Genomic DNA, 64,774 nt, shown 5'->3' on the forward strand with positions numbered 1-64,774 from the left:
CCCAAAAAGTCCAGTATAGATTTCCGAGTATCTCAGACCACCCGATACCAGGCCTCATCGCATGGCTCTGTCACTGCCTGTTTACCTACCTGTATTCTCTGCTAGAATACACAAAGCAAGAGGGCCAGAACACAATTACCCTCAGCAGGACCCTCTGAACCCTGTTCCCTTTGTGCCATGGGATGTCCAGAATCATTAGTTACGCCTCCAAGAATCTCACAGCCTTGAGGATCTGTCTCTTGCACACCTCCAATGAGCCTGCAAGTATCAGATTCAAATTCAGACCCTTCCAGCCTGATGCTTTTGTCCCAGGATATGCAAGGTGAAGAAAGAGTTGATCAGATTCCATCTAGTGCATGACATCAGATTTTTTAAATTATGAGTCTAAATTTAGAATGGTTAGTTCTGACATATTTTGGTGCCGCAATGAATGTGGAGGCCGGTTCAGTTAGTCATGTACACATCTTCCTCTTTTCCCGAGTATAGGATCCTTGGCAGGCAAAGTGCAAGCTCTGTTACTGGAAAATCTCAATGGGGCAGAGATGGTAAACTGTTACTCAAGATCCATCCTCTGGTTTTTGCAGTTCACGGAATCTCCAATTTCTCTGTGCATACATGCGTTTCCAGAATAAAAATCACAGCTCTCAACCTCCCTTGGAGCTAGTTATGACCAGGTGGCCAGGTCTGGCCCAGTGGGATGTAAGGGCTGCAAATGTATGAAGTGTCCTAAAATGATGCCCTTTTTCCATTTCAGCTTTATGCTGAATGCGTAATGAGCGACTGGCGTTTAGAGAGCCATTGTGGAGTATGAAGTAGGAGATGCTGGCTGGTTTTAGAGAAACAAGGGAGAAGGAACCTGGCTCCAGGACATGGGGTCATCAGGACCTAGACTACCTTTATCTAGGGTTCTTTTTCACCAGAGAGAAATGCATTTCTATTTTGTTTAGTCACTATTGTTTTGGAAATATCTATTATGAACAGTTGAACATAATCCTAATTTAGGTACTAAACCCATTCTCCCACCCAGGAAGCAAGTTTAAAAAAATAAAAATCAATAAGTGGCTTTGTTGTGACATTTCTTTTTAATTACCCACTCACTGAACATCTAAAAATTACATAATTTGGAGGTCAGACATCTTACCCAGAATTCACAAGGGTGAGATAACATTAGATATGCGGGGAGTTCCCGTCCTGGCTCAGTGGCTAACGAACCTCACATCCATGAGGTTGTGGGTTTGATCCCTGGCCTCACTCAGTGGGTTAAGGATCTGGCGTTGCCCTGAGCTGTGGTGTAGGTCACAGACACGGCTTGGATCCTGCATGACTGTGGCTGTGGCTGTGGCTGGCGGTTGTAGCCCCAATTCAACCCCTAGCCTGGGAACCTCCATATGCCTTGGGTGTGGCCCTCAAAAGACAAAAGACAAAAAAAAAAAAAAAAAAAAAAAAGATATGTGGAAGCTGCAAACCAAGTAAGTATTTCTTATAGAGAACAGCATCAGTGATCCTGGGGTGACCCCACAGATGCCTCAACTATCTTGTAAGAAATCATAAAGTGATTACCAAGATGTTCATTTAAAATAAGAATTTTTGAGAGCTCAGGGAATTACTGAATCACAGAATTCTGACTAAATTCTATTAAATTAGTCTGTCTAAAACCAACAGATTTCTTTTTCCACTTCTTTTTTAATTTTAAAAGTTAAACTTTTTTTTTTTTTTTTTTTTTTTTTTGTCTTTTTATGGCCGAACCCGCAGGATATGGAGGTTCCCAGGCTAGGGGGTTCAATCAGAGCTGCAGCCGCCGGCCTACACCACAACCACAGCCACGTCAGATCTGAGCCGAGTCTGCGACCTACACCACAGCTCACGGCAACGCTGGATCCTTAACCCACTGAGCGAGGCCAGGGATTGAACCCACAGCCTCATGGTTCCTAGTCAGATTCGTTTCCGCTGCGCCAAGGCGGGAACTCCTCTTTTTCCACTTCTTAAAGATTCTAATATAACTAAGATGATGCTCAGAACGCAGAGCAAGTTCTTTTCTTGAAGACTATTAGCTTAATACTGTTTATCCCATAAGGTCCAGTTTACCATGGCCCAAACTTCTTAAGGCCTAGAACAATGTACAGAGAAGGCAGTTAATACAAGAACAATTTTACAGTATAATAGTTAAGAGCATAAGCACTGCATCAGACATATCTAGGCTGGAGTCAACCACTTTCAAACTGGGAACTTGGGCAAGTTTTATAAGCCTTCTAAGCTTCAGTTCCCGCATCAGGTATATAGATGTAATCATAAAAGTACTTAGCACGGTGCCTGGGATATAATATTCCCTCCATATATGGGAAGAGTTATTACAAGATTCCCATTGTCCATAAGAAATGAGTATGTGTAGCTCAGAAAGCCTCCAGAGGCAACCTACTGTAACTCCTACAAACGCCCAGCTTTGAACAGCTCATGTACAACATGCAGTCACACTAACAACATTCACGTGGCTGCCGGCTCTTCTAGTTGATACGGAAACCCCACCACTGCCTTCCACCTACTTTCGCAAATCCTCCAGGACCGTGCCCATAAACAAGCTTTCTGGTCCAGGTGATGGTCGTATTCTTCCCTCTGGTCTTGGTGATATGTGCAGCTAAGGCCTCCATTGAGATTCCTCTCCATTACCTTTGAATATCTTAAAATGGTTTTAGTTTGTTGTTTTTCACTTTATAAGGAGACTATCACACCACACGTAACTTTTGGGACCTACTTTTTCACTTACAGTTGTGCTGCTAAGACCCACCCACATGGCTGCACGTCATTGCAGCGCATGCATTTTGATTGCTGTACCTGCGATCCTCTCTTCCAATGACAGGCACTTGGGTGGTTTCTAGATTTGGGTCTCACTATTGTGAAAGTGCTATGAAATTCTCATTCGTATTTCCTGTTGTACATGGCACTGCTAGATTGTGCAGTGTGTGAACGTCACGTTACGTCAAGTATTAGGTTTCTCCTGTTTACTACGTTCATTTTTTTTTTAAGGCCACACTCACATGAAAGTTCCCGGGCCAGGGATTGAATCTGAGTCACAGCTGTGACCTATGCTGCAACTGTGGCAACACCAGATCCTTTAACTCATTGTGCCAGTCTCGGGATTTAATTTGAGCCTCTACAGCGACCCCAGCTGCTGCAGTCAGATTCTTAACCCACTGTACCACAGTGGGAACTCCCTAATTTAATTTTTTTCATGATTTCCTGTTTCTATTTCATTTTTTTTTATTTCTTTGAGCGTATTTATTATCCTTCTAAATTCTTGCTCTGCTCATTCTACTACTTCAGGAATATGTTTATATATATATGTAAAGGCTTGGAATAACATACAAGTATTTGTGGTGGTCCCCTTTGAAGGGTTGAGATTATGAAAAAAATCCCAGTTCAAACAACCTAGACGGTGTTTCATTTTATTTCATTATATAAGATGTAGAAAACTTGATTGAGAAAAGAATGGGGAAGAGACTTAAAAGAAACTGAAGAATCTCCTCAGGAAAGCGATGATCGCGGAAGGTACCTTTGCTCCAGCCATGATGAGCATCTGCCCTGACAACGCACCACAAAGCTCCGGGGGCAGTAGGATCCCAGCTCTCCGCTCACCCCTGAGCCTTGGTCCTGGATCTGGGTAGATGAGAGGATGAGGAAACACGGAAAGACCCACAACAGGAACACTCTCCATGAAAGTCAAGCTCAGAGACTGGTCCTTTTTCACTCTGGGGAGTACGTCAGGAGCAGGAAAGATCAAAGTTCCTGAAGGCACATCTTCCATTCATTTGGCTATTTTGACTTGAGGCTCTAGCACGGAATTGGGCAACCTACTGCCCTTCCTCCACTCACAGATATCTGCATAGTTGCATGCCCGGCATTTCCAAGCCTCCTCTACATCAACCCCTTGAGGCTCTCGGTGGCCCATCCAGTAGGCCAAATAGTGCTGCACTTTACGTCTCACCTCCTTCTCTTCAAAGGCCACTATCTCTGTACCCAGCACAGTGGCAGTCTCTTGGTGGATATACTCAATCTTCAGGCTATCGATAACTGGGAGGTCAGACAGTGTTAGAGTCAAGTAGACCAGCTCCATGAGGTCACCCAAGGACTTCACAGAGAAGCCTCCCTGCCGGGCATGCCTCAGCACTGAAGGTCCCAGTGGCTTTTCTGGATGCAGTTTTGTGTGGTAGATTAGGCTAGCAGTGGTCACTTTCCCTTGTACCATGGCATCAAAGATGTATTTGTACAGGTTGACTTGAAAACGGTCTTTATTTTTTTGAGCATTCATGGGGAGCACGGGGCGCCTGCGTGTCTTGAGTTCCGCCAGTTCCAGCTCTCCCCTGGCTGTATAGTGCAGCTCATCAATCACTCCAACAAGAAACACACCCTCTACTTCTCCAAACACTGGGAACTCTCTGATGCGCCCTTCTGACTGCAGGGTAGGAATCATTGACAGTATGTTCAGAAACTTAATTGCCCAAGCATCTTCTTTCGTGGTGACAGGGACAGTCACAAGGTCATGAACTTCTAGTTCTCTAGCTAGGTGGATACTAGCACCAGTGTCCAAAACAGCTGACTTCTCAGGTGTCAAGAAACCAGGAAGCTCTTTTTCATACACCATTTGCTGTTCGCACCAGTTCTGAGTACAGAGGTCAGTGACATACAAATATTTAAGATGGAATCGCTCCATAGGTGATGAGACATCCAATCCTCCTTTCCATGTAGGTAAGCTTATAAGATTGCCATGCTTCTCAGAGAGTGCTGAAGAAGGGCCAGGCTCGCTAAGTGACATACTTGACTCTTGCGTATCTTCTAGGTCCAGAAACTCTGAGTCACTCAAGTCTGAGAACCCTGAGGCCTCCGCTGACACTGTCTCCTCTTCCCCAGTCTCTGCCATGGCGCAGCTCTGGATTGAGCAAAGGCCCTGCATATCATGTTAAAGAAATGCATTATCCAAATAAAAAATTTCTTAAAAGAACTTTCAAATTCCAATAAGGTAAAAAAAGATTCTCAACTAATTACTTACATAGAGCCTTTAAAAATGCTTATTTACTTATGAGCAATTAGTATGGCTATAGATTTGTAACAGATGCACAATTTATAATAATAGGGCTCATTGCATCATCCATATATGAACACCTGCAAAACTTTTTTAAGTGCAAAGTAGTTTTATTCCTGAATCTGGCATTAACATGCTGTGTGTGACTTTAAGCAAATCACCTTCCTTGCCTCCAATTTCTCCATTTAAAAGGAGATTTGAGTTTTGCCTTTTTCCCCTGAAAATTCTATTGGCCTGGGACATTATTTCATTATTTTAAGTGAAGAGAGATCACTGTAAATGTTGGAGCAATGTTTGCCAGTGAACCACTGAACCACTTCTACAATTCCTTTGATAGGAGGTCCTTAACTAGGAAAATAAATCTCAAAACCAAACTATTCCTTGAGAAAAATCAGCTCTACAATGGCTGCTTTTAAACGCAGTTCTCAGCAACACAGTGTAGCAAAATTCAAAGACTAATGATAGATAAATACCAATAGATCTGCTCATATGCAAAGTCACAGCATGAAGTAGTGAGAGAGGACCTTCATAGCAACATGTGGAAATCCGTTGCTTTTTGTATTCAAGATATAAGAAGAAAATGGCAAGGAGAAAAAGCTCTTGGTGGGTTTCACTTTACCTTCACTGACTATAAATCCCTCCTAACATTACAGAAGTAGGTGTTTCCTACTAAGTTTATTTCCTCCCTCCACCAGAAATCAGCTTATGATGGAAAGTATCTGTAAATGAACACTCTTAAAGTATCACTGCATTTTGCTATAACTAATTGTGAAGATATACGTTGCACAGTTATTGTGTCTAGACACTGAACTTAGCGCTTCACATCCAATATCTCACTACTCTACGGTGGGACAACTACTCTCTCTTTTTGTAACAATTTAACGAATACAGGAAACAGAAAGGACAATGAGTATAATCTAGATAAACAACTGTTGACATGTTGCTTCTTTCACGTTTTTGGGTTTTTTAGCTGCAGTATTTTAAAGTAAATTTCAGACACCACAATGCTTCAAATATAAATGTTTCAGCATACATTTCCAAAGAAGGCTCCTACATTAACTATAATATTATCACATCCAACAAAATTAATAATTCCCTAATACTCCAGTCCATATTCAAATTTCCCCAACTGCCCTAAAAATATCTTGGAGAGCTTTTCTTTAAACCAGGCAACAAAGGCCATACATTATGTCTGATTGTTCTATCAAGTTTTTCTTTGTTTTGTTTTTCCTTTTTTGGACACCTCACAACACATGGAGTTCCTGGGACAGGAATCAGACCCAAGCCACAGTTGTGGCAACGCTGGATCGCTGGATCCTTTAAACCACTGTGCCAGGCCGGATCCTGTTGTGCCACAGCAGGAACTCCTCAAGTATTTTTAATCTTAAGAAAACAGGCAGATTATCTTGTGAAGACACTCTTTTTAAGCCTTGCTTCTTACTTCACACCTAACCCTGCATAGAGAGAAAACACAACAAAACAAGGTATGACCAGCCCACTAGTATGTGACCTTGGCTGCCAGGAAAATAACAAGGAATTTAAGACGAACTGAGGTAACTATGAGCCAAGTTTCTTCCTTGCTACTCTAATCAGCAATGAAAGAGCTGTAAGCACCAACTCCCGTGTTAAAAGCTTAACACCTGATACCTCAAAAATGGTATTAATATTAGTTATCATTGCTATTAACTAACTTTCAAACAGTCTACATGTCCCTAATGAAAGAATACACAGATAGCTGGAAGAAGAGTTATTTGCAATGAACAAAAATAATGCAAGGCTGAGATTTTTTTGGGTATATCCTATAAAGTTCCTGCTTTATGAGACACTTCATAGCAGTAAAACACAGAAGCTGCACATCTGCACAACTGTCTTAAACCATGTGCCTTGGATGATGATAGTTTCAAAATGAGTAATGTTACTTGGACCATGAAGTTCCTGAAAATGGAAGAGGATCCTCACCTTCCACCAAGAAACGCAAGTTAAACGGCCATTAACATGTATATTTTGGGTTGCCCCCACCCCACCACCCAACCCCTCTGCAGGGCAGCACACTAAATCCAAATCAACTGACCCTGAAAACTTCCAATATCTAGACCTGAGGTATATGACATGCAGCCACCAATCACATATAGCTATTTAAATTAAAACTAGTTAAAATTAAGTAAAATTTAAAACCCATTTTCTCAGTTGCATTCAGCACATGTCAAGTGTTCAGCAGCTACATTTGGCTGATGGGGACCACATTAAAAGGCACAGACCTAGAACACGTCCCTGATCACAGTGCTCCTGGACAGTACTGGTTTAGATTATTTCCTGTGTGCGTATTAATGCCCCAAAGAGAGTATAAGGTCCTGAGATGTATGGACTTCCTACTGTTCTACAAACAAACAACACTCGAAACAGAATAGCCCTTAACAGCTAGTGAAATGTTTGCAGAGAAGACATAAAAGGGAGGCATTATCTGTGGAATTATTCATCTAAAGAAGAAAACAAGGCACAAGGGATGGACAATTTAGACATAGATGTGTTGCTTGGACACTGCAGGAAAAAAATCCATGCAAGAGCATGATACAATGCATCGCGTCCCAAACGCAATTTGTATCTTTTGACAGGAGATGATTTTACATGGTACATAGACTAACACCTTCAGATACATCTTGGAGTGTATATAAAGCCTCTACAGCATCTGTCAAATGAATAATTTCATATGCAGTGTTTCTCAGGACAAGTTTGATTTTTTAAATAAATGTAAGTAAAAAATTAAAAATATGAGAATAACAATATAGGGAGTACATAGGTGTGGCAGAAATAGTTGGTGGAGGTAAGTGAATGGGGTGTTTGGGAAACACCAGCACAGAGAGTTTAGGGGTCCTACAGACCTGGATTCTGAACCAGGTTAGGTCAGTAGCATTTAGTAGTAGGCTACTTGTCCTACGATTACTCTTGGAAAAGTTTTTAGTTTTCCTGGGGCTGCTGACACTCCTTTAAAATTAGAAGCGCTCCTTCAAACCATAGGCACCTACCCAAACAACTGAATGATGACAGTATATACTTCCTGGCACTCAGCAAACATGAATCTCCTTCTTCCCAAGGAAGAGATGAGATAGTATAGCTATTCCCTCTGACAAATGAGAGTACATTTTAGGAGAGGAAACTTTTACTCACCTGGGACTTGGTTGATCTTCCTCCTCAAAAGGAAAGGCAGAATGCTGAAATGACAAGGCTGGCGGTGGAGAAAGAAGCTCTGAAAGATCAGGTCTGTAATCGGAGAATCCAGATTAGCAACTCTGGGCCTTGCTGTGGTGAACAGGGACTTTTGGTCCTTTCTCACGACCAGTCCCTCACATTGCGGCGTTTCCTCCTCTCTGATCCACACTGCACATTGTTGCCCACCCTAGATCCTGGGTAAGGCCCACCTCTCTCCGAGGGCAAATTCTCCGTGACTTCTTCGTTTCCCCCCAGTACCCTGGTTGCAGTGACTTGATTCCATCCCTGCTCCCTGCAAGTAAAAGTGTCAGCAATAAAAAAGGTCCCCCAGGAGCTCCGAGGTCAGTTCCCTCTTTCAGCCTCACCTCGACCCAGAAGTTCGGGCACAGATCTCAGGTCAGAGGCTTTTCCTCTCTGATAGGTTCCTGCCGCCTGCAGAACTGCCACTGCCTTCACCTTCAACATCCTGACTTGTTCGGTGCTGCCCGGACTTGCGGGCTCCGAGTACTTCTGCCTGCAGCGGGGACCTTCCCACCGGCCCCAAACCACCGTCCCCCCAGGAGTTTCATGCATGCCCGAAAGTCTACTGGGCACTCCCTACAAGGAGCAAGCAAGGGGTCGCTGGCCTCCGGAAGGGGTCCTAGCCGACAGCAGGGTCTCCGGCGCGCGGAAGATCCTGAACCCACAGGAGCAGACAAGATAAGCGGCTGCGCCGGAGCCTCTCCCACCCGGCAACCGCGGGGACAGATCCCTGGGCGCCAAAACGCAACCCCTCATCCCTCCACCCCATCTGCCGGGCTTCCTTTACCCTTAGATGCTCCTCCGAACCCCGGACTCCACCGTTCCCAACGCAGCTTTGGCATCGCTCCCCGACGCTTCCGCGGGACGCGCAAGTGTGAGTCCCTCCGAAGACCTTTCGTTGCCCACTTCGCATTAAGCCTCCAGGAAACCAGGCCCAGAAGGCCCGGCGGCTGCGCAAGGACCGCCTCCTCCCAGAGGCCCCAGCGGCACCGCCCAAGGACCGCCTCCTCCCAGAAGGCCCGGCGGCTGCGCAAGGACCGCCTCCTCCCAGAGGCCCCAGCGGCACCGCCCAAGGACCGCCTCCTCCCAGAAGGCCCGGCGGCTGCGCAAGGACCGCCTCCTCCCAGAGGCCCCAGCGGCGCCGCCCAGTCCTCGCGAGTCTGCGGCGCTAGCAGGAGTCCACCTCGCTGGATAGGCGGAGGGTTTGGACGCTGGTGTCTACGCTTGAGGAGGCCGTGCCTGTTCGCCGCTGGCCGTGCGTGTGGCTGGATTTGGAACGGGATTGCGCTGTTACTTGACGTCGAAGCTCTCTCTCACCCTCGGGGGCTCCCGGCTACCGCCAAACCAGTCTCTGCCCGTTACTGCTGCATCTGTGCCTTGTCACCGTGGATTCTGTGTCCCCTTCTTTGCACAGCTGAGGGGACAGCCATCCACTCACTTTCCAAAGACGGTAGTGCTCGTCTCATCAATGTGTTTTTTCTGTTGGCTTACTTTTAAATTAGCCCTTTTATTAGGAAATATAACGCAGTTATATCCTGAAGTATAATATAAAGGTTAAGTAATTACTGAACAGACATTTCATCATGTACAACAAAAAATAGAATGGTATCAGGCCCTTAACAAATACACTCCCATGCCTCCTTCCTGCGGAAACCACTAGCCTGACTTTTATGACAATTACTTTCCTTTTCTTTACAGTTTTATCACATATTTGGAAACTTGATTTATGACAAAAGCAGCAAGACATAGCAATGGAGAAAAAAAAGAATGTCTCTTCAACGAACAGTCTGCTACAATAGGGTATACTTATGAACAAAATATAAAATGAGACCCCTATCTTACTTCATCGCAACTCTCAATTCCAGGAGGATTAAAGGCCTAAATACATTTCCGACTTTTGAATGGGGAAAAAGTCCTTAAATAAAAATAGAAAAATGTTTTTTGTTTTTGTTTTAAAAACTGCAAAGGATATTTTGGGTCAGTTGGGGAAATTTAAACATGACACATATTAGATAATAGTGTCAATTGTGTATATCCTGAGTGTGAAAATGATTTGTGGATGTGTAGGAAAATGTCCCTGTTCTTGGAAATATGAAAGTTGAGGAGAATCTTAAGTGAAATCTGAGTGGTCATTGCTCTATTGAAGCTAGAGAGGTTTCTGCCTCCTCCCAAGTATAGCCTTCCTTCACCAGGATGTAATTCCCAATGCCACCGAAGCCCCTCTTTAACCCTTCCATGCATGGGCCTGTTATCTTCAAGTAACCGTTGAGGGAGCAATGGTGCTGGGTGGAATGAAGAGGATTCAAAAATGGTCATGCTATGGGGAAAAGAAATATCCTGGACAGCAGGACGATGTTCCCCCAAAACTTGCATTCTCAAATTTCAAAAAATATTACCCTTTCCCCAAAAGGCTATCTTAAGAAGCCTGGTCATTTAAGGCCCATCCGTTTACAAAAGTCATTGAATTAGTTCTTCCACCTTCAGGGATATCTGTAACCATGGAAATACTGTCGGACACAGGTATGTTTTCCTCTTTCCGTATTATCTTATTATCTTAGAGCATAGAATTTGTACCTCTAAATCACACTGATTAGTCTTCCATTTACGTATTTATATGGTACAAATGTTTATCTATATGAATGCTCTCTTGAGCTTCACTGTCCAACACAGTAGCCACGAAGCATTTATGGTTCTTAAGCACTTGAAATGTGGTTAGTTCAAAATGAGATATGCTATAATTATAAAATACTGTTATTTTGAAGATTTAGTTTAAAAAATTAATTTATTAATAGTTATATTGATTACATGTTAAGTGATAATATCTGGATATATTGTGTCATATGAAATATATTTTTAAAATTAAGTTTACTTATTTTTATTGTATTGCTGTAGCTGTTAGAAAAATTATAATTTATGTGGTTCACATGCATGTGGTGGCTCACATATTTCTCTTTGAAGGTGCTGTTCTCAAGCATCAGAACCTAAGGGAGAGGAATTTATCTTGTTCCAGTTTGTGTTCCTCATAGGTGCTAGAACAATTACTGACATGATTTTTATATGCTTGAGAAACCCACTGACAATATTCTGTATCTGAGACTCTTCTCTTCTCTGTACTAAGATTAGCCTGTCTTCAGCCAAACACTAATTTCTGGTCATTTTCAGGGCATTGCTTAGTTGGAGAAAGCCAGAAAAGGTAGCCCTAAGCTAGGAAGTTGGGGAGATGGGAATGAATTAAGGATGTAAGACTGGGCTATGCTTTTGCTAAAACAGGCAGCCTCAAATGTAGGATATTTGTACCCTTGAATCAATTAAGGTTTAATCATTTATCAGGTTGAAAATCCAGGAGCCCTAGCTTCAGGTGATGCTTGATCCAGGTGTCAGTGTGACCAGAACTGAGTTTTCTCTCTCTGGTTCTTAGATTTATTTCTCTTTATTTTTCTATTTATAGGCAATCTCCCTCCCGTCCACTGTCATTAGCTTCCAGGGACAGTCTTCCAGATTATGTCCAGTGGGAGAAAAAGGAGGTCTATTTCCCCAAAACCTCAAAGATAGGGTCCAGAAATTGTCCCACTGGCCCTTATTACTAAAACTGGAGCTGTAAGTACCCTGACTCAACTGTCAGTTTTCCTCCATTTCAAACAAAGGGGTTGCAGTCAAGATTATACTTGCTAAGGCGGGTGGATCAGCCTCTTTGAAGGGGCTCTAATTCATCAGACAGTTCCAGCCTCAGAAGTCAGGGACTGGAGCAATAAGTGGAGAGATGTCTTTTCCTTTACCAACAGCTTTTGTTTGGTTTGGCTGCTATTTGATAAAATGCAGATTTCTCTCTGTCACCAGGGATGGTGATTACTCACTGTTACTTCTAGACTATTTTATTGAGAGGCTGATACTTTTTTGATGGATGATAGGTGTCAGTCCAGGAGATGCTTCAGCACCAGATATGGTTCCTACGGTTCTGTATATTGCTGGTAGGAAATAAATTTGTCCATCCTCTGTGAAGGTTAGTTTTGGCAATATCCATCATACAAATGCACATACGCTTACCATAGAAATTCTGGTTCTAGGAATTTACCCTATGTATGTATTTATATGTGTGAGAAACAAAAATGTGTGATTATTCATTGCAACATCATATAAACAAGTTTGGAAATCCAAAAGTCATCTATAGTGTAGTGGCTAATTAAAGTATAAACAATGGAATACTATGCAGCTGTAAAAAAAGAATGAGTAGGCACTTTATTCATTGTATGGAATGACCTCCATGATATATGGTGAAGTAATAAAAGTAACATGCAGATGTGTTTGTATAGAAAGCTATTTATGCTTAAAAAGAAAAAAAATGTATATTTGTATTCTCTTGGATGTAAACAAAAATTTTTGGAATGGTGCACAGAAAAATTAGGTATAAAAAATGGTTGCCTCTAAGTAGAATTTTGTGGTGGGGGATGGAGGAAGGCTTTTCATTTACTGTGTCCCCCCCCACCTTTTTTTGGCTGCACTCAGAGCACATGGAATTTCCTGAGCCAGGGATTGAACCCATGCCACAGCAGTGACTAGTTCAGATCCTTAACCTGCTGCACCACAAGAGAAATCCTGACTGTACCTTTTGAACTTCACACTCTGTAAAATTTTCCCCATTTAAAAAATACTTTTCAATTAAAAAAATAGGGTGGTGATATTTTAAACAATAGTTCCCAAATGCTGGTCTATAAATCAGTGAATGCCATGAAGAATAATTTATTAATCCACCATAAAATAAAAATAATAATGTGTCAATTTTCCATATTGTTGAATTTAATTTGAAGGACCATCCTTTATTCTCAATTAAGGACTTTTTATGGAGGTATTAGTAGTAGTAGTTGTCAATGTAATGTTTATTTATACAGTGGGAAAAATTAAAATTTGGCATTATTATATCAATTCCTCAAATTTAGAGTCTTGAAATTTGAAGTGTAGAATCACTAATTTAGACTTGGTTTTTGTTCTCGTGTTGAAGAATCTGTTTTTACATATTATCTTGGAAGGCATTCCTCCTGTGTATTTCATGGTGTCGAGTAAGTGATGAATTATAGCTGAAGGCTTTTCCACATTCATTACATTCATAAGGTTTTTCTCCTGTGTGATGCCTCTGATGTTTTTTAAACGATGAATCATGCCTATAGGCTTTTCCACAGCGTTTGCATTCATATGCTTTCACTCCTGTATGAACAGTTTTATGGTTGCTAAGGTGTATCCTCTGCCTAAAGGCTTTCCCACATTCCTTACATTTGTAGGGTCTCTCTCCAGTATGGATCCTCTGGTGATGCGTTAGATATGCTCTATGACTAAAGGTTTTACAACATGCAGTACATGCATACGGCTTCTCCCCAGTGTGAATTCTTACATGTTCACTAAGATGTCTAATCTGTCTAAAGGTTTTCCCACATTCATTGCATGTAAAGGGTTTCTCTCCAGAATGAGTTCTCAAGTGTTGGATCAAGCTAATGTTCTGGCTGAAAGCTTTCTGACATTTATCACATACGTAGGGTTTCTCTCCAGTGTGAGTTCTGTGATGCTGATTAAGAGATGAACGATGTCTGAAGGCTTTGCCACATTCTTCACATTCAAAGGGTTTCTCACCAGTGTGGATTCTCTGGTGTGTATTAAGGGATGCACTTTGACTAAAGGCCCTTCCACATTCCTTACATCTGAAAGGTTTCTCACCAGTATGGATTCTCATGTGTTCAGTCAGGTGAATGGGTTGTTTAAAGACTTTTTCACATATATTACATTCATAGGTTTTTGTTCGTATGTAACTCATTGGATGATTAATCAAATTTGATTTGTATTTGTTTCTCTTTTTAGGCATGTCACATTTATGGTGCCTCTGTTCTATAACAATATTTGAACTCGTAATACTTCTGCCAAATTTGCTAGTTTCTTGGCCTCTCTTCTTATGGGTCCAGATGGTTTGTCTCATATCTCTTCCACAGCTATCCTGCTGCCTTTCTAACTCATAATCATATTTTGAGACTTCTCTCAATGTGGAATAAATGACATCATCTCTCATGAGCCTTTCCATCATCATGCTATGATATAACTGTTCCTGTACAATGTCGTTCTCTGCAGTTGACACACTGGTTTCTGTTTTACTTGTCAAGCCTGAAAGAAATGGAAAAAATACAAATAACATTCATTACACTTCAAAAAATCAGTTATTGTACCGGCTATGGAACAGAGATTTAGATGACAATCTATATAAAGTACCTAAGATTTTGAGTATATTTAAATATAGCTATGCAGCCTGGTGATGTAATGGGAAATTAAGAAACAGTGAACAGGGTAAAGGTATGACTTTTTTTATACAGAGTGAAAATTCAAACATTTTAGTCCTTTTTCTTCCATTAAGACTAAATGGGCAACTTACAGAATGGGAGAAAATAATTTCAAATGATGCAACTGACAAGGGCTTAATCTCTAGAATATACAAACAACTTATACAACTCAACAGCAAAAAAGTCAACAACCCAATGGAAAAATGGGCAAAAGACCTGAATAGACATTTCTCCAAAGAAGATATACAGATGGCCAACAAGCACATGAAAAAATGCTCAACATCACTGATTATTAGAGAAATGCAAATCAAAACTACCGTGAGATACCACCTCACACCAGTCAGAATGGCCATCATTAATAAGTCCACAAATAACAAATGCTGAAGGGGGTGTGGAGAAAAGGGAACCCTCCTGCACAGTTGGTGGGAATGTAAGCTGGTACAGCCACTATGGAGAACAGTATGGAGGTACCTTAGAAATCTATACATAGAACTACCATATGTTCCAGCAATCCCACTCTTGGGCATATATCCAGACAAAACTTTCCTTAAAAAAGACACATGCACCTGCATGTTTATTGCAGCTCTATTCACAATAGCCAAGACATGGAAACAACCCAAATGTCCATTAACAGATGACTGGATTAGGCAGATGTGGTATATATACACAGTAGAGTACTACTCAGCCATAAAAAAGAACAAAATAATGCCATTTGCAGCAACATGGATGGAACTAGAGACTCTCATACTGAGTGAAATAAGTCAGAAAGAGAAAGACAAGTACCATATGATATCACTTATATCTGGAATGTAATATAAGGCACAAATGAACCTTTCCACAGAAAAGAAAATCATGGACTTGGAGAATAGACTTGTGGTTGCCCAGGGGGAGGGGGAGGGAGTGGGAGGGATTGGAAGCTTGAGGTCAATGGATATAAACTATTGCTCTTGGAATTGATTAACAATGAGATCCTGCTGTGTAGCACTGAGAACTATGTCTAGACACTTACAACACAGCACGACAATGGGAGGAAAAATTATGTACACATTATGTGTAACTGGGTCCCCATGCTGTACAGTGGGGAAAAAAAAGTGTGTTGGGGGAAATAACAATAAAAAGATAAATTTAAAAAAAGACTAAATGATCATGTTTCGGGGCTAAGTCTTAATATGTCTTTTAAGTTGATAACTACTTTTGGAAAATATTCTCAGAAAAATAAAAAGATTTCCTTCTCCCTACTCCAATTCGTTCAGAAAATGAAGTTTAGGGAGTTCCATTCATGGCTCAGCAGTTGACAAACCCAACTAGGATCAAGAGGATGTAGTCCCAGCCCTGGCCTCGCTCAGTGGGTTAAGGATACGGCGTTACCATGAGCTGTGGTGTAGGTTGCAAACATGGCTGAGATCTGGAGTTGCTATGGCTGTGGCATAGGCCAGCAGCTGTAGCTCCGATTTGACCCCTAGCCTAGGAACTTTCATATGCCACAGGTGTGGCCCTAAAAAGCAAATAAATAAATAAATAAATAAAATAAAAGTTTTAACTAAGAGCATTCACAAGAATGTCAAGCTGTCTTTTTTTGAAATTTGTATTAATATTTATACATTATGCTGCTTTCTGTAGTTATTAATCAGTCCCTGGAAGTGTTATTAATACAGAAGAGACTTGGAAGAAACCCAGATGGCTATGTTGGTACTGTTGCTATATTCTAATGAAAATGTCCTTATCTTTTAAAATTCTGACTGGTCTTCTTACTTAATAATTTATTGCATCATTACTAATATTTCAACAGAGAGCTTTGTATTCCTGAAAAGATAATTTCTCGTAGGATTTTTTTTTTTCTTTTTAGGGCTGTACTTGCGGCATACAGAAGTTCCCAGGCTAGACTACACCACAGTGATAAGGTATCTGAGCCATGTCTGTGACCTACACCACAGCTCACAGAAATGCCACATCCTTAACCCACTGAGCGAGGTCAGTGATCGAACTCGCATCCTCATGGATACTAGCTGGTTCGTAACCCACGGAGCCATAATGGGAACTCTCTCTTGTAGGATTTTTGATTAACACAGAAGGATCATTAGTACTTCTGAATCCTAAATTCTAAACGAATGCAGGCAATTATAAAGTGTTCTGCAGGCCCCTGATTCTGGTCCTGACTAGGAGAGGAAGAAGAGAAGAAGATAGGTAAAGAGAGAACAGGCCATCTGTGACACCTCCTCAATTCAGTGTCCCAGCTGAAGCAGGCCCAGGCTAGGGGAGGAGAGATTTAACTTTGAAGGTGGAAGTTTTATTGCACCAAACTAAACATTTCACTAAAATCAGACTTTTCTTGTTATTTAAAGGGACAGGACATCTCAAACACCTCTTTGAGATTTCATCCAGAGGCAGGCAAAGAACATTCATGGTAGCTTTTATAATTATTATTATTTTGGCCACACTCGTGGCATGAGAATGTTCCTAGGCCAGGGATCAAACCTGCCACAGCTGTAACCAGAGTCACAGCAGTGACAATGCTGGATCCTTAACCTGCTGAGCCAGTAGGGAACTCTCATGGTAGCTTTTTGTTGTTATTTTCATTATTATAAGCTGAAAAAGAGAAAGCCCAGGGGAATGCACAAATAATTGGAATTAAAAACAGAGTGAAACAAGACGGCTGGCCAGAAGATCAAAACCAATTATACTATTACACACTAGCAACAAAGACAAAACATAATTGAAAAAATGTATACCATCTACAAAAGCAACAAAATATAAGTTCTTCAGGATGAATCTGACAAGGATGTGCAACATGTACAAGACTTCATGAGGAGAAATCCTGAAACTTTTATTTTAAAAAATTAGGAAATATCAATAAGTGGAGCAATATATCATATTCCTAGTCAGTAGGCCTCAGCACTGTAACATTAATTCCTCCTCAAATTGATCTATAAATTCAATTCTGTTCCAATCAAAATAACCACCAGAGTATTTGTGTGTGTGCAATTTGATGCACTCATTACGTAATTTATATGGCAAAGCAAGGGGCTAACAAGAGCCAGGGTAATTTTGAAGAACAGGATATTAAGTCTCACTATGAAATAGAGTAATTATGATAGCCTGGCATTAGAGTTGGGACATAAAACAGAAAATTGAAACAGAATAGAGAGAGCCCAGAAAGAGACCCAAGAACATGAGGAAACTTGGCGGGTGACAGAGTGGCATCAACTATTTAATAAATGCTTCCTAGACTGATTGTCCATGTAGAAGAAGTTAAATTAGATCCTCACCTCACAGTACTTATAAAATAAATTCAGATTTAAACCTACACATGAAAAGCAAAATTTTAAAAATATAAAATAAGAGTTCCCATTGTGGCTCGGCAGGTTAAGAATGCAACTAGTATCTTTGAGGATGCAGGTTCAATCCCTGGCCTCGCTCTTGGGTTAAGATCCAGTGTTGCTGTGGCTATGGTGTAGGCTGACAGCTGCGGCTCCAATTCGGACCCTAGCCTGGGAACTTCCACATTCCACAGGTGTGATCCTAAAAAGAAAAAGTATATTTTTTTCTCTAAATTAGTAAGGGAAAATTATAATAGAAAAATTGGCAAAGGATATAAACAGGTAATTTACAGAAAAGAAATCCTGGATGGATGGTCAATATATGAAAAATATACTCCCTCTTATTAGGAATCAGGAAAATGAAAAAAAAAAAAAAAACCAACAACAAGGTACCATGTTCACTCACTAAATTTATAAAAATGCGAAAGTTTGACTATGCCAAGTGTTCACAAAGATGTTGAGTTTTGGAAACTTTCAAAACCTGCTGATCAGTACAATTTGCTTTGAAGGTCAATTTGGAAATACCTGCCAAAACAGAGGTGCACCTGCCCCGTGACCCAACAAATCTGCTTATATGAAGTATCTCAGAGAAACACTTGGTTATGTACATGACAGGACATGCACAGAAAGATTTACTGCAGCATCTCTGTAACCCCTAAATTTGGAAATAGTATAAATGTCTATCAACAGGAAAATGTATAAAGTGTGGTTTATTAATTCAATGGAAATGAATGAACTAAAATGATATGGATAAACATCAACAATTTAAAAAACATTTTTTAAATTTTTTATTGAAGTTAGGTGATTTACAAAGTTGTGTTAGTTTCAGATGTACAGCAAAGTGATTCAGTTACACACTATTTTTCAGATTCTTTTCCCATATGTTGAGTCCCCTGTGCTATACAGGAGGTGCTTGTTGATTAGTATCGACAGTGCTGAGTGAGAAAAGCAAGTGGGAGAAGTACATATACCATTTATTTAAAGAGTAAGAACATGTAAAACAACATTATATATTGTTTGGGGATACACACATGCAGTAAAAAGTAAGAAGATACATACTGAACTGAAACTGTATAAACTCAGAAGGGCTGCTTATTTCAAAAGGTGGAAGGGAAAGAGTGGAGCTTCAACTCTGTCGTATTTCTTAATCTAGGTGGAGGTTACATAGGAATTTATTATAATGTTCTCTATGCCTTTCTGACTGTCTAAAATATTTCATAATAAAAGCAAAGTTTAGAAGATTGTTAAAGACCATTAGATTTGATAAGAAGGAATCCTGTGGTAATTTCTCTTGGGGATTTTCCATAAAGTAGCTGTTACAGTGCTTGTTTTGGCAGCACATATGCTAAAACTGGATGATATGCAAGGATGACATGCAAATTTGTGAAGCGTTCCATATTTTTTTTTAATGATTACCAAAGGAGAAAGAGGGAGGGAGAGATAAATTAGGAGTTTGGGATTAACATATACAAACTATTATATATAAAATATATAACCAACACAGAGCTACTATACAGCCAAGGGAATTACACTCAATGTTTTGTAATTACTTATAAAGGAAAAGAATCACTTCGCTGTACACCTGAAACTAACACAACATTGTAAATCAACTATACTTACTATTTTTTTTTCTTTTTAGGGCCACGTTCACAGCATATGGAAGTTCCTAGGCTAGGTGCTGAATTGGAGCTGCAGCTTCCAGCCTACACCACAGCTCACAGCAACACTGGATCCTTAACTCACTGAGCGAGGCCAGGGATCGAACCCGCATCCTCATGGATACCAGTCGGATTCGTTACTGCTAAGCCACAACGGGAACACCCTATACTTCAATTTTTTTAAAAGAGTCGTTGTTACAATAAACTAAGATTTTTTTTAAAAAAAGAGTAGTTGTTACAATAAACTAAGACACTTAAGTTAAAAGAAAGTGAAAATCAAAGCTAGGAGTGTAAAATGGAAGTTGGAGGAGTTCCCGTCGTGGCACAGCAGAAACGAATCTGACTAGAAACCACGAGGTTTGCGGGTTCAATCCCTGGCCTCACTCAGTGGGTTAAGGATCTGGCATTGCCGTGAGCTGTGGTGTAGGTTGCAGACGTGGCTCGGATCCCGCGTTGCTGTGGCTCTGGCATAGGCCACTCCCAGCCTGGGAACCTCCATATGCTGCGGGTGCAGCCCTAAAAAGACAAAAAAATAAAATAAAATGGAAGTTGATGAACGTCAAGATACTGAAGAAAGGGAGAATCAAGTTTAACTTTAAGGAGGAGAAGACTTCTCCTCCCTCTGAACCCCAGAAAGACCTTTACCAGGTCAGGTAAAGGAAAGGGGTGGCAAAGGGAGGGGGACGCGGGTTCAGAGCATGCCCTTCCACTGATGGCAGCCTTCCTCACAGCCTGGGAAGACACTGGACACTCTGGCTGACATATTAAAAGGTACCCTTTGGGAGTTCCCATTGTGGCTCAGTGGTTAACGAATCCGACTAGGAACCATGAGGTTGCGGGTTCGATCTCTGGCATTGCTCAGTGGGTTAAGGATCCGGCGTTGCTGTGAGCTGTGGTGTAGGTTGCAGATTCGGTTCGGATCTGGCGTTGCCGTGGCTCTGGCTTAGGCTAGCGGCTATAGCTCCGACTGGACCCCTAGCCTGGGAACCTCCATATGCCGCGGGAACGGCCCAAGAAATGGCAAAAAGACAAAAAATAAAATAAAAGGTACCCTCTGCCTTGGTCTCACCTGAACTGGGATCTCCTGGGCCTTCTTTCTCTGTCATCCATGGTTCCTCTCCTTTCTCCAACTGGGAAATCACACTAGGTTTAGAAAGCTGATACCTTGCTATGGAATGAGAAAAAAGGGTATGAACACTTAGGCTGAGGTCTAAGAACCACCCCGGGAATGCAGTTCCAGCCCTCTGGTGTTTAGAGTCTCCATAAACATAAAAGGGGACCACAGTCTGTCTTTCTTTTCTTGCTCTGCAAAGCCAAAGTGTTACCCCAGGAAGGAGATTCAGATACACTCTGACCTGACTTTCAAAGGAATGAGACATCTATCTCCAAGACAGAACCCAAGCCCAGACCCCAGGAATCCACAACATTTAATCATTTAGGAATAGGGGAGTTCCCATCGTGGCTCAGTGGTTAACGAATCTGACTAGCATCCATGAGGACGCAGGTTCAATCCCTGGCCTTGCTCAGTAGGTTAAGGATCTGGCGTTGCCATGAGCTGTGATGTAGGTCGCAGATGTGGCTCGGACCCTGTGTTGCTTTGGCTGTGGCACAGGCCAGCAGCTACAGCTCTGATTGGACCTCTAGTCTGGGAACCTCCATATGCCACAAGTGCGGCCCTAAAAAGCAAAATAATAATATTATTATTATTATTTAGGAATAATGACTCTGTAACGGGAAGCTTTCTGGCTGTATGGGGAGCCCGTCCTTACCCACGGAGACCAGGTTCCCATAGTTCTCCAGCATCACCTCCCGGTACAGGTGCCGGTGAGCAGGGGCCAGCTGCCCCCACTCCTCCTGGGTGAAGTCCACGGATACATCCCTGAAGGTCAACTGCTCCTAGAACACCACACACGTTCCTTTTAGTCAGAGGCCACCTCCATCAGGGTCCGAGGTGTTCTGACCATATTCTAAGTTCAGAGAAACTCCAAGCCAGTTTTACTGGGAGCCTCCTCTGGATCTGTTTGGCAGTTCTCTGGAAATTACTATACATAATTAAATCTATAGAAGGACGGATGGTCATACATGTCTCAGGAAAAAAAATTAAGCGGGATGAGGGGACAGAGAGGGCCACAGAGCAGGTGGGAGGATCCTTCACGTAAGGTGGTTGGGAAACGCCTCCCCAAAGGGGGATTTCTGATCAGAGACATGCACTGAGTGAGGAAGAGCCACGTGGAGATCTGAGGGACAAAGGACCTGAGGTGAGAGGGTCCTTGGCCTGTCTGAGGACGAGGAGAGAGGCCAGCGTGACTGGGGGTGGGCTGGTGAACGGAGAGTGGAAGGAGGTGAGATCGGGGGCTCGGGGAGGGGAGCGAGAGGCTTTTCTGTGGAGCTGAAATTCTGGGGCTCTGCTGGAGTTTAATGTCAGATGAACAAAACTGCCTGCTACTGGGGTCTGACGCCAACACTGAAGAGGTAAAAAGGTGGTGGCAGTGGTGGCACGGGGCATTGGTAGTTGGGTTAATCAGAAGTGAAGTCAATCAAATTAAAGGGTATCTCAGTCAGAGCTCAGTCATACCTCTAGGAAAAATTGGAATAATCAGGCCCTCACCTTAACCACCAGTCAGCGGTAAGGGCTTAGTTTTCTGGAAATAAATACAACAGACAAAACAAATGGACCCTACCTATCTATCTATCTCATATACACATAGGTTTTGCTTTTTGTTTTCTTCTTCTGATGGCTGCACCTGGGGCATGTGGAAGTTCCCGGGCCAGGGGTCAAACAGAAGCTGCAGCTGCAGCCACAGCCATGCAGGATCTGAGCTGCATCTGCGACCTACATCACATGCCGCACTCACGGTATGTGGAAGTTTCTGGGCCAGGGATGAAACTCACGCCACAACAGTGACCCTAGCCACTGCAGTGACAATGCTGGATCTTTTACCTGCTGCACCACAAGAGAACTCCAAGGTCACACTTTAAATATAAAAATCCAGATAGGTTAAAAGTCAACCAATCAAAAAAGCTATACCAGGCAAACAATAACTCAAAACACTTGAGGAGCTACATTAAATCAGATAGAGTGGGCTTAGGAAAAAGAATATTATGAGGCATAAAAGAAGAGACACTTCATAAATAAAGCAGAGTTTTAACAGATATAAAGGGAGATATAGATGAAAGCACAGTAATCAGAGAGTTAAACACTCCTCTCAGTAAATGATAGAACAAGTAGACAAAAATTCAGCCAGGATATAGATCTGAACAACCTACAAACCAACTTAACCTAACTGACATGTACTGAGCACCGTATCTAACAAACGCAGCACGTACATTCTTTTTTAAAGTAAACTATTTTGCGATTATAGATTTATTACATAAAAATTTTTATTATATATTTACATGCAATTGTAAGAAACAATGCAGAGACCCCGTGCATGCTCTCCTGGGGGAAAAACTGAGTTCTGACTGGTAAGGGGCACAAGGGGACATTCTGAGATGGTGGAAACGTTCTTCCGCCTTGATCTGGTTACAGGGTATATACATACGTCAAAATAGAACTACATATCCAGACAAAACAATTCAAAACATACACGCATCCCTATGTTCAAAGCAGCACTATTCACAATAGCCAAGGCATGGAAACAGCCTAGATATCCACTGACAGAGGAATGGATTAAGAAGATGTGGTACACATGCACAATGGAATACTACTCAGTGATAAAAAAGAATGAACTAATGCCACGTGTAGCAACATGGATACAAACAGAGATTCTCATATTAAGTGAAATAAGTCAGAAAGAGAAAGACAAATGCTATACGATATCACTGATATGTGGAATCTAAAACATGGCACAAATAAACCTATCTATAGAACAGAAAGAGACTCCCACATGGGGAACAGAGTTGTGCCTGCCAAGGGGGACGGGGAGGGAGTGGGATGGACTGGGAGTTTGGGGCCAGATGCAAACGATTACATTTAGAATAGATAAACAATGAAGTGCTACTGTGTAGCACAGGGAACTATATCCAAGCTCCTGTGATAGACCATGACGGAGGATAAAATGAGAAAAAGAATATATATAATACATATATGATAAGGTCACTTTGGTATACAGCAGAAATTAACACAAAATTGTAAGTCAATTATACTTTGAAAAAAATTTTTAAATAGAACTAAAAACTTTCTTAATTACATTTTCCTATATGTAAATTATACATCAATTTTAAGAAATTTAGTCTTTTCCCAGTGCTAAGAATCCCATCAGTTTCTGATAAATGTCAGGAGGTAAAAATTCCAAGTAAGTGGAATGTAGAGATAAGATAGCACTTCAAATAGTCAGACTATTATTACTTTTTCCATATTACTGGGAATAACCCTGGAATGCATGTCGATCCTGAAAGGTGTTAGCATCTGAGTTAGTGAGGAAACTGGAATTGTAACCAGCTGGAAAAAAAAAAAATCACAGAGTGGGAGTTCCCATTGTGGTGCGGTGGAAATGAATCTGACTAGTACCCATGAGGATGAGGGTTCGACCCCTGGCCTCGCTCCGTGGGTTAAGGATTCGGCCTTGCCATAAGCTGTGGTGTAGGCCACAGCAGCTGGAATCCCATGTTGCTGTGGCTGTGGCGTAGGCCAGCAGCTGCAGCTCTGATTTGAGCCCTTAGCCTGGGAACTTCCATATGTTGCGGGTGTGGCCCTAAAAAGAAAAAAAAAAAATCGTGGAACAAGTAAATACCAGAGATAAGTTCAAATCCTGTGCCATCTGACGTCAGAACTCAAGTTCTCCTCACTTAAAACTCTCTCAGCATCTCCTTTTAACAATCTTCCTTTCCTGTTTGTTTATGGCTGCCCTTCTGCTTCACCTGTGCTCCTTCCAGGTGGGGAGGACACCACTTTCACCGCCCCTTGTTAACCACCCAGCCTGTCTAACCCGTGTGCGCCGTGGCCTGACCACTCCTCTTGAGCTCACTGCTCCTTTGGCTGCCGTCTGACCTCTGCTTCTGATACTATTCTAAGGGCCTCCTCATAAAGAACATTAGAACCTTCTTCTCACAAGGTTTGTTTTTGAGTATAAAAACTGTTGTAGTGCAGCAGAAATTAATCCGACTAGGAACTATAAGGTTGTGGGTTCGACCCCTGGCCTCGCTCGGTGGTTAAGGATCTGGTGTTGCTGTAAGCCGTGGTGTAGGTCGCAGACATGGCTCAGATCTGATGTTGCTGTAGCTGTGGTGGAGGCTGGTAGCTGCAGCTCTGATTTGACCCCTTGCCTGGGAATCTCCATATGCCCCAGGTGCAGCCCTGAAAAGCGAAAAACAAAAAACAAAAAACAAAAAACCTCACAAAAATTGAGGTTTTATCTCGATCCCAATGGCATCAGTTGGCTTTTAGAGGCCAGAATGACACCACTCAGTCTGCTTTCTCTACAGAAATTTGCACCATGTTAATCTAGGCTTTGGTTAGAAACAAATGCTTTTTATGAGTAGGGAAACTACCACCACTTCCACCCAGTTTTCTGTACAAGACTGACTTGCACGGAGCTCCCTGGGTTGAATCTGCTGGCCTGAACACACCCCAACTTAAAATGATAGCAAGCTATCATTTTAAAAACCAAGAAGCAGGTTAAGAAAGTGACAGAAAACTCCAACCCACCTGGGGTTCTGCTGTCGGGTCCCTGGGAGTGACTTCAACCTTTAAACTTTTTCCCTGGGTCTCGTTAGCATCCTGAGACAGCAGAGCTAAGGAAGGAAAAGAGCCAGAAAGTTTGCATCGTCCCCCCAATAGAAATACTGCCTGCAGACCTGCTGAATATGGCCCCCTCTCAGTACCATCACAAAGTGGGACATTTAGAGCAGCTCAGGAGCAGACTGGAGGCTCCTCAATGCCAAGGGTGTATGGCGCACTGCTCTGGACATTCATGCTTCCCAACAGCCAATGTTGGTCCCAGAGCACAAACCTAGGAGTTCCCCTTGTGGCTCTGGCTCAGCATGTTAAGAACCCAACATAGTCTCCGAGAGGATTAAGGAGACTTGCTCAGTCGGTTAAGGACCAGGTGTTGCCACGAGCTGCATCGTAGGTCACAAATGTGGCTTGGATCTGGTGTTGCCATGGCTTTGGCACAGGCGGGGCCGGCAGCTACAGCTCAGATTTGACCCCTAGCCTGGGAATTTCCATATGCTGTAGGGGCAGCCATAAAAAGAAAACAAAAACCAAACAAACAAAAACAAAAGCAAAAGCACAGATCTACCAGGCCACTCCTTTGTCCAAAGGTTCCTGACAAGAAAGAAAAATATAAACACTTCCCTCGGACTTCAAAGCACTCTAAAATCCTCCCGAGGCATAAACCTCCACAGCGCAAGTTCCCTTTAACCACCATCCTTCATCCGTGGGACTCACGCACGGACCACATTCTTTTTTTTTTGTCTTTTTAGGGCCACACCTGCAGCACAGGGAGGTTCCCAAGCTAGGGGTCGAATCGGAGCTGCAGCCACTGGCCTACACCAGAGCCACAGCAACACCAGATCCGAGCCGTGTCTGCGACCTACACCACAGCTCATGGCAACGCTGGATCCTTAACCCACTGAGCGAGGCCAGGGATTGAACCTGCAACCTCATGGTTCTTAGCTGGATTCATTAACCACGGAGCCACAATGGGAACTCCTGGACCACATTCTTGCGCCTCAGTTAGGCTCGAATAGTTTCCATTCTCTGAACCACTCTTCCAGGTACCACTTTGTCTCTTCCCCAATTCTTCTATGACAAGCTTAGACATTTTCTAAGGCCCAATTCAATTCTACCTGCTTCGTGAAAAGCTCTCTGATAAGCACAGTGAGAAGAGCGTGTATACCATAGGATATTCTTCGGCTACTTTCAGTTCTTTCGCTCTGGATATGTGGCTATCTCCATCAGTTAATTATTAGCAGTAGAGGAGTTTCCTGGTGGCTAGTGGGTTAAAGGATCCAGCATTGTCACTGCTGTGGCTTGGGTCACTGCTGTCTTGGGGGTTCCATCCCCAGCCAGGGAATTTTTGTATACTGCAGGTGCAGCCACAAAAAAAAAAAAAAAAAAAAAAAATCGCAGCAGAGATCATTATTCATTTTTCCATCTGTCAAGATGCTTAGCAAAGTCCCTGCCTGACAGAACTAGAATACAATAAACAGAGGCTGAATCTGAAATGTTAAAGGTGTGAACTAAGAGACCGTTTGAGACATGGGATTTCCTCTGCCTCTGCCCTTCCATCTGTCCCGAACCAACCACTACATAATGTATATGCTTGGACATATTTCCCACTGAATGCACATAGTCCAAGGTAAAATTAGAGTAACCAAGCATGTCAGGCCTTCCTCTTGGCAGAAGATAAAAAGAAAGAAAAATATATTTCTTGGAGGCTAACATGACTGAAACATGTGAAGGAAAACCACTGGAGGACTTAAGGGGGTCGAATCCTCTGACCCCGAAGTCTATGAATCCCACTTGGGAGCCGCCGGGGGAATATCCCCCAATTCTGTCTTCCTGTCGAGTGTTTATCTGAGAACAGGAGATGGGAGTAGCATGGAACACATGCCTCAAGGATCCAGTGCTGAGAGCCCAACTTTCTTTTTTTTTTTTTTTTTGCCTTTTAAGGGCCGCACCTGCAGCATATGGAAGTTCCCAGGCTAGGGGTGGAATGGGAGCTACAGCTGCTGGCCTGCGCCACAGCCACAGCCACACGGAATCCAGGGGCCATGTCTGCGACCCACACCACAGCTCAGAGCAACGCCTGATCCTGGATGCACTGAGCGAGGCCTGGGATCAAACCCGCATCCTCGGGGATGTTAGTTAGATTCATTTCCACTGTGCCACAACGGGAACTCCCCCAGCACTTTCTCTCATAGCTGTCCCCTTCCCCAAGCCACAGAAAGAGCCCCAAGGACCTGCTTCCCTCCAGTTTTCTACCCAAGAGACCACCCCCACCAGGTACCTGTCTTTTCACATGCAAACCGAACTCCTCCTCCTCCCCCCTCCCTCCATCTGCCTCACCTCACCTTCTCCTTCCAACATCTTAGTCACGTCCTCCCACAGGGGCGCCCCCTCCGTGGCCTTCTCTGGGTGGCACAGCTTTACCCAGGTGCTGGCTTCAGCGGGCAGGGTGATCAGGAGCTGCTGCAGCATGATGATGCCACCCTGACTGGCCTTGTCCGCTTCTGGCGAGGAAACTGCCAGAGCCTCTACTGAGATGCCTCAGTGCCTTCCTCCTCTGATCACAATCGCCTGCCCTCAGGACTTTGTGTCCCCGCTGCACCAGAACCTGGGGGCTCCGAGAGGCTGAAGTGGCTTTAGCAACTCTGAAAATCTGACTCTTCTCCTAAATTAAGTTCTGCTTCCTTGGCAGACAGCCGGATGAGCAGGTCTGAGTATATGCCTCTTCATACTCTTCTAGAAGACTGAAAGGCAGGAGAGGAGGGATCCAGAAAACCGATCATAGAGCTAGAACTCCAGAACTTGCAAGAATATACTTAAAACTGCAAAAGATCCAAAAACGAAGAGTTGGCATCAGTGTGGGAATAAGAATAATCAGCTTTGGGTGTGGCTCTAGTTTCCAGTTCCACACACACCTTCGCAGCCTGTGACACACAAACACCAAAGATACACGGCACAGACCCTGCTTCTCTGCTTGTAAGCTGCATGCATCTTCTGGCTGGATACAGACCTGGGAGGTGAGAGAGAGAATGCTTAGAAATTACGCAGCCTGGGTTAGAATCCTGACACTTGCACTTAAAAGCTCTAAGACATGTCAACTCTCTGAGCTTCATTTCATCATCTAGAAAATGGGGATGATAAGTGTACTTCCCAGGGTTGTAACAATGCTGAGAATACAGGATCTTTACAGACGTTATTATAAACTGTCTGCTTCAATGCTCCAATCATAGTATTACATTACCTTTTAAAGTTATTTTTTAAAACAATTACAGATCTGAATGTAAAGTTCAAGTATCTTAACTGAAGGAATCACATAACTGTGTTTTCATGTGGGCAAAAAGCACTGTCAGACACATCACCACCCACGTGCATGCCCGGCAGCCCGGCAGGTCCTTTAATCTCTCTGTTAAGATGCATCCTGGTTTCAGAAATGCTAAAACTGGGGGAGCAGAGTATGTCTTCAAATAGAGGAGATATCAGACTTTGAGTGTAATGAGGACTATTGCAGAACTGTTTGTAACAGGAAAATATGGAAAACACCCAAATCCATCCTTTCTTCTAACCCCCTGAGAGCTGAGCAGGTGGCTCCACGGCGTTCTTGGGTCCACTGTACCTGGGTACCACTGTGCCCCGGCCCCACAAACAGCCCTAGTCCTGGCTCCGTGGTAAGGGAGCCGGCCTCACTTCTTGTTTGTGGGTCGGGATATTTTGCTTCTTTTTGTTTTCAGCTGTGACTGATGCAGAGAAAGGAGCTGCATCCTTTGGACAGGAACATGTGGAGAGTATCCTGCCCCTGATTATACAAAAAGTAAAATGCCTGGTTACCAAAGCGAGGAAACGTTCGCGTCTTACTTATGAAATGGTGAAAAACAGAGAAGCTTCACTCTGAGGACGCTTCACTCTTCTCGCTGTTCCCAGGCATGCCTCCCTCGGACTGCCAGACTGCAGACACAGACAGCGTAGCTTCCTACTCACCAGACCGGCCTTGGATGCTGTTAGGACCAGAAATGGGGGCGTGAGAGCGCCTGTCCTTGAGGCTTTCAGCTCCAGAGGTGTCTCTTTCAAGAAGGACAGGGGTATCAGATTTTGTTCATTCCCCCCTTTTACAGACAGACCACAACCCCACTCAACACAACGATTCTTCAAAACACGCCCAACGTCCAGGCAGGTTTCCTTCGCAAGTCCAGAGGACCGTCAGCCTCTGGACTGGACCGGAGATCTTTTCCAAATTCCCGAGAGGCTGCCTAGGGCTGGTGCTGCGGCACCAGATCAACCCCAGCCCTCCCAGGCGTCCTTTCCCAGTCCCCAGGAGCGGAGCTATGAGGACCGCAGTGCGAGGGGTGCCCTGAACCGCCCTCTCGCAGATCCGAGGAAGGATACAGCTCGCCGGCTGCTGCTTTGATGCCGGCCCCACGGCAGCGCCCAGTCCACTGGCGTCCCGCCTCCTGGGCCGAAGCCCGAGGGCCCTGGCGCCTTCGCCCCCCCGCGACGCGCCCTCGCCGGGGGCCGCGCCACGGGTCGGCCTTGCCAGCCCTCGCCGGCCCGGGGATACGGAGGCCCCCAGCCGCCGCCGCGGCGCCGCCGCCTCCGCCTCCAGCACCAGCGCCCAGGGCGCCTTCCGGCGGACTCCGCACGCTCGGCCCCGGCTCCGCCCAGGGCTCCGCCCACGGGGCGTGGCCCAGGGCCCCGCCCTCTCCAGGGAGGCGGGCTCTCCCGAAAACCCGGAGTCCGGAACACAGACTGCGCGGAGCGCGCCCAGGCACCCGCCGCCGCGCCCGCCTCCGCATCCCCCAACCCGGGCTGCCATACTCCCTTACTGCGACCAAGGGACGAACCGCCTGCGTTACCTGAAAGGGGTCCTAAGAGACACGTGGCCCGCCCAGCTCTTCCGGTGGGGAAGCCCTTTCTCTATCATTCATTCCTTTGTTCAACAGCTGTCGTCCTTTTCTTTTGGCCACGCCCAGTCCCCAGGGCCAGAACGGACCCGCACCACAGCAGCGGCCAGAGCCACAGAGAGACAACTGCGGAATCCTTAACCCACTGAGCCAACAGGGAACTCCTCAACAACCAACTTCTGAGTACCTAGATCTGCCACACATTGTTATGGACTCTGAGGAGGTAGTAGTTATCAAAATGCAGTACTCGCTTTCTTGGATCTTAATTCTGGCAAAATTAAATAGATAATAATAACATGGAAAGGGAATGTTGCCAGACGTTCCAGTAAATAATGAATTGCCCACCGTCAAGCCATTAGCCACTGCAGCTGCAGCTGATGGTGTGCCTGAGGGGAAGCCAGGCTGGAGAAAAGTTCGCTGCATCCTGGCCCTAGATAGTAAAGACGCATAGCTAAGGGATAATTTCAGTGAGCCCAAACGCTTGCATCTTCGTATACATAGAAAAGCATTAAAATCATCAACTTGAGACGTCTGGGTTTTTGTGTGCGTTTAACCGTAATCTTCTTGTGTTTGATTACATGTTTTTCTTCAGCAAAAACTCCTATGTATCTTGGCTCTTCCATTACCTCTTCAGAGCTGTTGCTCAGAGCTATCGGAGGGGCTGTTTCCCAGGCTAGCCTCCTGAGTAAGGTCCCCAAATAAAACTTAACTGGCAACTTTTAGGTTGTGCACTTTTCTTCCGTCCACAATCAATAGAAAAATAGAAATACTACAGGAGGTCGTTAGAGCCATGCAGAAAAAGGAAGCAGCATGTGCAGAGGAGGATAGAGGATGACCGGGGCTCCTCTTTCTGGTAATAGCAATATTCATATCAGCCCACCTCAGGAAACAAAAATTAAATTAAAAATAAAGGAGCGGAGTTCCCGTCGTGGCGCAGTGGTTAACGAATCCGACTAGGAACCATGAGGTTGCGGGTTCGGTCCCTGCCCTTGCTCAGTGGGTTAACGATCCGGCGTTGCCGTGAGCTGTGGTGTAGGTTGCAGACGCGGCTCGGATCCCGCGTTGCTGTGGCTCTGGCGTAGGCCGGCGGCTACAGCTCCGATTGGACCCCTAGCCTGGGAACCTCCATATGCCGCAGGAGCGGCCCAAGAAATAGCAAAAAAAAGACAAAAATAAATAAATAAAGGTTCTCCCCCTGGTGGCTCAGCCGGTTAAGGATCTGGCGGCGTCCTCACTAGGGTGGCGTGGTTTCCATCCCCCGCATGCCAAGGGTGCAAAACAAAACACACACACACACACACACACACAAAACCAAAGGAGGAGTCACCATTGTGGCTCAGCGGTAACGGACCTGACTGCTATTCATGAGGATTCAGGGTTGGCTCCCTGACCCTGCCCAATGGGTTGAGGATCCAGCACTGTTGTGAGCTGTGCTGTATGTAGGTCATGGGCCCGGCTCGGATCTGGCTGCTGTAGCTGTGGTGTAGGCAGGCAGGTGCAGTTCCAATTCCACCCCTAGCCTGGGAACACAGGCAGTAGATGCGGCCCTTAAAAAATATATACTGATAAGTAGAAAATGTATATTGTTAACTGGTAGACTTATATTCCTGAATACAAAAACCTATTATAAAGTTATAGTAATTAAGACAATGAAGTAGGTATTGGTGCAAAAATAGATAAACTGAAGAATGGAACAAAAGAATCCAAATTCAGGTATACATTTGGGCCATCACCTGATTAGGGGCAAAAGTGGAGGAAGAAGATCTTTTAAATAAATTGGTCTTGGGTCAATTGGATATTCATATCAATCCCTAGTTTACAACATAAATAAAAATCGGTCCAGATGGATTGCAAGTCTAAATGTGATAGATAAAACAATAAAAGAATTTTAGAAGTAGTAGAGTATTTTAACAACTTTGAAATGTTCATAGATTTACTACACAGAATAAAAAGTTAAAAACATAAAGGACAAAAATTGATAAATCAATACAGATTAAAAGTAAGGGCCAGATATTTCAGGTACTTTTAGCGAGAGTGTAAATTGGTAGAACTATTTCAGAAAAGTATTTGGCAGTGGTATTTACTAAAGCTGAACATTAGGATCCAGTGATTCCGTTCTTAGATATATAACCAAACGGATACATATATTCACCAAAAGACATATACTAGAATGTTCACAGCACATGTTTTATATTGACCCCAAACAGGAAACCACCAGCAGTGGAATGGGCAATAAATATTGCTATATCATACAACAGAGTGAGCACAAAATGGAAATAAAGATTTCAGCCACATACAACAATATTGATGAGCCTCACAAATATAGTATTGAGCAAAAGAAGCCAGATACAAAGGCATATATGTGATTCTATTTAAATAATATGCAAAAACAGGTAAAATTAACTGACAGTGTTAGAAGTTACCTTTTAGAGGCTAGTGAACGAAAGGCAGAAGAGGGGTACTTCTGGAATGCTGTAAATTTTGTTTTGTTTTGTTTGCATATGGAAGTTCCCGGGCCAGGGATTGAATCCAAGCCGCATCTGTGACCTGAACTGCAATTGTAGCAAAGCCTGATCCTTTAACCAGCTGTGCCAGACCTGGGAACAAACCCGCACCTCTGCAGCAATCGGAGTCACTGCAGTCTAATTCTTAATCTACTGTGCCACAGTGGGCACTCTGGTGAATTTTGTTCTTAATCTATGAGCTGGTTACACCAGATGTGTTTAATTTTGAAGACTCATCAGGATATTTATCTTTATATATGCAGTTTTCTGTATGAATACACAAGTTAATAGAGTTGCTTAAAAATGCATGTTGTAACATTCAGGGTAGTGACTAAAAGAATAGAAGTCGAGTATCTACCTTCAAAGACGGGGGAAAGGAGGGGAAAAGGAGCAACAAAATATAAACAACCCCAAAGAGAGTAACTTTGAATATGGAACTATTGTTTACAGGGTAATTCAGGAATGTCCCTCTGATGTGATGCTATTTGACCAGAGGCCACAGAGGTCAAGAAGCGAGCCACACTGATATCTGGAGAAAAAGCATTTTAGCAGAAGCGAAGGCCTTGAGGTGGGAGCATGTGTGGACATATGCATGTAAGGAATGCTGTATTGAGGCAAATCATAACAAGAACGTAAGTCATATGGGCACTCTCTGGAGAATAAACTCTGGGGGATGCAAGTGTGCAATAATCCATGTGAAAGAAAACAGTGAACTAGGTGGTAGGAATAGAGGTGATAAGAAAAGATACATTTCGAAGATGGAGCTGACAGAATTTTCTGATGGATTAAATTACTGTTAAATGTTTAATCCATTTTCTGATGGATTAAATTACTGTCAAAGATGATTCCGATTGAGCAGTTAGATGTTCCTATTTACTGAGACAGGAAATACTGGAGGTAGAGCAGGTTCAGAAGTGGACTTGTTAAACTTGAGATGCCTGTTACCCATCCTAATACACACCCACGGGTCAAGTATGCATTTGGAACTAAGAATGTGAAGTGCTGAGTTTGGAGCCGGAAACATACATTTGGGTGTGTGGAGTTCCCTTCGTGGCTCAGCAGTTAACGATCCCGACTAGGATCCATGAGGATGCAGGTTCGATCCCTGGCTCCGCGCCACAGGCTAGGGATCTGGCGTTGCCATGAGTGGTGGTGAAGTTCGAAGACGCGGCTCGGATCTGGTGTTGCTATGGCTGTGGTGAAGGCTGGCAGCTGTACCTCGGATTCGACCCCTAGCCCGGGAACTTCCATATGCCGTGGGTACAGCCCTAAAAAGCAGAGAAAGAAAGAAAGAAAGAAAGAGAGAGAGAGATAGAGAGGGAGGGAGGGAGGGAGGGAAAGAAAGAAAGAGAAAGAAAGAAAGAAAGAAAGAAAGAGAGAAAGAAAGAAAGAAAGAAAGAGAGAAAGAAAGAGAGAAAGGAAAGAAAGAAAGAAAGAAAGAAAGAAAGAAAGAAAGAAAGAAAGAGAAAGAGAGAAAGAAAGAGAGAAAGGAAAGAAAGAAAGAAAGAAAGAAAGAAAGAAAGAAAGAAAGAAAGAAAGAAAGAAAGAAAGAAAAGAAAGAAAGGAAAGAAGGAAAAAATTTGGCTGTGCTATGGATGGTCTGAATGTGTGTGTCCCCTCCCAATTCACGTATTGAAATCCTCAAACCCAATTAATAGAGTTAAGAACTGGGGCATTTGGGAGGTGCTTAGGTCAGGAGGGCGGAACCTCAGATTATATTGAAAAAAAGACCCACAGGAGTTCCCACCATGGCACAGTGGGCTAACAACCCCACATTGCTGAAGCTGTGACTTAGGTTACAACTGCAGCTCAAATTTGATCCCTGGCCTGGGAACTTCTGAAGAAGGAACAGAGGGCTCCCTAGGTCCTTGCACTGTGTGAAGACACAAGGAGAAGTCAGCAGTCTGCAACCCAGAAGAGGTCTTTCACCAGAAGTGACCATGCTGGTCTCCTGATCTTGGACTTTCAGCCTCCAAAACAACTGTGAGCAATGAATTTCTGTTGTTTATAAGCCACCCATTCTATGATGGTTTTATTATAGCAAACAGAACAGACTAAGACAGGGTGTTAGCAAGAGAGGGAGAGGGAGAGAGTTTCTTTCCTGGTGTCTCTCTCTTTTCTTTTTTTTTTTTTTTCTTTTAAGGACCAAACATATGACACATGGAAGTTTCCAGGCTAGGGGCTGAATCAGAGCTGCAGCTGCAGCTACAGCCACAGCCAACACCAGATCCAGGCCATGTCTGTGACCCACACTGCAGCTCGTGGCGATGCCAGATCCTTAACCCACTGAACAAGGCCAGGGATCAAACCCACATCCTCACGGATACTAGACGGATTTGTTTCCACTTCACGACAATGGGAATGCCCTCTGGTGTCTCTTCTGAGAAGGGCACCAGTTCCTTCATTAAGGTCCCACTCTGGTGACTTCATCTAACCCAACCATCTCCCCAAAGCCCCTTCTCCAAATACCATCACATACATATGCCTCAACATACATATTTTTAAGAGAAACTTTTAGAAAAATGAAGATAAGGCTTACCTGTGTTTTGAAATCAATTACATATATTTTCATAAACATATGTCTCATTGGAGAAATTAAAGACACATGAATGTCACAGCCCAGTTCCCATCCCAGTTTAATCCATCCAGCATTTCAACTGCTTAACCAGGCCACCTTGGACTTATCATTTATCCCCTCAGATCTTCAAAGTCTTTATTTATAAAATGTGGGGGAAATAATAGTACCCATTTCATAGAGATGATGTAGTTTAAATAAGGTCATCTAGGCAGATGTACAGAGCATATCTGGCACCATCAGTTGAAAGAGGATGATAAACGATGAGGGGTATTCAGATAATTGACTAGAAATTTGGAAAGTAGGAGTTCCTTTTGTGGCTCAGCAGGTTAAGAACCCACGTAGTATCCATGAGCATGCAGGTTCCATCCCTGTCCTTGCTCAGTGGGTTAAAGACCTGGCATTACTGTGAGCTGCAGGGCAGGTGGCTTGGATCCCGTGTTGCTGTGGCTGTGGTGTACACCAGCAGCTGTCGCTCCAATTCAACTCCAATCTGGGAACTTCCATATACCACACGTGCAACCCTAAAAAAGACAAAAACAAAGAAAGAAAGAAATTTGGAATGTAGAAAATTTTGGATCCTCAATTGCATAAGTTGTAAAAACACAAACTCAAAATATAGAAAATAATTTTTTCAGTGACAACATGAACAAAAGCCATAAAAATAAATTCTCTGTGGAGGGATGAGGTAAACGGGATTGGAGGACGGTTGAAGGGGTAGAGCCTGGCTTTCCTTGTGAGAGGGACTGCTGGTGCCACCGCTCAGTCCCCGTTTTGCCCCTGTTTCTACTGCCTCTGGTATCCCTGATACCAGGGCAACTTGTCCTTCTCCAGAAAATAAACTCTATAGTCTCCTTCGGGATGAAGGAAAGTGATAATGTAAAGTCATGTTTACAAAATAAACTCATGTAGATGACCAGCCCTACTTAACTGCATTTTAAACAAATTAACTTCAAAATACCCTTTTTTTTTTCCTTAAAAGTGTGTCAGTTATGATTCACAGTTCTTACAGGCTTATAAATTCTGACCCATTTGCAAAGAAAAAAGGAAAACAAAAAAGACTTCCTCACTTATAAAATCTAAGTGAGATAGTAGAATTGCTCTTCTCTATTGTCATCATAGATACATCATTCAATTCAGTTCAAATCAAAACAATTCCACAAACATTTATTGAGTCCCTGCTGTGTGCCAGGCACTATTCCAGGCACTTGTGATACACCAGGGAACAAGAGGCCCCTGCTCTCATGGAGCTCACACACTAATAAGGGGAAACAACAGCAAATAATAAGCATAATAAATATGCAAAGTATCTAGGATGTTAGGTGATATGTCATGTGGACAAAGAAAGAATAGAATGACTTAGGGAGGTTGGGAATATTGAAGATAGCGAGTAAGGGACAGGTTGCAACATTGAGTAGTGTGGTCAGAATAGGCTTCGTGTGAAAAGACAACATTCAAGGAAAGATGAGACGGGAAGGGTAGGATGTCTGATGGAACAGCTAGTGTAAAGGGCTGATGGCAGAACAGGCTGGAATTCAGAAGGGAGATCTGGGCTGGAGACATGAATTTGATGGCATCCTAAGCCAAAAGATTCTGAGATCACTGAGTCACAGATGGTCAGCAGAGAAAGGTGGTGGTCATGCCTTTCACTAAAAGAAGCGACCAGAGAAACCCATATTCTTGGGAAATCTAAGACCACAGAAACGTCTAAGACTATAGATAAGGAATAGTGCGTATCCCCACTCTTTCTGCCCATCCAAGTCACACAGGACTTAAGAATTAGAAGCCAGTTTTTTTTTTTAAGTCAATATACTAACAGAAAATATCTAGAGATAATGGGATATATTCTGGCTTAATAGCTTTAACTTTTTTTTTTTTTTTCCTCTCTCTGTGGTATGTGGAAATTCCCAGGCCAGGGATGGAACCTGTGCCACAGTAGCGACCTGAGCCGCTGCAGTGACAAGACTGGATCCTTAACCCACCACACCACTCCAACAGCTTTCCTTTTTTTTTTTCTTTTTTTAGGGCTGAACATTCTGCAGGTGGAAGTTCCCAGCCTAGGGGTTGGGTCAGAGCTGCAGCTGCCAGCCACAGCAATACCACAGCCACAGCAATACCAGATCCAAGCTTTGTCTGCAACCTACACCACAGCTTATGGCCATGCCAGATCCTTAACCCACTGATTGAGGCCAGGGATCAAACCTGCGTCCTCATGGATACTAGTTGGGTTTGTTACTGCTGAGCTGTGACGGGAACTCCCCAACAGCTTGCCTTTTGACAGTTCGCAGAATGCTCAGGCAGTTGAATTGTTTGTTCTGCCATTTAACAGTAAGAAGTTGAACCTGATCAATTTCCAGTTATGTTTGGAAGGATGTAGTATTTATAAACAAGAAACACTGTGAGTCAATTCCTCTACTTCCTCTCTCATAGTTCCTTGCCTAAATTTGGCCTCTGTTGTCACCTTCTCCCTGGCCCTCTTTGATAGGCCTCTAAATGAGTTTCTCTGGGGGCTCTCACAAAGACCCTCTCACTCAATAGAAAGCACGTTTTAAAATCTAATATTGTATACTTGGCAATGGAAAGTGAAAAACAATTAAAATGGCGGCTGTAAATGTTAATATACCTATGTTTAAAAAAATCAATATACCCTAAGGAATTATGGCCTCATTTTCTTTGGTATAACAATGGCACTGCAGTTAAATCTTAAAAGACTGGTGGTTCTTTTAGAGATACATCCCAAAGCACCTGTGGATGAACAAAAAAAGGATCATTATGAACTGAACCTTACATAAATATCTCCATAAATAATTCCTAGTCTTTGATAACAGCATTACAATTTTTATTTTAAAAAACTTTTTGCGGAGTTCCCGTCGTGGCGCAGTGGTTAACGAATCTGACTAGGAACTATGAGGTTGCGGGTTCGATCCCTGGCCTTGCTCAGTGGGTTAACGATCCGGCGTTGCTGTGAGTTGTGGTGTAGGTCGCAGACGCAGCTTGGATCCCGCGTTGCTGTGGCTCTGGCGTAGGCTGAGCTACAGCTTGGATTAGACCCCTAGCCTCAGAACCTCCATACACCGTGGGAACCGCCCAAGAAATGGCAAAGAGACCAAAAAAAAAACAAAACAAAAAACAAAAAAAAAACAAAGAACTTTTTGCAACAAAATACCACAGGGAAGAAAAAGAAAATAAGACTTTGGGCACAGATATAAACAAACACACAAATTTGACATTAAAGAACAGTCTATTGCCAGTATTAATCATTTTATATACTCTCTAGCAGGAGTGGCAAACTATAGCCCTTGAGCTAAATGCAACCCAACACTCGTCTTTTAATTCTTACTTTATTTTTGGCCACACTTGCAGCATGAGGAACTTCCTGGGCCAGGGATCAAACCTGAGCCTCAGCAGGGACCTGAGCCATTGCAGTGACAACACTGAATCCTTAACCTGCTGTGCCATAAGGGAACTCCCAACATTTTTACACTTGATCTTAGCCAAAAGGCTGAGAAGCAATTCCCAACACTTTTAAAATAAAGTTTATTGCAACACAGATAAGCCCATTCATGTTGGCGGTTCTCACCTAGAAATTATCTTGCCCCCCAGGGAACACTGAACAATGTCTGGGGAAATTTTTGGTTGTCAAAATGGGTGGTGGGGGGGACTACTGGTATCTAGTGGCCATGCTGCTCAACACCCTACAATACACAGACAGCTCCCCACATCTGGCCTCCAATATCAGCAGTGCCAAGTTTGAGATACCCTGGTTTATATATTGTCTCTGGATGCTTTTGCACTAAAATGGTACTGACAGAGGTCATACGACCTACAATGCCTAACATGTTTACTATCTGGTCCTTCACAGAAAAAAGTCTTCCAATTCCTCTCCATAGAAAATCATAAAATACAAATAAGTATCTCAAATATAGCAGGTTATCCACCAAGTCTAGAAAACTCCCTTTAACATTATTTCTTCTAGAAATGAGACAACTGACATTTTTATTTATACCTCTTCTAGCACACAAAGGGCTACAGTAAGAGGTATATTTTATTCCAATTCATTAAAAAGTCACTTAAAACACTGAGTCTTGGAGTTCATGCTGTGATGCAATGGGTTAAAAATCCATCTGCAGTGGCTCAGTTGGATGTGGAGGTGAGTGTTCAATCCCCAGCCTGGTACAATGGGTTGAAGGATCTAACCCACTGCCACAGCTGAGTCATGGGTTGCAGCTGTGGCTTGGGTTCAATCCCTGGCCTGGGAACTTCCACATGCCATGGGTGCAGCCATTCAAAAAAAAAAAAAAAAAAAAAAAAAAGAGAGAGAGAGAGCAGTGACTCTCAAAGCCAGTAATAGATCACTGAGCTGCCATAATGATTTCCCTGGCCCACAGCAAAATGAGAAAAATAAAGACAAAATTGGGAGATCTTCATAAAGCTAATTTAATTCATTGCAAAGGGCTGTTCTCTATGATTATAACCTTCCTATATTTTTAAATATTAAAATGCCCTTTATTTTCTGAAGCAATGCTGATTGAGAGGTAGTTTTTTTTTAATATGGTAAAATTAATAGTTGTAACATTGGATCAAACCATTAAAAAAATGATTGGTTCTTGGCATCCAAAAGTCAGAAAACCATGGATTTAGAGGCTTTTTCTCTGATTGGGGAACTCTCTGATACTGAACATATTTCACATACCATTGCTGAAGGTAGTTCTTAAATGTGTTTTGCAATGTCGAATAAGTGATGAACTACAACTGAAGGCTTTTCCACATTCATTACAATCATATGGTTTTTCTCCAGTATGAATTCTCTGATGTTTAGCAAAGGATGAATCATGCCTGAAAGCTTTCCCACAATGACTGCATTCATAAGGTTTCACTCCGGTATGGACTCTCTGATGGATAGAAAGATGTATTCTCTGGCTAAAGGCTTTCCCACATTCCTTACACTTATATGGTCTTTCCCCAGTATGAGTTCTCTGATGTTGAGTTAGGTATGTGCTGTGGCTGAAGGTTTTACTGCATACATTACAAACATAGGGTTTCACACCCGTGTGAATAATCTCATGTTGCCTAAGGTGTCTAATTTGGAAAAATGCTTTTCCACAGCCTTTGCATGTAAAAGGTTTCTCTCTGACATGAGTTCTCAAATGCTGAATCAGCCCAATGCTCTGGCTGAATGCCTTCTCACATATACCACACTCATAGGGCTTCTCCCCAGTATGAATTCGAACATGTTGAGTAAGAGATGATGGGTGTCTGAAGGTTTTCCCACATTCCTTACATTCATAGGGTTTCTCGCCAGTATGGATTCTCTGATGTGGAATAAGGGATGAACTTTGGCTAAAGGCTTTTCCACATTCTTTACATCTGAAAGGTTTCTCTCCAGTATGAATTCGCATGTGTTCTGTAAGATGAATGAACTGTTTGAAGATTTTTTCACAAATATTACATTCAAAGGTCTTCATTCTTGTACAACCTCTTGAATGATTAATCAAATCTAAATTGTATCTACTTTTCTTTCCAGATACATCATATTTATGGTGTCTTTTTCTTGGAGGACCTACTGGTCCTGGAATAACTTTTGAGTTCATATTGCCACTTTTCTCAAATCTATTAGATTCTTGGCCTCTTTCCTGAGTGGGTGTTTTCTTGTGGATCAAGAGCATTTGCCCCTCACTCATTCCTTGTTTCTCCTGGTGGTTTTCTAACTTGTGACACTGGGAGACTCTTCCCAAAGTGGACGTCAAGGTGCTTCCTCTAGTGGACTTTTCCATCATCAGGCAATGGTGTAATTCTTTCCATGAAAGTTCATTTTTTAAGGCTGACTCTTTGGTTTCTGTTTCACCCTTCAAGTCTGAAAGAAATTAAAAGATATAAATGACCCATATTCAACGCAATTTTTTTTCTTTTGATGTGTCTTTTGTCTTTTTAGGGCCACACCCATGGCATATGGAGGTTCCCAGGCTAGAGGTCGAATCAGAGCTGTCGCTGCCAGCCACAGCAACACCAGATCAAAGCTACATCTGTGACTTAGACCACAGCTCACGGCAACGCCAGATCCTTAACCCACTGAGCGAGGCCAGGGATGGATTCATTTCCTCTGCACCACGAAGGGAACTCCTCAACACACTATAAGAAATAAATGGCCACAGTGAGAACAGGAGGGGAAAAAATAACATACTAAGTACAGGAGGGTTGGACTGTCTTTAAGTAGGATCCTGCTGCCTAGAGAGCTGGTAAGAAGGTAATGAAGTGGTCTAAGCAAAGATGCGGTTAACAGTGTATGTGATAACTTTAAAAGTTGGGAGTTCATCCACATGAACTCTAAGAGGAAATGGGCTAAGAAAAGAGTGTCATTGTAAGGGCAAATATCAAGAGATAAGATAGGAAGATAAAGAGTCTAACACCATATCATCTCAAGCCCATTTTTCCATGAGAAAATTTTATTTACCTAAAAAAATTAAGTGTCTTAACTTTGTCCATGTTAAAAGAAAACATTAAATATAGACATGCGTTCACTAAAAAAGGATGGCCTTTCTCAATCTCATCCCCCTTTCCTTTAGTCTCTTAGGATTCTGGAATGTATCTTCCAGCTATTTCTCAATAACATATACATGAGAATTGTGCATTTGTGTATACATGGTCATGAATATATATTTGTAGCAAAAAAAGGGATCATGGAACACATACAGTTCTGAATGTTTTTTGTTTTTTTTTAAACTCAACTATATCTTATGGACCCCCTTCCATGTCTGTAAATTTAGATTTATCTCATTCTTTTTTTTTTTCTTCTTTTGTCTTTTAAGGGCTGCACCCTTGGCATATGGAGGTTCCCAGGCTAGGAGTCAAATTGGAGCTGTAGCCGCCAGCCTAAGACAGAGCCACAGGAACACAGGATCCGAGCAGAGTCTGTGACCTACACCACAGCTTATGGCAACGCCGGATCCTTAACCCACTGAGGGAGGCCAGGGATTGAACCCGTATCCCCATGGATGCTAGTCAGGTTCGTTAACTGCTGAGCCACGATGGGAACTCCTTATCTCAATCTTTTTAACAATTGTACTGCATTCCACTTACAGAAATATTCACTTGACTTTTCTCTATGAAAAATATTTAGTTTGGTTGCCAATTTTCCACTTTATCATTGTATATAAAATTGTATGCATTCCAGTCAATGTTTCATAGAAACCCTGGGTTGTGGGTATGTGTGCTATCAGTGAAAATGGGTACCTTTCCCTGCAATCTCATTGGATTTTTAACAATCTTTATAATTTTTGCCTATGTAAGAGATGAAAATGGTTTCTCAACTGGTGACAAAATATTAACTATAGTGTAAAATTTGAAAAGACAGAAATATATATTCTATCCATAGTATACATGACACAGCATTTTTCGGTGAGGGAGTGTTCTAGATTTTTACTGTCTATTCCTATCCAACCATTCTGGACCCTGTCATCCTAAGGCCCCAGCATTTCCTGTTCACAGCAAAATCTTACTCCCCAGGATGGCTAACTTCATTTCAGTAATAGCACATATTAAGTACTTAGTAATAGCTGGATAAATTTTGGCGTGGATGCCAAATCAGCAGAGGGAGTTCCCGTCATGACTCAGTGGTTAATGAATCCGACTAGGAACCATGAGGTTGCAGGTTCGATCCCTGGCCTCACTCAGTGGGTTAAGGATCCGGTGTTGCTGTGAGCTGTGGTGTAGGTCACAGATGCAGCTTGGATTCCGAGTTGCCGTGGCTGTGGTGTAGGCTGGCGGCTACAGCTCCAATCAGACCCCTAGCCCGGGAACCTCCATATGCCGAGCATGCAGCCCTAGAAAAGATAAAAAGCCAAAAACAAAAACAAAACAAAAAAAAAACAACCCCAAAAAACAAATTAAGCAGAGATGTTTGTATTACTATTATTATTATTATATCTTTGGTCCTTTTAGGACTGCACCTGCTGCATATGGTGGTTCCCAGGCTAGGGGGTGAATCAGAGCCATAGCTGCTGGCCTATACCACAGCCACAGCAACACCAGATCCTTAACCCATGGAGCAAGGCCAGGGATCGAATCCGCAACCTCATGGTTCCTAGTCAGATTCGTTTCCCCTGCACCACAACGGTAACTCCTGGATTATTTACTACAGGAAATAAAGTCATTCAACTTTTCTTTTTAGGATTAAAAACAAGATAAATGTGATATTCCAAGTGGTCAAATCTGGGAATAACATTCAAAATGTGTCAGAAAAAGAAAATAAGACATCAAAAAAATCCAACTAGAAATTATAGCAATTGCCACGAGATGACAGGAACCTGGCTTAGCAATGCCCCAACAGAGATGAAGAGAAGAAGTGGACCTAGCAGGTAATATCAAAGAGGAAATTATAGGGAATGAAGCAAAAACAGAGCAGAAAGCACAATGCAGTCGTACTGGTACCCGGATTTCTAGTCTTAAAGTCTGATAGAACAGGGGGAGTCAGGATGAGAACTTTTTTGGGAGAGAGACAGAGATGTGCTGGGCTTGAAGTCACAACGGTGTGTCGATGTAGAGACGTCCCAAACACCGGGGATATGTGGGAATAGAGTTCATACGAACTACAAGACAAAACTGAAAATATGCAGAATACAAGGGTCGAAGGGGTCATGTAAACCATCACAGTTCACTTGTGAGAGTTTGTGCAGAGATACAACAGGAGTGGAAACGACTGAGGTTTCTCAGGGATCGTGGCGGGGAAGGCTGGCTGTTCACTGAAATCTCTTCTCCCTACTTTCGGACACACAGCTGTACTCTAGTTCCCCCATCCTCCTTGAATTTAATTGGGTGAAGTAATGAGGGTCTCCCCCATGAAGCGAATGAGGGAGACTCCAAAATGAACTCCTCTGTGCTCTCCTGTCGCTGGCCAAACGCAGATGATGAGGCCGCCTTTGAGAATGACGGAATGCCATGTGAAAGAATCTCCGTCCCTGAATTGCCAGTGGAAGAGAAGTGTCCACCAAACTAAACGATTCCCCCAAATCAATATATGAGCAAGAAGAGTTCCTGCTGCTGTGTGGGGATTAAGAATCTGACCAGAGGAGTTCCCGTTGTGGCTCAGCAGGTTAAGAACCTGACATAGTTTCCATGAGGATGTGGGTTTGATTCCTGGACTCACTCAGTGGGTTAAGAATCTGACTGCAGTGGCTCAGTTGCTGTAGAGATGCAGGTTCGATCCCTGGCCCGGTGCAGTGGGTTAAAGGACCTGGCATTGCCACTCGAATTCAGTCCCTGGCCTGGGAACTTCCACATATGCTTCAGATGCAGCAATTAAAAAAAAAAAAAAAAAAAAAAAAAAAAAAAAAGAGCAAGGGAGTTCTGCTGTGGTGCAATGGGAGGAGCAGTGTCTTGGGAGTGCTGGGACACAGGTTTGATCCCCGGCCTGGCACAGTGGGTTAAGGATCCATTGTTGCCCCAGCTGCAGATTAGGTCGAGAATGCAGCTCAGGTCTGATCCCTGGCCAGGGAACTCCATATGCCTCAGGGGCGGCCAAAAAAAAAAGAAAAAAAGTGAGCAAGAAAGTCTTATTCTGTTTAAGCCAAACTTTAGAGTCTATTTGCTACAGTAGCTTAAAAGTCATAAATGATATATCTGCATTAAAAAGGAGACTGATGAGAAAGACTGAAAAGCAATGAGAGACAGTGGAGACAAAAATTACTGAACTAGCTGGTAGAGGAAACGATACCAAGAAGGAAATGACGTCCCCAGAACCTAATGCTGCCCTGTGATACAGCACCGTAAGAACACAAACTGTGGGAGTTCCCATCATGGCTCAGGGGAAATAAATCTGACTATATCCATGAGCACGCAGGTTCAATCCCTGGCCTTGTTCAGTGGATTAAGGATCTGGCATTGCTGTGAACTGTGGTGTAGGTCGCAGATATGGTTCAGATCTGGCATTGCTATGGCGTAGGAAACCTCCATATGCCGCAAGTGTGGCCACAAAAAGACCATTAAAAAAAAAACAAAAACCCACAAATTGTATACTCAGAATGACTAGAATTCAAATACTGGTTCCACCAAGTAGCAGCTGATGTACACATTTCTTAACCTAAGAGTCTTCTTTTCCTCATTTGTAAGATGGTATTAAAGTAAGCACAGGACTCACAGAAGCCAGCTTGGAATACAGCTGTCATTATACTGTTCTTCTTACCACTGGATTTGGTAAGAAGGAATTCTGTGGTGATTTCTCAAAGAGTTATAAATTATCTGAAATAAAAAGTTAAATTAGACAACTTAAAAAAAGAATCAGAATTGAAACTATGATTATAAGAAAAAGGAAAAAAAATTTAATGGAGTCATCAGAGAGAGGGAACGCCATGATAAAATGACACGAGAACCCAGTGAAGGGGGTCATTTTTGATGAGGAGCGATCCGTGAATACCTGAATGTCCAGGAGAAGAAACTATCATCAGGGCAAGGTCTCGAGTGCTGGAGAAAGCAAGGAAACCGTGGAAGTCAGGGCAGGAGAAATGGTGAAGCCAGCTAACCCTGATGAGAAAGGTATCTCTGTCTGTCTCTCTTTTTTTTCCCATCTTTTTAGGGCCACACCCGAGGCATATGCAAGTTCCCAGCATAGGGGCGGAATCGGAGCTACAGCTGCCAGCCTATGTCACAGCCACAGCAACGTGGGATCCAAGCCACGTCTGCGACTTACACCACAGCCCACGGCAATGCCAGATTCTCGACCCACTGAGTGAAGCCAGGGATCAAATCCGCATCTCCATGGATACTCGTCAGATTTGTTCCCGCTGCACCACAACGGGAACTCCCAAGAAAGGTGTCCCCTCCTCCGACTCCAGAGAAACTGAGAAGAGGCAGCTGCAGGAATGGGAGACAGAGTGGTAATCAGGTTTCCCGTGGGTCTCACCATGTGGCTGCAGCCTTCCCCACGGTGGAGAAGCCTTTAAGCAGACCTCTCGGGACATGACAAAGGCCCCATCTGCCTTGCTCTTACCTGGACTTGGACCTCCCGAAACCTCTCTCTCCATCAGCCACGGTTCTTCTCCTTTCTCCAACTGTGAAATCACACCAGGCTTGGAAAGCTGGTATCCTGCTCACGAGGAAGAAAAAACCGCATGTGCTGAGCTCAAAGGGCATCACAAGAACGTAAAGAAAGGTCTTTGTTATTCAGGCCTTCTGAAGGGTGGAGTAGAAAGACCAGGGCAGAAAAGAAGACACCAATCTTAACTTGCTGTTCAGAATGAACTAGAGATCTCTAACACAGAACCACAAGCCCAAGCACAGCACTTTACTTAGAAATACAGATTTTTATTCCAATAGGCAGATGCTAGTTACAAGGGGAGCCCATCCTTACCCACGGAGACCAGGTTCCCGTAGTTCTCCAGCATCACCTCCCGGTACAGGTGCCGGTGAGCAGGGGCCAGCTGCCCCCACTCCTCCTGGGTGAAGTCCACGGATACGTCCCTGAAGGTCAACTGCTCCTAGAACACCACACACATTCCTTTTAGTCAGAGTTAGGAAGCTTCTGGAACCTTGTCCAGATGCTAAGAGAGACTCTAGCCAAGTTTTCCTGGACACCCTCTTGAAAACTGTGGCTGATTCTCTGCTGGAAGTTACAAAGCAATGCAGGGAGTGTGTGAGCTGTCTGTTAAAACTCATGATTTGGGAGTTCCAGTCGTGGCGCTGTGGAAACAAATCCAACTAGGAACCATGAGGTTACAGGTTCGACTCCTGGTCCAGCTCAGTGGGTTAAGGAGCCGGCTTTGCCATGAGCTGTGGTGTAGGTCACAGAGGCGGCTTGGATCTGGTGTTGCTGTGATGTAGGCCAGCAATTGTAGCTCCAATTGGACTCCTATCCTGGGAACCTCCATATGCCACAGGTGCAGCCCTAAAAAGAGAAAAAGCCAAAAAAAAAAAAAAAAAAAAAAGCCAAATAAATAAATAAATAAAATAAAACTCATGATTTGGCTAAAGGCAAAACACTCAAGAAATATGTTAAAGAAGGACTGAGAACAGTATACAGTAGTTTAGATCAAGGACAACAGTAATCAGGAATAGTTGAGAAAAAGGAGCTAAGGTCCTAAGATTTTTATTCTTATTTTATTAAGACAGGGACCCTGGTTGGGCTGAAAGAACTGCTTAAAATGAGATCATTTCAGCATAGAAAAGCCTCTTGGCTGGGTATTTCTGTTAGTAAGCAAAGTATGCAAGAATGGCACATTTTTAGAGGCATGAATTCCACGTAGCAAGGAAGAGCCCTTGACCAAAGATATATTGTATTGTGAGGTATGAGAGCCTCTTAAGAAGGGTCTGATATGACTCTACACAAATTAAATAACCATTTGATAGCTATTTTAAAAAAAAATTACCAAATGCAAAGAGAACCCAGAAACCAGAAGGCTGAGATACTAACAAATTCCTTAAGTATGGAGACTATTTTAATGGTTTTTATATACTGTAAATAATTGTGGGAGTTCCTGTGGTGGCTCAGCAGAAACAAACCTGTACCCATGAAGATGCAGGTTCGATTCCTGGCCCTGGTCAGTTGGTTAAGGATCCAGCATTGCCTCAAGCTGAGGTGTAGGTTATAGACTCAGCTCGGATCTGTTGTTGCTTGGCTGTGGTGTAGGCTGACAGCTGCAGCTCCAATTTGACCCCTAGCCTGGGAACTTCCATATGCCACAACTACGGCCCTAAAAAAACCCAAAAGCAATTCTGAATGCATTTCAGACCTATTAGGCTGACACCAGCACCCACATTTAACCAATGAGAAAACTGAATTTGAGGAGCCTTGTACTGTGATTTTGGCAGTTAAGATCACGGTACTCTAAAACTCTTCTAAGGATCCATTCTTGTCACTGCTGTGGCTTGGGTTGCTGCTGGGGCACGGGTTTGATCCCTGGCCTGGGAACTTCTGCATGCCATGGGTAAGGGCAAAAAAGAAAAAAACCAAAACACCACCACCCACAAAAACCTCTCTGTTCTCAGAGTTCCCTTGTGGTGCAGCAGGTTAGGGATCTGGCATTGTCACTGCAGCAGCTTGGTCACTGCTGTCTGTGCCTTGGGTTCAATCCCTGGCCCAAGGAATTCCGTATGTCATGGGTGTGGCAAAACAACAACAACAACAAAAAAACAAACAAACACAAAACCAACCATACAAAAAACAAAACCAACCAAACAAACAAACAAACCCGTTTCCATTCTCTAATACCTCTCCTATATCTCCGTCTATATAGGTTTTCTCTGGTTATTCTATAAAATTTCTTGAGTCTTCCTCTGCTTCTGGGGTTTGGTTGTGCAGAGCTTTGCCTGCTGCCAGTGCCACTGGTTTTCCGAGGAGCTCATCTATGATACACAGACTCCTAAAGTACTCTTGGAAGTTCTTCCTCTTCTCCTCAGCCTACATAGCTTGCACTCTTTGTGACTCGTCATAGCTTCTCTACTCATTTCTCTTTTCATCTACAATTCTGCTCCAGGATGTGACCAAAAATCCTCTCTTAAAGGTGACTAATGAAGTGTGTACATCTCCAAGAATATCAGAACCCTACTCAGTTCATTTTAAAATGTTGCTTAGGAGTTCCCGCTGTGGTGCAGGGGGTTAGCGATCCAGCTTGTCTCTGTGGAGGGGCTGGTTCAAATCCCAGCCTGGCATTTGGGTTAAGGATTTGGCATTGCTGCAGCTGTGGCATAGGTTGCAGCTGCAGCTCAGCTTTAATCCCTGGCCTGGGAACTTCCATATGCCACAGATGTAGCTGAAAAAGAAAAAAAAAAAATAATAAAATAAAATAAAATATTGCTTAAAATGTTTTACAATGTCTGTCTTTCCCTTGGATGATACTTTGTGAGGTTTAAGGGCAAGAATTACATTATATACTTTTCACCCCTACACACACACACACACACACACACACACACACACACACACACACACACATGCAACATGACTTTTAAATTTGTTGTATAAATGGCTAGAGGTTTGCTAGAAATAAGAAGCTTCCTGAGGACGGATACTACTGGTGGGGCAATTACCTGTGAAATCAATCCATGCAGCCTAGTTTCCAACTGGCTGAGAAAATTCAATCTCAGAAAATCAAAGTTTAGGGCTCTTAAAATCTGAGAAACAGGGAGTTCCTGTTGTGGCTCAGCAGGTTACAAACCCAACTAGTATCCATGAAGACGCGGCTTTGATCCCTGGCCTTACTCAATAGGTGAAGAACCCAGCATTGTCATGAGCTGCAGCATAGGTCGCAGGGCTCGGACCCTGCGTTGCTGTGGCTGTGGTGTACCTACAGCTCCCATTCAACCCCTAGTTTGGGAACTTCCATATGCCGCAGGTGTGGACCTGAAAGCAAAAAATCTGAGAAACAAGTTCAAGAAAGTGACAGGAAACTCCAACTCACCTGGGATTCTTCTGCCAGGGACCCAGATGTTGCTTCTTCCTCAAAGCTTTCTCCCTGGGTCTCATCAGCACCCCGAGATAGCAGAGCTGGGAAAGGAAAAGAGTGACGTGGTTTGCACCTCCCCAAATCCCCCAAATAGAACACCTGCCCGCAGACTTGCTGCATGTGGCCCCCCTCTCAGCACATGCAAAGAGGGACACTTAGAGCAACTCAAGAGCAGACTACAGCCTCCTAGTGCAGAGGATCTGCAGTGCGTTGCCTGCGGGGTTAATGCATTCCCAATGGCTAATGCTGGTCCAAAAATACAGACCTACAGGCTTTTCCTTTGTTCAAAAACCCTCAAAGGTTTCCCACTTCCAAGAAAGAAAAATCCAAATAAATAAATTTAAAAAAAGAAAAGAAAAACCAAGCACTTTATCGCAGATTTCAAGATTCCCCACAACCAGACCAAAGCTGCTGCTCCAAGTATCAGCTGCCTCTGAACACCAGCCTTCATTCACTGGACACACTGCCCACATAATCCTCTTCACTCTCTGAACCCGGACAGCACCCACCTCAATACCGTCCCCCCAAGTCCTACTCCATGAAAAACTGAGGTATCCTTCTAGAGCAGTTCAAGCGAAGTGGTTTCGGATCCCTTAATGAGAAGAAAGCTTCCTCTCCCCTGGTCCCTCTACTGTGATATCTCAGGCTGCTCCTATTACACTTGTTTTTATAATTATCTCCTGCAATTGAGTATAGATAAGTATCTGCAGAGAAACTGGATCTGGTTCATTTTTTCCTATCTGCTACTTAAGCATAAGACTCTGTCAGGCTGTGAGAATTCAAGAAATACTGGAAGAACCTAATGTATGAAAAACATGAAATAGCGACTAAGGCACATGAATCATTGTCCTTGTATTTTCCCCCCTAACTTTTTTTTGTTTTTTTCCTTTTCTTTTTGCCGTTTCTTGGGCCGCTCCCACGGCATATGGAGATTCCCAGGCTAGGGGTCCAATCGGAGCTGTAGCCGCCGGCCTACACCAGAGACACAGCAATGCGGGATCTGAGCCGCGTCTTTGACCTACACCACAGCTCACAGCAACACCGGATCCTTAACCCACTGAGCAAGGTCAGAGATCGAACCCGAAACCTCATGGTTCCTAGTCGGATTTGTTAACCACTGCGCCACGACGGGAACTCCAACCCCCTAACTTTTTACCATGAATACTGAACACCCATATATCTACCACGTACATTCAATGATCCCTAACATTTTCCATATTTCCTTCATCTATATTTTTTTCTGAATCATTTCAAAAGTTGCAGGTATCATGACACATCCTCCCTAAATACTTCGAAGAATCTTCTCCTGCATAACCACAATACCAGTGATCACACTTCAGAGAGTTAACAATAATTCTATAGGCTCATCTAAATACTCAGTTCATACTCAGATTTCAACTGTTCCCAAACTGTCCTTCATTCTGGATTTTCTCCAAACCAGGAGCCAATCCAGGCTCAAACATTTAAAGTCTGAAAGTCTCTCTAGCTACTACTTCCCTTTTTTTGGCTGAGCCTGAGGCATGTGGAAGTTCCCAGGCCAGGGACTGAACCCACGTCACAGCAGCAACCCAAGCTGCTGCAGTGACCACACTGGATCCTGAACAGCTGAACCACACCCAAACTGCAGTACCTCCCTCCTTTCACGACACTGGCTTTAAGAGGCAAGCACCCCCTCACCATATCCTCAAGGGGGGGGTTTCTCTTACTTCTCCATCCCCTATCTTTTCCTCAAGCCAGAAGTTCAGCCTTTAAGCTTAATTTGAATCAGGTCAAACATTTTAGGCAGGGATACTTCATGGGTGATACCATGTATATTACATGGCCCAGAATACACACAACGTCAGGTTATCCCATCACTGGGACCCTTTGTTAAGACAGTGACCACCAGATCTTGCCGTTGAAAAAGTATGTCCTTTCCCTGGCCTTTAGCACGTGATCTGTGGGGTGACACTTTGACACCGTGTGGATATCCTACTCACGATCACCTTTCCAATTCTTCCATTTATAGTAGAATATTCCATTAGCCCTTCTACATTTATTATTGCAGGTATTTTCTGAAAAGGATCTAAAAAGTAAGGTAAGGGAGTTCCTGCCGTGGCGCAGTGGAAACGAATCTGAGTAGGAACCATGAGGTTTCGGGTTCGATCCCTGGCCTCGGTCAGTGGGTTAAGGATCTGGCGTTGCCGTGAGCTGTGGTGTAGGTTGCAGGCACGGCTTGTATCTGGTGTTGCTGTGGCTGTGGTGTAGGCCAGCGGCAACAGCTCTGATTAGATCCCTCGCCTGGGAAGCTCCACATGCTGCAGGTGTGGCCCTCAAAAAGACAAAAATAAAAAAAAATAAAAAAAATAAAAAATAAGCAACGTGAATACATCCTCTGTTCCCATAATAATCATTTTCAGAGTAATAAATCAGTGTTATTTGTCACTTCCAATGTTAGGAGATGAGTTTTCTCCCCCTTCTTTCTCTATTTTATTTTACTTATTTATTTTTGTCTTTTTAGGGCTGCACCCGTTGCATATGGAAGCTCCCAGGCTAGGGGTCAAATCAGAGCTGTAGCTGCCAGCCTACACCACAGCCACAGCAACGCCGGATCCTTAACCCACCAAGCGAGGCCAGGGATTAAACCTGCATCCTCATGAATGCCAGTCAGATTCCTTTCCACTGAGCCACGATGGGAACTCCCCTTATTTCTTTAAGTGTCATCACAAACTTGTGGCATTTTATTTATTCAAGGTTTTACAATCAACCTGGACATTTAAATTGTCCCCAGTTTGACCCGGGCTGTTGCATCCTTCTGGTACACTGTCTATTAGCCTTTGAGCTCTTCCTTGCTATTTTAGCACAAGACACTCTAGTCTCACCTGGTACTTTCCCTGCTGCTTCCGACTTTTGACCTACCCACCAAGTACTTAGGTCATTCATTTGACACATTTCCTCACTGCAAAGGCCAGTCCTCCCAGGCTCACGCACACTCATGGGGAAGATGAAAAGAAATAACATAAACAGTCACGACTCTGAAATATTGGTTTCAGGATGAACTAACCCCTACCACTATGGAAAAGCCCACACTAGGAGCAATAATCAAAGAACTACAGAGACCCTTGACCCAACTGTCTCCCCAAGAAATGCTTCTGCTCAGGTGTCCACTTTCCTTCCCAACCTCGAGGATGTTCCTTTTTCTCCCTCCCACCCACCGTCTATTCTCACCTTCTCCTTCCGACATCTCAGGCACGTCCTCCCACAGGGGCGCGCCCTCCGGGGCCTTCTCTGGATGGTGCAACTTCACCCAGGAGCTGGTCTCGGCGGGCAAGGAAATCAGGAGCCGCTGGAGCATGACGATTTCGGGGCTCCTTTCCGGGGATCTCTGGCTCAACCCACAAGGCAGAGAGTCCTGACTGGGCTTGTCCACTTTTGATGAGGAAACTGACAGAAATTCCGAAGGGAGGCTTCCCAGTTGCACGGTTCCACTCCCGGGAACCCGGCAGATACACGCGCCCAAATCCAGAGTCTGCACCTTTCACTCTCTAGGCTCTCAAGGCACACCTGCCATCCTTGCGCTCCAACTGTCTCCTCAGCAAGCAGCTAGAGGCTCCAGGTGCTTGTTCTAAATCGCCACCTCTACAGTCCCCTGGCCATACTGGGCAGAAAACATCAGAGTCAGCAAAAGGATCCAGAAGGTTCTATCGCATGGTCAGAAATCTAGAACTTGCACCACTGAAATTTTTTTACAAAAGATAATATGGAGACCGTGGATACAGAGAGCCCACATGGTCCGGAACACTGCGCTGTGTCCTAAGGTATAAAGAGAGAAATAAAAGTGGTTCTTTGTTTTAGTAAAAGACTAGGTTATTTTAAACCTCAGACTGAGATTGTTAAGTCTGAGATTGGGAATCAAAGATTGGGAATCAAAAAGAATCTGGATTTGAATCCCAGCTCCTTCACTTGTTGGCTGTGCCAAATCACCTAACCTCTCGAATCCGTTTCCTCCTCCCTAAACGCAAAGGAGAAGCCTTTCTCCAGGGCTGGCCCGGCCCTGCCCAGCCTTCGCAGCCTTTGTTTGAGCCCAACTCGGGGACGCGGGCCACACCGCGCGCCACGGGTGACAGCGTGCGGGATGGAAGTGGTCGCTTCCCGGCTTGTCCCCGCTCCAGACCCCGGGCAGCCCCTGCTCACCCCTCGCGCCAGCTCGGACAGCAAGGGCGACCCCTCCCGCTGCTGCGAGCCGGGCTCCGCGGAGCCCGGAGACGCCCCTTGTCACGCAGTCTGGGCCCGTGCGCAGGCGCGGAAGCACCCTCCGCGCGCCGTTCCCGGCATCCTCCGGGGCACCCCGCCCACTCGCCAGCACCTGCCGGGGTACCCGCCGGGCCGGTGCGTCCCTCTCGGCTTGCCTGCCGCCTGGGACCCGGACGCAGGGTGAGGCTCCTGCGGAAGGAGACGGAGCCTGTGTTCTCGTCCTGGTGGGGCTGCTCGGTAGAACCAGCTCTCTTCTTCCAGGAACGGAGGTGTGGCTGCGTCCTTGGAGAGACTTAACTCTTTGTATCTCTTTTTTTGTCGAAACAACCTTGGTGTAAAAGACTCCATATCACTTTGACTTAATATGCATGTGGAAAAGTGGAATGGAACCCAGAGTTTCATTGAAAGACTGCCACAGTCAGTTCGTTTTTCTAGTATTCTACAAGTTCTTATGTTAATTGGTTTTCTTAGATTTCTGAAATACCGCAAAATAGTTATTACTTGTAATCTCACCAGAGTAACCATCGCTAACATCTGGTACACAGACTTACCTACACACACAAACACACCCACACACCCATTTTTGGCTTTTTCGTGGATTTTTATGTATTTTCTGCAGAAATGATTATACCGTAATGCTGTTCATCTTGAACATATATAGCCTACAAAAAATAACTTAGGAAATAGAATAAAACTGTGTGATTGCTAGCTGTTGTGAACTGAATGCTGCTTGTATCTCCCCACCCAAACCCCCAAATTTATATTTTGAAGCCCTAACCCCTAATGTAGCTGTGTTTGGAGAAAGAAAGTACAGAGCTTCTGGGCTTATGATGGAGTTACAGCTGGATAAGCCCACCGGAAATTGAAAATATCATATGTTAAAAATGCACTTAAGGAGTTCCGTTGTAGCTCAGGGGTAATGAACCCGACTAGTGTCCAGGAGAATTCGGTTTCGCTCCCTGGCCTCCCTTAGTAGGGTAAGGATCCTGCGTTGCTGTGAGGTATAGTGTAGGCCAGTGGCTACAGCTCTGATTCAACCCCTAGCCTGGGAACTTCCATATGCTTCAAGTTCAGACCTAAAAAGATTAAAAAAAAAATGCATTTAATGCACCTAACTTAGCAAAAATCATAACTTAGCCTAGCCTACCTTAAATATAGGCTTACATTACCTTGTAGTTGGGCAAAATCACCTAACACAAAGCCCATTTTATAATAGTGTTGAATATCTCATATAAGTTACTGGATAGTGTACTGAAAATGAAAATGATGGTTGTAAGTGGATCAGTTATTTCCCTTGTGATCATGGCTGAATGGAAGCTGAGGCTCGCTGCCACTGCTCAGCATCATGAGAGAGGAGTATATTGAATATTACTAGTCCAGGAAAAGATAAAAATTCAAGATAGGGTTTCTACTGAAAATATATCACTTTCACACCATCCTAAAGTTGAAAAATTGTAACTTGGGGACTATGCATAAATAAGATTAAATGAGGTCAGGAGTTCCTGTTGTGGCTCAGCATTTATGAACCTGACTAGTATCCATAGGGATGAGGGTTCGATCCCTGGCCCCACTCAGTGGGTTAAGTATCCAGCATTGTCATGAGCTGTGGTGTAGTTTGCAGACTCTGCTTGGATCTGGTGTTGCAGTGGTTGTGGCATAGGCCAGCAGCTGTAGCTCCGATTCAACCCCTAGCTTGGGAACTTCCATATGCCACAGGTGTGGCCCTTTAAAAAAAAAAAAAAAGATTAAATGAGGTCTCATATGGGTGGGGCCCTGATCCCATAGGATTAGTGTCCTTTTAAGAGACACCAAGTCCCCCTGTGTCACAGCAGATTAAAGATCTGGCATTGCTGCAGCTGTGGTGCAGGTCACAACTATGGTGCAGTTTCAATTCCTGGCTCAGAACTGCCACATGATGTGAGTGCAACAACAACAATAAAAAAAAAAAGAAGAAGAAGAAGAAGAAGAAGAAGAAGAAGAAGATGATGATGATGAGAAACCAGAGGGCTCAACTTTTTCTGAAGGCAGGTGCTGAAGAAAGGTCATATAAGGATTTAGTGAGAGATCACCATGTACAAGCCAGGAAGGGGGCCCTCATAAAAAACTGACACTGCCAGAGTTTGCCTGGGACGTCTAGCCTTCAGAACCGTGAGAAAATAAGTTTCTGTTAAGTCACCAGTTGGTTTGACACCACTAGGTGGCATGATTCTGAGGTTTGTATTGTGCAATTTCCCAAAGTATCTTTAAGATTAAGCTCCAGTTGCCTACAAAGATAACTATGTTAATATAATAGGAATAGAATTCCAGTGAGTTCATTCAGTTTATAAATCATCTTGCCACGCTGCTGAAATAATCCAGAAGTGTGTTGAAAGTCCTTTCTTCTCATAGAAACAACCTTCACTAACACATGAGAGTAAACAGAGGGTTATTCCTTCTCTTGTCCTTTCTGGAACAATCCTCCAGGTTCTGTTGGTTTTTCTAGGGGTTGGGCACTCAAAGTTAAAGCCCCTTCTCCATCCTGGGAGAGTGGGGCAGAATGAAGCCGTCTTCTTACTTTCCGTAAACGCCCACAAAATTCATAAACCAGACTGTACAGATTTATATTTTATGTGAGAGTCAGGGAAATTCAGAATTACAATTGTAATTAACTTGAACTCTCTTAAAAAGAAAGTACTTGAGGAATCCCTTGTGCTGCAGCAGGTTAAGGACCCTCATTGTCACTGCAGTGGCTTGGTGTTGTTGCTGTGGCACAGGTTCAATCCCTGGTCAGGAACATGCTGCAGGCATGGCAAAAAAAAAAGAGAAAAAAGAGAGTTCTTTATATTTGGGGATTCGTAAGGACCGTAGTCACAACCCTCATGCTGCAGGTACCTTTTTCCTTTTTTCTTTTCTTTTCTTTTCTTTTTTTTTTCTTCTTGCTTTTTTGGCCGCCCCTCAGCATACGGAGTTCCTGGGCCAGGGGTTAGATCTGAGCCACAGTTGCAACCTAAGCCACACCTGCAGCAACGTTAGATCCTTAACCCACAGTGCTGAGCCAGAAATCAAACACGCGTCCCAGCGCTCCCAAGACACTGCTGATCCCACAAAGAGCCACAGCAAGAACTCCAGGGGCTCTTTTCCTTGAGGCTCTCAGTCCATAACTCCCTTCCCTGGGAAAACTACATTCCCTCCCCCAAAGAAAGGCCCTGTCCCCTGGCCTTTCTGCCTCTTTGGTCCATGTCTTGTGGTCTTAAGTTCTAGTTAAAAGGAGCAGATGGAACACATATATTTAGCTTCACTCCCTCACAAAATCCCATGGTAACTGCAGAAAAAGATATTTTAAACCAAAGACATAAACCCACAGGGACACATTGAATAGAGAGGGGAAGAACAACAAAATTTTGGCAACTGGACAACAGATGATGAGTGTTGACAGCCTTATGAGTTCTGAAAAGGCTGAAACCTAAATGAGCAGTGGGGAAAGCCAAGAAGCAATCTGATTTACATTACAGAATGACCAAAAGCAAAGAATTTGGTTCCCTGGGGTACCTCTGAAAATGGGGAATGAATGCAATGCTAAAAATAGAATATTGGTTGCAAATCTGTTGACAAAGCAGATTCCCAGCATCCCTATACTACTCCATGGTCAGGTGACTGTCCTTTTACCTCGCTGCAGGAGACTGGAGGAGTGGTGCAAGAGGAAGGTAAAACAGAAGGGTCTCTGAGCTGAAGAACACCAGGCACAGTTGAGGGCAGGGTACCACTCTGGAAATGGAGGGGGGGCGGGGGCAAGGACACATGAAATTTTACACACTGAACTTCAGACTCCCAACCTTATTCCCAGAATGTTTCTACTCAGGTCTATACTCTCTGAGAAGTAAATCTGAAAAAACCTCTTCAGTGATTCCAGTTGGCCTAAGAGAAAAGACTTAAGGATACTGACATTAAGGGTTCTCCAAGGATATGGTCCAGGTAGACCACTACCCGGTTCATCATGGGCAGCTCTGATCCATGGCACCTAGGGTCTCATGGTCTGGGATTCAATTCCCACCAAGGCTAGATGGGGAAATAGTTACTTAACAAAGAAGGCATAGCTTCAAAAACCATAAATAACTCCTTGGTGACTCTTTAATTGGGGCTTGTAAGAGTGTCCATACAGCACCTTTGTGTGTCTTTTTAGGACCACACCCATGACATGTGGACGTTCCCAGGCTAGGGGTCGAATCAGAGCTGCAGCTGCCAGCCTACACCACAACCCCAGCAAAGCAGGATCCAAGCCACATCTGTGACCTACACCACAGCTCATAGCAATGCAGGATCCTTGACCCACTGAGTGAGGCCAGGGATTGAACCTTCATCCTCATGGATACTAGCTGGGTTCACTACTGCTGAACCACGATGGGAACTCCCATACAAGTATCTTGATCTGCTACTGATTTACTGAATCATAAGGGCAGAGAGAAGAGGTGCCTGTAGCCTGACCAAGAAGAAACATCTGTCATTCCGGGCTCCACTTGAAGTAGGTAGCTCTTCAGGTCACCTCCAAAATTTGTTGGGTCAACACACCCAATTATGGTATACGTGATTCATAAATCCAAAGAGATTCAGCAAGTACTGTATTTCTTTTATAATATAGAGGGTAGAAAATCCAGCAACTTATTCCTTCCTTTAAAAGGGTCAGTCCAGGAGTTCCCATTGTGGCTCAGTGGGTTACAAACCTGACTGGTATCCATGAGGACGCAGGTTCCATCCCTGGCCTCGCTCAGTGGGTTAAGGATCCAGTGTTGCTATGAACTGTGGTGTAGATCTCTTTTTTCCACAGTATATAAAGGAATTTTTATCATCTCAGGTTTTAGAATTGGCCAATTTAATCTTCAGCTTTGTTTATTAAAAACATACCCAGGTGCTGGATCCAGGACATTAAATCTAAAATCTATCATAGGTGCATCCATATCAATAAATATCACCCTAGCTTGAGTCATGTCTAACTCTTCTTAATCAAATACTCAATATTTTCATACAAATTCCTCATATTTTTGCCAATGACTGTATAAGCCTCTTCCTCTTATTATTTTCTCCCTGCTGTGATATGCTATACCCAAAATAAACAATGAGATGTTCTTGCCAAAATATATATATATATATTGTCTTTTTAGGGCTGCACCTGCAGGATATGGAGGATCCCATGCTAGGGGTCAAATCGGGGCTACAGCTGCTTTCCTACGCCGCAGCCACAGCAACGCGGAATTCCAGCTGTATCTGCGAACTACACCACAGCTCACGGCAACGCTGGCTGGATCCTTAACGCACTGAGTAAGGTCAGGGATCGAACCTGCATCCTCATGGATGCTGGTCAGATTCGTTTCCACTGAGCCACGATGGCAACTCCTCTTGCCAAACTATTTAATCTGAATCTGGACCTACTTTCCAGTTTTCAGATAGATGAAAAACATAGAACTTTCTACCAATTGGTTTAAGCCCTTCAAAAAGTCAGTCATGAAAAAGAGGCACTATTTCAAACTAAAAGAAAGCAAATAGATAATAACCAAATGCAATGCATAAACCTAGACTGGATCTTGTTTTTTTTTGTTTGTTTGTTTGTTTTGTTTTGTTTCATTTTTTTAAGGAACAAAATACATTCTTGGGATAACAGGCAAAAATTAAAAATTAGGTGATATCGAATTGATATTAATTTTCATTGGTATGAAAACAGTGTTGTGGTTATAAAGGAGAATATATTCATTTCAGGTGCATGCTCAAATATTTAGGAGTGAAGCATCACTATGTCTGCAATATACTCTCAAATGATATAGTGAAAAATATTTTCAACATTCAGTTTGTGAGGTTCCTCTACGCAGTTTCCTATAACTGCAGTTTGATCATTTCTATTGCTGTTTAGGATTATACTGTATGAATATACTAAAATTTATTTATCCATTTTCTGCTGATGGACATTTGGATTGTCTCTCGCTTGGAGATGTCATGAATAATGATGAACATTCCTGTGCTTGTTGCTTAATGCTCCTGTACAGGCATTTCTGTCTGGTGTATACCAGGGTTAGTACTACTGAGTTACAGGTATATCTGTGCAGAAAACTTAATAGAGAATGCTAAACTATTCTCCAAAGTAGTTGTATCAAATTTATTCTCCCACCAGTTGTACATGAGAGGTCCCATTGTTTCTTCACATACTTGCCAACACTTGGATTCTATCTTTTTTTTTTTTTTTTTTTTTTTTTTTTTTTTTTTAAGGGCTGCATATTAAAGTTCCCAGGCTAGGGGTTGAATCGGAGCTGCGGCTGCTGGCCACAACTACAGCCACAACAATGCCAGATCCCAGCATCATCTGTGACCTACACTGCAGCTTGTAGCAATACCCGATCCTCAATCCACTGAGCAAGGCCAGGGATTGAGCCCTCACCCAGATGGATACTAGTTGGGTTCTTAACCCGCTGAGCCACAAGGGGAACTCTGGATTATCTTTCTAAATTTTAATTATTCTGGTAGGTGTTTAGTGATATTTCACTGTGTTTTTATTTGAATTTCCCCAATTACTAATGAGATTAGGCATCTCTACGTATATTTGTTAGTCATTTGTGTATCCTCTCGAAGTGCCTAGTCAGGTCTCCATTGTCTGTTTTTCTATTAAGTTGCCTGACTTTCTCTTTTTGCAGTTCATATACATTCTGGATACAAGCCCTTTATTGTGTGTTTCAAATATCTTCTCTTACTCTGTGGTAAGCCCTTTCACTCTGTTAATGGAATCTTTCAATAAATGGCTCTTAATTTTGATCTAATCACCTTTATCAATCTTTCTCTTTATGTTAGTGCTTTTAACTCGCATTTCAGCTTTCCCGTCCACCACAGTCATGAAGGGATTCTCTCACATTATCTTTTAGGAGACTTAAAATGTTGCATTTCATTTAGATTTGCAATCCATGTGGAATTAATCTTTGTTATGGTGTGAGGTAGGGGGTCAATTTTACCTTTTTCTATATGTACAGTTAATGTCCCAGCATTCTTTACTAAAATATTCCCTTTAATTCTCGGCTCTGTATTACCACTTTCATCAATGTGTGGGGCTGTTTCTGGGCTCTGCATTCTATTCCATCGGCCTATGTCTATCTGGCACCAATTCCACACTGTCTTAATTACTCTAGTTCATAATGAATGTTAAAATCTGGTAGTATAGTCCTTTCAAATTTATTCTTTCTTTTCTAAGATCATGGCTGGTCTAGATCCTGTGCATTTCCATGTAAATTTTAGAATCAGCCTGCTAGTTTCCAAAAAAGAAAGCCTGCTAGAGACTTTTTTTAATGCACTGATGTGAGTTGTCTTTTTCTTCCTGAAGTTCTATCAATTTTTGTTTTATTTGTTTTGAGGCTTTAAAAAATGCATACTGGTTTAGAATTATTATATATTCCTTGTGAATTAAACCTTTTATTATTACATAGAAATGCTTTCTGTTTCTAATAATGCTTTCCGTCTTAAAGACTATTTTGTGAATACAGTGATCTGTGCTTTCTTTTTTTTTAGAGTCACACCTGTGGCATACAGAAGTTCCCAAGCTAGGGGTCGAATTGGAGCTGTAGCTGCTGGTCTACACCACAGCTACAGCAAACATGGGATCCGTGAGCCACGTCTGCAACCTACACCACAGCTCGTGGCAATGCCAGATCCTTAATCCAATAAGTGAGGCCAGGGATTGAACCCAAGTCCTCATGGATACTAGTCAGGTTCCTTACCTCTGAGCCACAATGGGAACTCCCCTGCTTATTTTTGATTAGTAGTTGACTGACCTTTCTTTTTCCTTTTTTTTTTTTTTTTTTGTCTTTTTAGGCCCACATCCTCGGCATATGGAGGTTCCCAGGCTAGCAGTGGAATCAGAGCTGTAGCTGCTGGCCTACGCCACAGTCACAGCAATGTGGGATCCAAGCTACATCTGCCACCTACACCACAGCTCATTGGAATGCTGGATCCTTAACCCACTGTGCGAGGCCAGGGATCGAACCTGTGTCCTCATCGATACTAGTCAGATTTGTTTCTGCTGAGCCATGAGAGGAACTCCTCCATTTTTTATTTTTTATTTTATTTTATTTTTATTTTATTTTATTTTATTTTCTAGGGCCACTCTTGTGGCATATGGAGGTTCCCAGACTAGGGGTCTAATCAGAGCTGTTGCTGCTGGCCTACACCAGAGCCACAGCAACTCGGGATCCAAGCCATGTCTGTGGCCTACACCACAGCTCATGGCAACGCCAGATCCTTAATCCACTGAGCAAGGCCAGGGATCAAACCTGCAACCTCATGGTTCCTAGTTGGATTCGTTAACCACTGCGCCACGACAGGAACTCCATCCATTTTTTTAATTTTAAACATTTTCCTGTCCTTATGCTTCAGGCAAGATTCAAAGAGACCTCACCACAGGAACTTCTACAGGATACACTTCAAATGAAGGAAAGTGATCTTAGAAGAAAGGTCTAAAGATGGATTTTAAAAATCCAATCTGGCAATATTTTATTCCATTTATATTTATTGTATTTTTATGTATTTAGATTTGTTTCAAACATACTACTTATTAATCCTATTTGCTCCACTTCTCTATGCTTATTTTTATTCTAACCTAGGTTTATTTTCCCCTGGGGGAAGATGATTGATATTTTTGCTTATTTGCATTTTCTTATTCCAAGATTCTTCTCTTCATTGGTTTGTAATTTACACACTCTATTTCTATTCTTAAGAGTAGAATATATTTTTTTCTTTTTAGGGCTACACTTACAGCATATGGAAGTCCCCAGGCTAGGGGTAGAATCAGAGCTGCATCTGCTGGCCTATGCCACAGCAACGCCAGATCTGAGCTGCATCTGTGACCTACACCAAAGGTTGAAGCAATGCCACATCCTTAATCCACTGAGCTACGCTAGGGATCGAACCCCCATCCTCATGGATACTAATCAGGTTCTTAACCTGCTGAGCCACAACAGTAACTCCAAGGGTAGAATATTCTTAAAATTGAGTTAATAGAGCCTCTTTCTCTACTTTTTCAACTCCTTAAATTGACATCACATCATAATCTGGCTTCTGGACACATCACTCCACTAAATCTGCTTTTACAGAAGTTTCCAAATGTTGAATTCAACAGTCTTTTTATCAATTCATATCTCACTGTATTTCTCTGCTAATTTGACATTTGTGACCATAACTCCTTCTTGATATTCTAGTCCCTAGAGTTGGTTTTTTTTTTTTTTTTTTTTTTGGCCATGCCTACAGCATGCAGATGTTCCCAGGCCAGGGATCAAACCTGCACCACAGCAGTGACTTGAGCCACAGCCATGACAACACCAGATCCTTAACCCACTGAGCCACCAGGGAACTCTCCACTATAGTTTTTTGACATTTGCATTTTGCATTAGAGTTTTTGTTTGTTTTCTTTTGCTTTTCATATCTGACCATTCCACCTCCTCTCCTTCTAGGGACTTTCCCCCTTAGCACCTATTAAAAATAAGAATTTTCTCCAAAGGTCTATCTCTAGCCCACTGTTTTTATTTTGAAAATCTACCCTATGTGATCCAATCCATGGTATCAACTACCACCTCCATGAGGCTACTCCCAAATTCATTTCTCTATGCTGGCCTCTTCCTTGAACCTCAGACTCTTTTTTTTTTTTTTTTTTTTTTTTTTTGTCTTTTTTGCTATTTCTTGGGCCGCTCCCGCGGCATATGGAGGTTCCCAGGCTAGGGGTCCAATCGGAGCTGTAGCCACCGGCCTACGCCAGAGCCACAGCAATGCGGGATCTGAGCCGCGTCTGCAACCTATACCACAGCTCACGGCAACGCCGGATCATTAACCCACTGAGCAAGGGCAGGGACCGAACCCACAACCTCATGGTTCCTGGTCGGATTCGTTAACCACTGCGCCATGACAGGAACTCCTGAAATTCAGACTCTTAAATCAAATCCTAGTTGGTCAAACAGACCTGGATATATCACAGACATTGCAAATCTGACTTGCCTAAAACCAAACTCTTAATTAGCCACATCTCCCCTCTAAGATAGGAACGCCAGTTTCTTCTATACACTCTCTCATGCACAAGCCAAAACAAGAGAGGTTTCTTTGACTCCTCCCTTTCTCCCATCCCACATCTCATCCATTACTTAGAATTCCAAACTCTAACTCCTACAATATTTCTTCTGATTGTTTTTCCCAATGGTATTCTATGGTTATTAGATATTTCAGAAAAATAGATTCAACAGAAAAACAAGTATTGAAAGAAAAAGAAAAACAGGCGTTGGTAAATGCTATAAAACTACGAAAAAAAGTATTTCCTCAAGGGAATGAGATGACAAGCCACAGACTAGGAGAACGTGTTTGCAAAAGACACGTGACAAAGGACTGTTATCCAAAATACACAAAGAACTCTTAAAACTCAAAAGTAAGAAAATTCGATTTCTAAAACAGGCAAAAGACCTAAATAGACACTTCACCAAAAAAGGTGTACAGATGGCAAACATACGAAAAGATTTTCAACAGTATGTATTAGGTAAGAGCAAATAAGACAACAAGATACCACTACACACCTATCAGAATGGCCTAAATCCAGTCAATATCAGCAAGGATATGGAGCAACAGGAACTCTCATTCATTGCTAGCAGGAATGCAAAATGGTTCAGCCACTTTGGAAGACAGCTGGTAACTTGTTATAAAATTAAATATACTCTTATCTTATGATCCAGTGATCATGCTCCTTGCTATTTATTCAAATGAATTGGAAACTTACGGCTACACAAAAACCTGCACACAGATGTTTACAGCAACTTTAAGTTGCCAAAATTTGGAAGCAACCAAGATGTCCTTTAGTATGTGACTGAATAAAGTGTGGTTTATTCAGCAC

General features: G+C 43.3%; 3 protein-coding genes across 9 annotated transcripts; 1 reads left to right on the plus strand and 2 right to left on the minus strand.

Annotated features, from left to right (window-relative positions):
* On the minus strand, positions 3,425 to 9,333 carry EXO5 (exonuclease 5). Of its 2 annotated transcripts, none has more exons than XM_003128112.4 (3): positions 9,090 to 9,333; positions 8,240 to 8,573; positions 3,425 to 4,939 (listed from the first exon to the last, which is right to left on the minus strand). In XM_003128112.4, exon 3 carries the CDS (start codon positions 4,910 to 4,912, stop codon positions 3,800 to 3,802), a length of 1,113 nt encoding a protein of 370 aa, XP_003128160.1. In that variant the 5' UTR covers positions 4,913 to 4,939; positions 8,240 to 8,573; positions 9,090 to 9,333; the 3' UTR covers positions 3,425 to 3,799. The 2 variants fall into 2 exon arrangements, with proteins under 2 accessions (XP_003128160.1, XP_013832841.1); XM_013977387.2 differs by having other exon boundaries at positions 8,240 to 8,332; positions 9,090 to 9,301.
* LOC110261413 lies at positions 8,289 to 10,261 on the plus strand. Its single transcript, XM_021097706.1, has 4 exons — positions 8,289 to 8,330; positions 8,703 to 8,943; positions 9,182 to 9,243; positions 9,320 to 10,261. The coding sequence occupies exons 1-4, from the start codon at positions 8,289 to 8,291 to the stop codon at positions 9,797 to 9,799; spliced, it is 825 nt and encodes a 274-aa protein (XP_020953365.1). The 3' UTR covers positions 9,800 to 10,261.
* Positions 12,515 to 53,963, minus strand: ZNF643 (zinc finger protein 643). 6 transcript variants are annotated; one of them, XM_013977386.2, is made up of 8 exons: positions 29,241 to 29,888; positions 28,879 to 29,058; positions 28,181 to 28,275; positions 27,611 to 28,087; positions 25,239 to 25,324; positions 21,361 to 21,487; positions 20,661 to 20,759; positions 12,515 to 14,443 (listed from the first exon to the last, which is right to left on the minus strand). In XM_013977386.2, exons 4-8 carry the CDS (start codon positions 27,735 to 27,737, stop codon positions 13,308 to 13,310), a joined length of 1,575 nt encoding a protein of 524 aa, XP_013832840.1. In that variant the 5' UTR covers positions 27,738 to 28,087; positions 28,181 to 28,275; positions 28,879 to 29,058; positions 29,241 to 29,888; the 3' UTR covers positions 12,515 to 13,307. The 6 variants fall into 6 exon arrangements, with proteins under 6 accessions (XP_013832840.1, XP_005665581.1, XP_013832839.1 ...); XM_005665524.3 differs by lacking the exon at positions 28,879 to 29,058; XM_013977385.2 differs by lacking the exon at positions 28,879 to 29,058 and having other exon boundaries at positions 29,118 to 29,888.

Source organism: Sus scrofa, chromosome 6 (genome assembly GCF_000003025.6).
Source record: "Sus scrofa isolate TJ Tabasco breed Duroc chromosome 6, Sscrofa11.1, whole genome shotgun sequence".
In the NCBI taxonomy this organism is placed as follows: Eukaryota; Metazoa; Chordata; class Mammalia; order Artiodactyla; family Suidae; genus Sus; species Sus scrofa.

What these genes read in the sequence shown, in the direction of transcription:
- EXO5 (XM_003128112.4), bottom strand. Translation starts at nt 4,912, where the DNA reads ATGGCAGAGACTGGGGAAGAGGAGACAGTGTCAGCGGAGGCCTCAGGG.
- LOC110261413 (XM_021097706.1), top strand. Translation starts at nt 8,289, where the DNA reads ATGACAAGGCTGGCGGTGGAGAAAGAAGCTCTGAAAGATCAG. An exon ending in AAGAAGCTCTGAAAGATCAG is followed by an intron (nt 8,331 to 8,702) that starts GTCTGTAATCGG and finishes CCTCTCTGATAG; the next exon opens with GTTCCTGCCGCCTGCAGAAC. An exon ending in AGCCGACAGCAGGGTCTCCG is followed by an intron (nt 8,944 to 9,181) that starts GCGCGCGGAAGA and finishes CGCAAGTGTGAG; the next exon opens with TCCCTCCGAAGACCTTTCGT.
- ZNF643 (XM_005665522.3), bottom strand. Translation starts at nt 53,005, where the DNA reads ATGCTCCAGCGGCTCCTGATTTCCTTGCCCGCCGAGACCAGCTCCTGG. An exon ending in TTCGGGAGGTCCAAGTCCAG is followed by an intron (nt 41,094 to 46,220) that starts GTAAGAGCAAGG and finishes AATTTCTTTCAG; the next exon opens with ACTTGAAGGGTGAAACAGAA. An exon ending in AAGAACTACCTTCAGCAATG is followed by an intron (nt 37,985 to 39,932) that starts GTATGTGAAATA and finishes GTTCATCCACAG; the next exon opens with GTGCTTTGGGATGTATCTCT.